Here is a 72,089-nt window from a genome sequence, read left to right as displayed (position 1 = left end):
CCAGGTTTGGTCAGTTACTATATCATTCACCACCTCGTCTTCCACTTCCGCACCCTGGTCCTCCTCCTGACTTTCTGGCAATTGTGTCTCATCATTGTCCACCTCTTGTGACACTTTCCCACCGTCGCCTTTGTGTGACCGTGGCTGCTCAAATATTTTGGCATCGCTACATGCGATCTCCTCTTGCCCTGCTTCAAGTGGACCGGGCGAGAGGCCCGAATCTATAAATGGAAAAGTGAACAGCTCTTCAGAGTGTCCAAGTGTGGGATCAGTTGTCTCCGGGCACTCGGCATGGTGGGAGGAAGGATGATCAGGGTGAGGAATATGCAGTTCAGACTCACGGCTACTGAGACTTGACCGTGTGGAAGACAGGGTGGTGGTGGTGGCTAAGTGACTGGAAGCATTATCCACTATCCAACCAACAACCTTTTGACACTGCTCTGGGTTCAATAGTGGTGTGCTGCGGTCCCCTAGGAATTTGGAAAGGAAGGTCAGGCGAGAAGATGTGGGTGTTTGTTGTGGCACAATTTCAGCTTGCCCACGGCCTCAGCCTCTGCATGCACCATCACCATCACGTCCAGTGGTTATAGGAAGTTTCGCCCCCAACAGTTCGCCCCCAGCAATTGGCCCCCAGCAGTTCGCCCCCATCTGTTCACTCCCAGGTACATTTCGCCCCCGCACATTTCGCCCCTATTATTTCGCCCCCAGGCAAAACATCCTGGAGGCCAAATTCTGGGGACAAAATGTGCAGGGGCGAAATGTACCCGGGGGCGAATTGCTGGGGGCAAACTGCTGGGGGCGAAACATCCAATTCCCATGTCCAGTTCCCCGTCCCTTGCCACGCGCCTTGCCATTTTAATTGGAGGACAATATCTTCCACCCTCACTACAAATGGCTGAATTTGGAGCGAAGTTTTATGTAACCCGTGTGACGGACAAACCACAGTTTTAAATACCTGGCCTGTAGGTAACTATTTTGAACAGCAAACCGGTGCCAAAAACTTTGCTGACACACTGAAAAAAAATTTGAATAGAGGCCAATAATGGCAGTATTTTCAGCGCAATTATATGTGATCCGTGTGACGGAGAAACCACAGTTTTAAATACCTGGCCTGTAGGTAACTATTTTGAACAGCAAACCGGTGTCAAAAACTTTGCTGACACACTGAAACAAAATTTGTATGGAGGCCAAAAATGGCAGTACTTTCAGCGCAATTATATGTGATTCATGTGACGGACAAACCACAGTTTTAAATAGCTGGATTTTTAGCGCTGTAATATGGAAAGGACCTGGCTGTATTCAGCAGTGCCAACAAGCAAATGGCGCAAAAAAATGGTGTTTTCTGGATTGCTTTTTAAGCAAATAATGAGGATTAAGATCCCCAAAAAATTATTCCAGGCCTCTGAGACATGGGCCTTCGTCTAGAAATGTGTAACAGTAGCATTAGGCAGAACTGGAATGGAGCCTCTTGTGCTATATGCACTGCAGTCTGCTCTATACACTGCCTGCCTATATACACTGCCTGCCTGATATCTCTGCAGATGGATTAGTCCTCAGAAGGACTGTTTGTTGAGATGGGTATGTGTAATGTACTTATTTACTACCTAATACACAACCAAATCTCTCCCTAGCTCAGCAGCACCTCTCCCTACACTGTCTGAGTGACTGTGACGAGCATGGCGGAGCCAGGTCTGCGGCATTACAGTGAGTGGCAGGCAATGCCTGCATGTTGATTAGCGCTCTAAAGAGCGCCAAACATGAAGGGGGGGGGGACCGAGCATCCGCTAGAGCATCTCGCAAGTACTCGGCGAGCTAAGAGCATCTCGAGTACTGAGATGCTCGGGCGAGTACCGAGTACTTGCTAGTATGCTCGTTCATCACTACTGCTAACCTACAAGTGTCCATACATGAGCAAGCCATGTGATGCTTTCTTGCACATTACATTTGTATTAATTGTACTTAAATAAAATTCTTGATAATTTTTAAACAAAGTCTCCATTTTATAATAGGATGTTTTCTAAATAAATTTTGGGGGATTTATATTGTACTATTTGGACCTATTTATCAGTCTTTTATTCACTTTTGTAATGAGCTTTATTACACAACACCTTACACCTCGTATCTAATCACTAAAAGTATTTTCTCTCCCTTCCAATTGGCACCTAAGGTCATCATGATGACATCCGGGTCACCAGGCTACGGCAAGCCCCTAAGACGATCAGGGGCACTCCAAACTCGACATGGCGTCCGCTCTCGATTCCAGCCATTTTTGCGTTCAAAAAGTCAAACGGTGCTCCTTCCCTCACGAACCCTGCGGTGCGCATAGTAGTTTTACCCTACATATGGGGTATCGGCATACTCATGAGAAATCATACAACAAATTTTGGAGTACATTTTCTTCTGTTACTTTTGTGAAAATAAATAATTTGGGGCTAAAGTAACATTTTTGTGAACAAAAGTGAAATGTTAATGTTTTCCTTTCACATTGCTTTAATTTTTGTAAAGCAACTGAAGAGTTAATAAACTCTTTGCATGTGGTTTTGAGCACCCTGAGGGGTGCAGTTTTTAGAATGTTGTTACTTTTGGGTATTTTTTGTCATAAAGGCCCTCAAAGTCACTTCAAATGTGATGTGGTCCCTAAAAAAAAGGTGTTGTAAATTTTGTTGTAAAAATGAGAAATCGCTGGTCAACTTTAAACCCTTCTAACTTCCTAACAAAAAATAATTATGTTTAAAAAATGATGCAGGTGTAAATTAGACATCATGGTATATGTTATTTATTAACTATTGTGTGTGACTTAACTCTCGAAATTGCAAAATTTTCCCCAAATTTCCAATATTTTCACAAATAAACACAAGTCATATCGAACAAATTTTACCACGATCATGAAGTACAATATGTCATGAAAAAACAGTATCAGAATCAGTGGGATCGGTTGAAGCGTTTCAGAGGTATTACCTCATAAAGTGACACTGGTCAGAACTGTAAAATTTGGCCTGGTCATGAAGGTGAAAACAGGCTTGATGGTGAAGGGGTTAAAGACATTACGTTTGAGAATGGATTCTTTTTATTCTATAGGTATGTTATGTTCCTTACTAAGGAAGACAATAGTCATTTCAATACCAAATTTGTGTCTGATGTTAGAGTACAATGAGGAAACAAAAGAAAAGGATGTAGCTCACCAGTGTTATTCCTTAGGTGACCCCCTCATGCACAGTTCAAGGAACTTGCCGGCTCACAGGTAATACTAGAAAGAGGGAGGAAGCATCAAGGATCCCGGGAGACTCCAAAACGCAATCCAGCATGTGTGAGTAAAAATTTCTTGGTTAATATAGGCAAAAACACATTATGGACTACAGTGACGTATGCAGCAAAAGCTGAAACCTATGTGTTTAGAACAGTTTGAACTTCATGAACAACCATTTTTCTTTAGTGACATCATTGTTAACAGCTCTTGAAACACCCATAGAATTATGGTTGTTCCATAACTATCCCTCTCCCAGTGTGATTCATATTATCCTCAAATATTGCATTCCTAAAATGTAATATTTTGAAATACCTCAGCGGTGAAGCCTTTTTGTGGTCACCAATCTCCTCTTTCCATAATAAGGTTTTTCCGTGCGTCTTTTACGCTGTATATATTTTCTGCTTTGTTTTATGATGTGTAGCTTTGGTGAGTTACGCCCCTTCATATATGTATAGTATTGTTTATATATGTTTATTCTTGATGAAAGCAACTCATGAGACCTGAAACGCAATATGCCTTTTTGATTTAAAAAAGTCCGCTCCAAACCGTGGAACATTGCCATCTAAAGAGATTTTGTTGAATTGAATTGGATCTGCTGGTTATTATCTGCACTCAATGACGTGTCTGAAAGAAGCCAAACTGGTACACATGCCCACCCTCCCGCTAACCCAAAAAAGGATTAAAAAAATAGAAAATGTGTTTGGCGCTGACAGAAACTTAGGGCTTAGGAATTAAAAGCAAAGATGGGGGGGAGTCCTGAGGAGATAATTTGCATATTCCCACTGCATTTTGGGGTAAGTGAAGAGTCTCCGCGAGCTCAAAGAACACTGGATTTTGGCTGTTGGAGCTGAAAAGAGGACATCGGTAAACCAGGGGAGGAGTCCTGAGGAGATAATTTGCATATTCCCACTGCATTTTGGGGTAAGTGAAGAGTCTCCGCGAGCTCAAAGAACACTGGAGTTTGGCTGTTGGAGCTGAAAAGAGGACATCGGTAAACCACGCGCCTACCGGCGCGCGCATTTTGAAGCTTTTTTCTTAAGCTTTTTTCACTGTTTTCAGAACATTAACAATAAGAACATGGAAGAGTCCAGGAGCCATTTGGTGAGCTGCATATCCTGCTACATGTTCACAGACTTGCCAGTGGAAAAGCCAAACTTCACATGCCAGAAATGCAAGCTTGTGTCCCTGTTGGAGGAAAAGTTGCGAAATCTAGAAGAGAGGTTAACTACCTTGAAAATCATTAAGGAAGGTGAAGAGTTCTTAGACAGAGCAGAATTATCTCTTCATGATTCAGAAAGAGAAGAAATTCGAACTGCACCTGACGAAACAGAGGAATGGAAGCATGTGACCCACAGAAGCAGGAGGATCGAGAGGCAGTCAGCACCCATACTGCTCAGGAACCAGTACCAGGCTCTCACGCAGGAGAACCATGAAGAAATACAGTAAAATAAGACTTTGCCAGCAATGAATAACCTTGTAAGCCCTCAGAATCCTCCTGGATGGAGAAAGAAGAATGTTGTGAAGAAAAAACGGAGAGTGGTGGTCATGGGGGATTCCCTGTTAAGAGGAACAGAGGCCGCTATCTGCAGACCAGACATAACCTCAAGAGAAATGTGCTGTCTTCCAGGAGCAAAAATTAAAGATGTGTCTGACAGGATATCAAGACTCTTCAGACCTACAGATCACTACCCATTCCTGCTAATACATGTGGGGACAAATGACAGTGCAAGAAAGGACCTGGAAACCATCTGCAGTGACTTTGAAGACTTAGGCAAGAAAGTGAAAGAATTGGGAGCGCAGGTGGTCTTCTCATCCATCCTCCCAGTGGATGGCCATGGAACAATGAGGTGGAATAAGATTCTACAGGTGAACAACTGGCTACGTCGATGGTGCCGTCAACAAGGATTTGGATTTCTGGAACACGGAATGAATTACCTATACGATGGACTACTTGCTAGAGATGGGGTGCACCTTACGAAGACTGGAAAACATGTATTTGGAAGTCGCCTTGCTACACTCATCAGAAGAGCTTTAAACTAGAACAATGTGGGAAGGGAAGCAAAAGGCCAGAAAAAGCCATACAGCTGACAAATACTATTGAGATCTCTGCTACTGGAAGTGGAAAGGAAGAACAAAGACAAAACAATTTAAATAATAAAAATATGGGAGGAAGAGAAACCAATCACAAACTAAAATGTTTTTATACAAATGCACAAAGCATGGGCAACAAACAAGGAGAATTGGAACTACTAATGCAGGAAAAGGAATATGATGTCATTGGAATCACTGAAACTTGGTGGGACGATACACATGATTGGAATAAAAGGCTAAAAGGATACAACTTATTTGCAAGAAACAGACTTGATAAACGAGGAGGAGGTGTTGCATTATATGTTAGAAAAGCGTATATCTGCACAGAGATTGAAGCTTCAGAGACTGGGAGTTCTGTGGAAACTGTTTGGGTAAGAATACAAGGAGAGAACAACGGAAAGGACACCATTGTAGGCATTTACTACAGGCCACCTGGGCAAGCTGAAGATATGGATGAACTCTTTATGTATCAAATGACCAAGTTCTCCAAAAAATATGACGTAGTGGTCATGGGAGATTTCAACTATCCAGACATTTGTTGGGAATCTCTCTCAAGTAAAACTAACAGGTCAAGCAAATTCTTATCCTCTCTTGCTGACAACTTTATCTTCCAAAAGGTAGGGGAGAAAACAAGGGGATCTGCTACTTTGGATCTAATCCTTATAAACAGGGAGGAAATGGTTGAGGAGGTAAAGGTGGCTGGGACCCTAGGAGGCAGCGATCATGCTATTATAGAATTTTGGATAACTAGAGGAGGAAGACATGTGAAGACTCAGACTTCAAGGTTAGAATTTAGAAAGGCAGATTTTAAGAGACTCAGAAAGAGAATAGGAGGGATCCAATGGCTGGATGTCCTTAAGGACAAAAATGTCCAGGAAGGATGGGAAATTTTTAAAAATGAGATTCTCAAAGCACAATCGTTAACAATCCCGAAAAGTAGGAAGAATGGGAAGCATTTAAGGAAACCAGGATGGATGAACACAGAACTTAAACACATGCTAAAAAGAAATAAAGAAATGTTTATTAAATGGAAAGAGGGAGGCATATCTAAAGAAGATTATAATGCAGTCTGCAGATCCTGCAGGGCACGTATCCGGTTAGCTAAAGCTGACAATGAATTAAGGCTTGCAAGAGATGTCAAAAGCAATAAAAAAGGATTTTGGGGGTATGTCAAAAGTAAAAGAAAAGTCAAAGATGCTATAGGATTTTTACAGGATGAAAATGGAGAAATGGTAAGAGAGGATGTTGAGAAGGCCGAACTTTTTAATTCCTATTTTGCATCTGTTTTCTCTCAGAAAGAAAATGTAACATCAACTGATCTTCACTGTCCTTTTAAAGGAATAGAGGAATCCAAGTTATCTGTAAACAGAAAGATTGTGAGGGAATATTTAGCTAACATAAATGAGTTCAAGTCTCCAGGTCCAGATGAATTACACCCCAGAGTACTGAAGGAGATCGTAGAAGAAATTTTAGAACCACTCTCCATAATCTTTGAAAATTCTTGGAGAACAGGAGAAGTCCCAGAAGACTGGAGAAGAGCAAATGTTGTTCCTATCTTCAAAAAGGGGAAGAAGGTGGACCCAGGGAACTATAGGCCGGTGAGTCTGACTTCTATACCAGGAAAGATATTTGAACAAATTATTAAACAACATGTATGTAAGTACATGGATAAGAATGAAGTGATTAACCAGAGTCAGCATGGGTTTGTAACTAACAAGTCATGTCAGACTAACTTAATTTCCTTCTATGACAGAATCACTGACTGGGTGGATCAGGGAAATGCTGTAGATATAGTATATCTTGACTTCAGCAAAGCATTTGACAAAGTATCTCACACCATCCTTATTGAAAAAATGACCAAGTATGCAATGGACCAGGCAACTGTTAGGTGGATTCATAACTGGCTTAGTGATCGGACTCAAAGGGTGGTTGTAAATGGCTTCACATCCAGCTGGATGAATGTCTCAAGTGGGGTACCACAGGGCTCCGTCCTGGGACCTGTATTGTTCAACATCTTTATCAATGATTTAGATGAAGGAATTGAGGGTAAACTGATTAAATTTGCTGATGACACAAAGCTAGGAGGGATAGCTAATACTAGAGAAGAGAGAGAGAGGATTCAAAAAGACCTAAATAAACTGGAGCAGTGGGCAGCAACCAACAGAATGGTTTTTAACAGGGAAAAATGCAAAGTACTACATCTGGGCAATAAAAATGAAAAAAGCATATACAGAATGGGAGGAATAGAGCTAAGCAACAGTACATGTGAAAAAGACTTAGGTATACTAATAGATCATAGACTGAACATGAGTCAACAGGGTGATGCAGCAGCAAAAAAGGCAAATACAATTCTGGGATGTATTAACAGAAGCATACAGTCTAGATCACGTGAAGTCATTATCGGTCTTTACTCCTCTTTGGTCAGACCTCATCTGGAATACAGTGTACAGTTTTGGGCACCACATTTTAAAAAAGACATAGACAAACTGGAGCAAGTTCAGAGAAGAGCGACCAGAATGGTGACTGGTCTGCAAACCATGTCCTATGAGGAACGGTTGCAGGATTTGGGAATGTTTAGCTTGCAAAAAAGAAGACTGAGAGGAGACTTAATAGCTGTCTACAAATATGTCAAGGGCTGTCACATTGTAGAAGGATCATCTTTATTCTCATTTGCACAAGGAAAGACTAGAAGCAATGGGATGAAACTAAATGGGAGGAGACACAGATTAGATATTAGAAAAAACTTTTTGACAGTTAGGGTGATTAATGAGTGGAACAGGCTGCCACGAGAGGTGGTGAGTTCCCCTTCAATGGACGTCTTCAAACAGAGGCTGGACAGACATCTGTCTGAGATGATCTAGTGAATCCTGTTTGAGCAGGGGGTTGGACCAGATGACCCAGGAGGTCCCTTCCAACTCTACCATTCTATGATTCTATGATTCTATGGTACTAGAGTAAGTGTGTTTGAACTCGAAACAACCATCGCCCAGCGATACACCCTCTAACTCTCTCCCATGCAATTGCACTTTTATCTAAAAAGGAGATTTTTCCATACAGTTTGATCCAAAGACATACTGATAGGGAATTTAGATTGTGAGCCCCAATTGGGACAGTGCCGATGTTGTCTATGACGCGCTGTGGAATTAATGGAGCTATATAAGTGAGTAAAATAAATAAATAAAATAAATAAATGAGTGTAGAATTTTCCTCTTATATCTTATATTTTCGGAAAAGAGGCTAACAAAGGGGGGCAGGCAGTGGGTACTTGCGGTTCCTGGCGCCTGGCGATAGAAAGTCTCTTTGAACACTAATAGGTTATCATATAGTATGAATTGGAGAGGATTAATAACAAATTAATTTCACATATTATTATCACCTGTTTTGTGGTGCCCTAGAACATGAGTGAGTAGTATCCAGTCCTTCTCATATTACAAACAGTATGTTGGCTGTTTCCGCTTATCCTTTATCTCTTTTGTTACTGTAAGAGTGTACTCTCCAGCGATGACTGGGAGCTCTTTATAGGGCTTCCACGGAGAGGCTTTTCACAAGCCACTCCACTAAGTAGGTGCTAGGGGAACCCTGACCTTCACACTTTAACCCCTGTACAGGGATCTGAATTTAGGTACAGTCACCTGGGTTACGTCTATAGAGCGGCTGCTGGTGGGTGCAGCAAGCTGGCAGAAAGAGGAGTCATCAAGCCAGGTCATATCTAGGAGGTCAAAGTCAGGAACAAAATCAGAAGACAAGGACATGGTCAGGAGTGTGATGAGATCAATAACAGGAATTAAACTAGTTGAGCAGGAGCAGAATACAAGGAGAGCAGAGTATAAGGAATATTTATCAGGAGAACTATAATTTATAATTGGCAATACTGGCAGGCTGCAGGAGGTTTAACTACAGTGTTAATGGGCTAATAGATAAACAATGTTAACCTGCAAGTTCATTGCCTGGACAGCACCACAGTTCCCAGAGGTCACCAGAAGTTCTATTTTTTTGCCCTGCGACGTCTGCAATGACAGTGCAGCATCGGTTAGTGACAGATGCAGAGATAGTAAGAGAAAGTTCAGATATGGATATTATACTTCGACCTCGCTAAGGTCTTTTTCAAGCATACGAAATTAGGCAGAATACCAGGTTTAAATTGCATAGATAATTAAGAGAACCCACATCAGGATTCTAAACCTAAAGACTTCCAATCTGTCAATCATATAAAACAACTCCCCAAATAACATATACAATGACAATACATAATAGGCATCATCCACATATATGAAAAAAGCAAAGCAGAATGCTGAAAAATCACCTCACATTTAATTCAGAATTATTTATTAATGGGGGAGTAAGGGAATTAGCATAAAGGTGTGGCACCAAAACTGATGTGATAAATGAATACGTATGTAAATAAAATAATATAATTCCACACCAAGTGGTGCACAGAACAGTAATGACGAAAAAATGGACATTCGGTATAGTAACAATTAGGAAAGAGAACAAAAAACGGACCAACCGTTACAGCGCACCTGTCAACAGGATTGTGCTTAGTAAACCACTTACACTGTCAGATGGGTGCCATTACACTGAGGAAAATGATACATTTGATGATGAAATCCATCCAGTGGTTATTTTATAATCTTTATCTTCATTTCTGACATAATGGGATGGGCCTTGGGAGAGGGGCTTTAACTGGTGCTCTGATTACATATTTCTGTGTCTGCCTTCTGACAGAGCTCTGTACTTTCAGTGACCTGCCTACAAGCCGGCAAGCGATAGATGCTACTGCGCACGTGCAGGCGCCATTTTGCTGGAGAAAAAATAAATTTGCCTGCAGCAATATGGCACTGCCGGCTGCGCTTGCGCAGTAGATGCTACTGCGCATGCGTGGGTGGCGGGGGCCATTTGGTGCATGTAAATTTCAGGTTTGGCACACAAATTGCACAGGCAGTATTTAAAATTGTAGGCAGGTCACTGAAGGCACAGTGACCTGTCAGAGGGCAGACATATGAATACATAGGCAGAGCACCAGTTAAAGCCCCCCAAAGGCCCGCCCCGAAGCACGAGCATATCATTATGTCAGAAATTAAAATAAAGATTATAAAAGAACCACTGGATGGATTTGATCAACACAGGTATGATTTTACTCAGTGTAACGGTGCCCACCTGACAGTGTATGTGGTTTACTAAGCAAAATCCTGCTGACAGATGCACTTTAAAGCCCAAGTATAATCAAAAATGTATTAAAATATACTGTAAATAACTTTTATTAAGGATCAAGAAGTAAACAATGAAGATTACAAAAATACAGGGTCCCACGCCCAGAGTTTGTAAAAAAAAACGTATATAACGGGGAGTCAAGTATACATAATGTGGTACAATGCAAGTAAATGTATAAATCCATACATGATGTGAAATATACAGTTAGGTCCATATATATTTGGACAGAGACAACATTTTTCTAATTTTGGTTCTAGACATTACCACAATGAATTTTAAACAAAACAATTCAGATGTAGTTGAAGTTCAGACTTTCAGCTTTCATTTGAGGGTATCCACATTAAAATTGATTGAAGGGTTTAGGAGTTTCAGCTCCTTAACATGTGCCACCCTGTTTTTAAAGGGACCAAAAGTAATTGGACAATTGACTTCAGTGCTATTTCATGGACAAATGTGGACAATCCCTTTGTTATGTCATTCTCAATTAAGCAGATAAAAGGCCTGGAGTTGATTTGAGGTGTGGGGCTTGCATTTGCAAGGTTTTGCTGTGAAGTAAACATGCGGTCAAAGGAGCTCTCCATGCAGGTGAAACAAGCCATCCTTAAGCTGCAAAAACAGAAAAAACCCATCCAAGAATTTGCTACAATATTAGGAGTGGCAAAATCTACAGTTTGGTATATCCTGAGAAAGAAAGAAAGCACTGGTGAACTCATCAATGCAAAAAGACCTGGGCACCCACGGAAGACAACAGTGGTGGATGATCGCAGAATAATCTCCATGGTGAAGAGAAACCCCTTCACAACAGCCAACCAAGTGAACAACACTCTCCAGGAGGTAGGCATATCAATATCCAAATCTACCATAAAGAGAAGACTGCATGAAAGTAAATACAGAGGGTTCACTGCACGGTGCAAGCCACTCATAATCATCATGAATAAAAAGGCTAGACTGGACTTTGCTAAAAAACATCTAAAAAAGCCAGCACAGTTCTGGAAGAACATTCTTTGGACAGATGAAAACAAGATCAACCTCTACCAGAATGATGGAAAGAGAAAGGTATGGCGAAGGTGTGGTACAGCTCATGATCCAAAGCATACCACATCATCTGTAAAACACGACGGAGGCAGTGTGATGGCTTGGGCATGCATGGCTGCCAGTGGCACTGGGTCACTAGTGTTTATTGATGATGTGACACAGGACAGAAGCAGCCGAATGAATTCTGATGTCTTCAAAGCCATACTGTGTGCTCAGATCCAGCCAAATGCAGCCAAACTCATTGGTCGTCGTTTCATACTACAGATGGACAATGACCCAAAACATAAAGCCAAAGCAACCCAGGAGTTTATTAAAGCAAAGAAGTGGAATATTCTTGAATGGCCAAGTCAGTCACCTGATCTCAACCCAATTGAGCATGCATTTCACTTGTTAAAGACTAAACTTCAGACAGAAAGGCCCACAAACAAACAGCAACTGAAAACCACTGCAGTGAAGGCCTGGCAGAGCATCAAAAAGGAGGAAACACAGCGTCTGGTGATGTCCATGAGTTCAAGACTTCAGGCAGTCATTGCCAACAAAGGGTTTTCAACCAAGTACTAGAAATGAACATTTTATTTACAATTATTTAATCTGTCCAATTACTTTTGGTCCCTTTAAAAACAGGGTAGCACATGTTAAGGAGCTGAAACTCCTAAACCCTTCATCCAATTTTAATGTGGATACCCTCAAATGAAAGCTGAAAGTCTGAACTTCAACTGCATCTGAATTGTTTTGTTTAAAATTCATTGTGGTAATGTCTAGAACCAAAATTAGAAAAATGTTGCCTCTGTCCAAATATATATGGACCTAACTGTATACTAATCCTGGCAACTATATACACTAGTAATATCAAAATTCCTATTTGTAGAATACCTTGTAGGATGCCCATTAGTCATCCACCTATACCCTTGAACCAATTGACAGGATTAAGAAATGAGAAAGTGTCGCTCCACAAGAAATCTTTGTTGACATGATGCTCTTGGAGCCACGCATCCCTCATTTCTCTAACTATCTCTATCTTGGTCTTTACCTGGAAATTTCCTGCAGGGTCTATGTAGTCGCAACAGGCAGGGCCTATTATCTGACACATCCCGCCCTCTCTAGCAGTCAAGTAATCTAGCACTATGGTGTGTTGGTTAATAACTGTTGTTTCTGTACAATATTAGATGCATTGAGAATGTCAAGAATCTGGAATATCTGGTCATCTAGATAATCAGTTGCTTCTACCAACTTATCCCTCATTTGCATTATGAATGGGTAAATGAATAAGACACTGAAAAATTTGTTAGCCACCCCCATTTCTACAAGATGCGGTTTACCATTTGGTCTGGGCTTGTCGTCTGCAGCTCGTCTGTACAGTGTGTGTAGAGGGATTGCTTTAATATCTACTGTTGTGTGTGGTACTATAAAAGTAGAAGATGTCAGAAAAGCCAGTGTGCAAACTCCTGTGAAATTGTTGGGTAACGAGGGTAGCCTGATTTCCACATCTAATATATATAATTGTCTTATCCCGTCTGTCTGTCTGTCCTGGAAATCCCGCGTCACTGATTGGTCCGGCTGCGGCCAATCAGAGACGCGGCATTTCAGAAAAAGATGGCGGCCGTTAGCGGCTCATCTGCCGCACGGAGGTCAGCGGCGATGCAGCAGCATAAGTCCCCCGACCGGAGGCGCCGTTGACCTCCATGCGGCTACCGTCAGGAGATCAGCACCCGGCGCAATACTTACCTCTCCCTGTGCCTCCGCAGCAGCTCCGGTGTCTTCCGCGTCCTCTGACTGTGACGTCTCAGGTCAGAGGGCGCGGTGACGTCTTTACACCGCGCTCTCTCCTGAGCGGTCACAGTGCAGAGCGGGAAGATACCGGCGTAGGTGAGGAGTCCAGAGCAGCGGCAGCACCAGCAGGTGAGAAGTGAGGTGAGTATTGGATTTTTTTTTTTTTTTTTTTATTGTATGGGGGCATAGGGCATTAAATGGTGGGTTGGGGGTGTGTGACATTGTGGAGGGGGCATTATAAACGAGGGGGGTGTGACATCCTGCATGGGGCACTATGGGGGGATGTGACTTCCTGCATGGGCCATTATGTGGTGGGGGGGATTGACATCCTGCATGGGACATTATATGAAGGGGGGGATGTGACATCCTGCATGGGGCATTATAAGGGAGGGGGGGATGTGACATCCTGCATGGGACATTATATGGTGGGGGGGTGAGATCCTGCATGGGGCATTATATGGGGGGGAGTGACATCCTACATGGGGCATTATAAAGGAGGGGGGATGTGACATCCTGCATGGGGCATTATAAGGGGGGGAGTGACATCCTGCATGGGGCATTATATGGTGGGGGGGAGTGAAAAGGGGGGATGTGACATCCTTCATGGGGCATTATAAGGGAGGGGGGATGTGACATCCTGCATGGGGCATTATATGGGGGGGAGTGACATCCTGCATGGGGCATTATAAAGGAGGGGGGGTGTGACATCCTACATGGAGCATTATAACGGATGGGGGGATGTGACATCCTGCATGGGGCATTATATGGTGGGGGGGAGTGAAAGGGGGGTATGTGACATCCTTCATGGGGCATTATAAGGGAGGGGGGTATGTGACATCCTGCATGGGGCATTATATGGTGGGAGGTGGAGTGAAAAGGGGGGATGTGACATCCTTCATGGGGCATTATAAGGGAGGGGGATGTGACATCCTTCATGGGGCATTATAAGGGAGGGGGGGATGTGACATCCTGCATGGGGCATTATATGGGGGGAAGGAGTGACATCCTGCATGGGGCATTATAAAGGAGGGGGGGATGTGACATCCTACATGGAGCATTACAATGGACGGGGGGATGTGACATCCTGCATGGGGTATTATATGTTGGGGGGGGAGTGAAAGGGGGAGATGTGATATCCTTCATGGGGCATTATAAGGGAGGGGGGGATGTGACATCCTTCATGGGGCATTATAAGGGAGGGGGGGATGTGACATCCTGCATGGGGCATTATATGGCGGGGGTGACATTTTGCATGGGGCATTATATGGGGGGGAGTGACATCCTGCATGGGGCATTATAAGGCAGGTGGATGCTCCCTGGTCCTCACTAACACGGTTCGCTGAGTGGTCGCAGCCTCCGGCCGCGACCAATCAGCGATATTGGCGCCAAATTTAAACACCGCTCTGCTGATTGCTCGCGGCCGGCCGCCACGACCAATCTGCGATTGTGGCGCCAAATTTAAACACGGTCTCCGGCCAATTGGCAGCAGATTTAAAATAAGTACGCCACCGTCGGGAGACATATTCTAGAATACCCGATGTGTTAGAATCGGGCCACCATCTAGTACAATATATAAACTCTCTGGTGCTCCAACAACAGTGTTGTTGAACAGACTAGCAATCCATTTAGGTGGTGCTTAATTTTTCTATAATTTTTCCCTGATACTGAGTGTCATTTGAGGTAAAACCTGATATTAGATTTTGCAAGGTGACATTTACACAATGAAGCGTAGGATTGAGAGTGGCATCAACCGCTATACACTGTGTAGTAGTGGTAGCAGATCCATTACACTCTGAATAGTCAGCTATAAAGAAAGGAAACCCTCTGGATTTTATCTGAATACAGCTGCAAGAGGTAAAGTTCGGATAACAGGAGCGGTCGACACGACTGGTCGCCCAAGGCATTTCAGTCTGACTTAGAGGCGGACCATTCCTGTTAAACAACAACCATGGCTCAGTCACCCAAGCAGCTACAGTTAGACCTAAAGCTTTCTTTTTTTTGTTGTTCTTAGTCTAATAGGAAAAGTGTGGTTACTTAAGTAAAACATTTCTTTCAAAGTCACTGGAATGGCTAAATAAGGGATAGTATTGGAGGATATAGGACTATGGGTGCATATCCAACAGTTCTTAGGACAGTCATTAGAGTTCATGTCTTGGAGTAAGACTTGGTGATGCTTTATCAGTTTTTTATCCCAGTTCTCTTTTAGTAGTTCATGGAGAGTTAGGGCAAGGGGTACGGTTACTATCACCATAGTCCAAACAAACAGGGTCATCATCTTTGCTGCTGCTGGGGTTTAAGACCTTTTTACAATGGCTGGCATGGATCCAAGTGTCCTTGCCTTGAAGCTTAACAGAAGTGTCAGTGGTTAACAGCACTTGGAATGGTTCACTGTATCTGGGCTCCAGTGGTCTCCTCATATGTCTCTTTACCACGACCCAGTCTCCTGGTACCAAAGTGTGAGTGCCGCTGAGACAATTGGGGTCTGGGATAGAGGAAAGAACACGATTATGAGTAACAGTCAAATGTTTATGCAACTCCAGAACATGTTCAGTGAGAGAACCATAGGAGGCCTGCAGCTGCTGTGGGAAATACAACCCTGTCTTAGGGACACTACCAAACAGTATTTCATATGGGGACAGCTTCTCCCCCCCCCTTGGAGCGGTCCTTACTGAATACAATGCTATGGGCAAACAATCTACCCAGGACATGTGTGTTTCTTCCATGCACTTTTGGATTTTTAGTTTCAAGGTACCATTGAGGTGTTCCACCTTCCCACTACTTTGTGGATGATAGGGAACATGGAAAGATTGCTCTATCCCAAGAGTGACCATGATTTGTTTCATTAGTTCCCCAGTAAAATGGGTTCCTCTGTCACTTTCTATCGTTTTGGGCACCCCATATCTGCAAACCACCTCACTGATCAATTTTTTTAGCAGTAGTTTTTGTGTTTGCTTTAGTCACCGCCCAAGCTTCTGGCCACCCAGATAAAAGGTTCATGCATACCAGGGCGTATTAATAATTACCCACCTTAGGTAGCTGTATATAGTCCACCTGCAGTCTCTGAAATGGGTAGTCTGGTTTTGGTGTGCATTTCCGTGGGACTCGAATAGGCCTACCAGGGTTATGTTCTGCACAAACTAGACATTCCTGAACATACTTTGCAGCCACATTCAGGAATCTTGGGACACACCACCAGTTTTGTAGCACCACTGCACACATAACACCCTTTGAGTTATGTACCGGAGAATGTGCAAGGGCAGCCATCATGGCGAACAGGCAGCGTGGAAGGCAAATACGTTTGTTTACCTGCCATACAACTGACACTGACTGTATGGCTCCCACTTTGACCCATGCATTCTGCTCATGGGGGGGAGCCTGGGTCTGAAAGACCTGCAGTAGTTTGAGGTCCACGGCCACTGCGACTGGTGCAGGGGATGTCTCCTTATTTGAAAGAGGGCTTCCTGCACTGCCTGACTCTGAGTCTCCTGGAGTCCCCGCACCTGCTATAGCCAGTATCTCTGTCAGAGGTAGTCGTGCTGCTTCCTTAGCCGCCTGGTCGGCCAAGGCATTCCCTACTGCAAGGGGAGTTTGTGTGTGCTGACACTTTAACTATGGCTGCCCTTCGGGGAAGTGTGAGTGCTGTGAGTAGCAGCTCTACCGCTTGTGCATTCCTTATAGGTTTGCCAGCAGAGGTCAAGAAATTACGGCTTCGCCAAATGGCGCCAAAAGCTTGTGCAACACCATAAGCATATTGCAAGTCAGAAAATGCATTAATTTCTTTACCTTTTCCCAGATTACATGCTGCAGGGAGTGCTTTAAGCTTCGCCTCTTGCGCAGAGCAGCTGGAGGGGAGTGGTTCTTGTATTACTGCCTTACCATTTTGGACTACTGCATACCCGGTGATGAACCATCCTTGTTCACTGTCCCAAGCTCTGGAATTATCTACAAAAAACTCAGCAGAGGGGTTAGTGAGTGGTACATCATTAATATTTGCCAAGCCCTTTATTTCAGCTTCCATCAATGCCTGACAATCATGTTCATGTGCCATATCAAACTGAGCTTCCTCATCTGCTAATTTGAAAAACAGGGGCAGGTCTTGGCTCATGGTCCCTCCCTCTTCCCCATCCTGATACTTTCTTCCCTTTTCTAAATCCACTGGAAGTAGTGTAGCTGGATTTAGAACATTACAGAGTTTGATAGTTATATGGGGGGTGTAAGGAGTGAGACTTCATATTTTGTCAACCTTGATTCTGAGAGGTGATGGGTCTGGGCCTGTTGAAGTATTTCAGATACAGCATGAGGAACTTGAAGTGTGAGGGGACTTCCTAACACTATGTCCTCTGTCTTTTTAACGAGTTCTGAAGCAGTTGCCACAGCTCTAACACAAGTAGGAGACCCCATAATGACTGGATCTAGGTTTACAGAGTAATACCCTAGAGGGCGCTGTCTACCACCATGTTTTGGGGTAAGGACACCAGACGCATGTCCATCCTGTTCGCGGCAGTGCAAAGTAAAAAACTTGTCATAATTCGGTATACCTAGAGCTGGTGAGGCAGAAAGAGTGAGCTTGAGGGTGTGAAATGCATCAATAGCCTCAGAATTAATGGTGAAAGGCTCAGTTTTGAGGCATTTGAACAATGGGGCCATAATACTAGAGGCATTTCGTATCCAGAGACGGCAGTACTGGACTAGGCCCAAGAATGCCTGAAGGGTCTTGGTAGATCTTGGAAGGGGTATTTTTAGTATAGCCTCAATCCTCCCTGGGCTGAGATGCTTAATGCCTGAAGACAGGCAATGCCCAAGGAAAGTGACTGTGGACTTGCACAATTGGAGTTTATCTTTTGTAGCTTTGCACCCATGTTCTGCTAAGAATATCAGCAGAGATTGAGAATCATTGTGGCATATCTGGTCAGTGGTGCTAAGGCCATTCATAAAACACTGCAACAATAATCTGTGATCCTTATCATTATTATGCTCATATTCAAAATCCAACCATGTTTGCTCTAATACAGAAGAATATTCTGAGACTCACTGAGCCTTATCCTGTACTACAGTTTGTAACAGGTCTTGTTTTTTATCCAGCTCTGCCCGTGCCCAGTTTTGCATCCTTTGTATAAACACCTGACCCGACTCTGGTGTATTTTTAATGGCCGGTTCCTGACCTGTCAGTATCTGAGTAATTTCCATAAGTAAGGGGTCACTGCCTTTTTGCAGAATGACAGAAACTAGATCATCCCATGTGGCCCGATATGCCTCCTGAACACCCTGGAGGCGCATTCTAAATGTTAAGGGTTTTTTTCGGGGATCTGGGAGCTGGGTAGCGAGAGCAAGAAGTTCACTGGGGGACCAAGGCTGAGATGTTTCTATTGGCCATACTTGGGGGGGATCGTGTACCTGAACATTATCAACCATCCTAGAAGGTTGAAACTGTACATAACTAGTGGTCCTCATAGGGAACAGAGGCACCCTGGGTGTTGTCCCTGGGTGTGAAGACCCACAGGACCTGCAACAATTAACCCCAGGGGGATTCTGATGACTACAATGTCTGCAAGTCCATCCCATTGACCCAGCATAAGGCGGGGGTGCTGAATTTACATCAGGTACAGAGACTACAGGGGTCTGAGAGTTTTTAAAAATATCATAGATTACATAGACAGTTCCATGCCTGGTTTCTTCTGATTTATGTTCACTCATTGAGAGACGTTTTGCTACTTCCAACCACATCCTAGCCTGCTCTAGTTTGTGTTTATCTTTCAACCATCCTTCCCAATTGCAGATATATTTCTCCCATTCCTTCTCTTCCAGATTTCCCCACTTTCACATACCAAATTTCCTCAATATTATTTCACATCCCTCTACTGTTCCTTTCCCTTTCAGTCTCTCCACTATCTCACATGCTGGAACTGGGGCCACACCCTTTGGGTCAGTCAATTCATTACTCTCGCCAGTCCCCATGACTGCAATCACTGTGCCACAGTTACCGTAGAACTCTCTTCAGCACACCTAGAGCCTCTCAGACTCTAAATTTGATCCTGTCCCAGTCTCCTCTGAGCCTCGAAAGACGGATCTTTAAGGAAGTACTAACACCGATTTTCCAGCCCTGTGAGCTAGGGAGATTCTTACACACAACCAAACAAATAACAATACCAAGCCTATTGCTCCAACTACTATTGCAATTATTTCTGAATGATCATATAACATTTCCTGAGGTAATCTGCAATTATTAAATAGCTGATTCTGCAGTTTCTCTATCAACTGGGTTAGTTCCAGGACAAAAAAAGGAAATCACCAAGGTGGGGGCGTAGTGGTGTGTTTTTACTACCCAGTTCCAAGGTTTTCCTTCTACACCTTGTAAAGGCACAGCGTGACAATTATATCTGCAATAAGTGTTACTTTTTATACTATATGTTTCCCGGTCTGGGTATACAGGCTGACCAAGAACTTTATCTACTATGATTTTCCCTCTCTTGAGCTTACACAAAACAGAACACAGACACTGAGGACAACGATTCTGATTAATCAAAAATGACTTAACAATACGTCAGTCACTCAATGCACACTGCACAATCGCTAATATTAATCCCCCTGCTGTATTCGGGCTAAAAACTGCATTCAGTTAACCCTTTTTTGAGGGTGCCCTTATCAGTTTACAGGGGAATTTAATACCCTCAGCGTACTACCTTACCGTGAAGGATTCCTCTGTTATAGGCAATCATACTTCCCTGATCCTCTTACGGACCGATTTTCCTCTCCACTACATGTGAAGGAACACACCTAACGGGATCCCTTATCAAGCAGAGACCGTAGTCCCTTATTGGTCAATCAACAATCATTCAGTCCAATTTCAAGGATCCTCATAGTTTACAATGTCATACCAGACATTTATGACGTAGACAAAAAAAACAGCAAAAAACAATCCTCCGACTCCTGAAATATACAGGAGAGCTGCGGAGGTGCCTAATCCCGACACGCTGGGCAAGGTTGGTTACTCGTCACTTCATTCAATTATCATTCAACCATCATTCAATCATCAATTATACATCTAAAAACACATTGAAACTAGCGTTGAGCGAGTATGTTCTGTTCCGAGTATGCTCGGGCCGAGCTCCGAGTATTTACAGCTGCTCGGTGATATGTTTGAATCGCTCCCGTGTGCATTATTTGCAACTGTTTGACAGCTTTATTACATGTGAGGAATGTGTAAGAAATAGACATTCCTCACATGTATTAAAACTGTCAAACAGTTGCAAATCATGCACACGGGAGCGATTCAAACATATCACCGAGCAGCTGTAAATACTCGGAGCTCAGCCCGAGCACACTCGGCGAAAGGGTTAACAGAACATACTCGCTCAACACTAATTGAAACGGATAAGACAACATATTTTGCGCATAAAAATTAAATCACTGGCAAGGGTTCAAAAATGATTGTCTTATTAGGCCCACCAATTACCCGTCCTGGAGCCCTCTAGGTAACACTGAATTATTAGTAACACAAGGGGTTACTTACCGTGGATTTATTCAGTGGTTCCCAAAGAGATCCTTGTTGACGGGTCCAGAGGAGGTCCGTTTGTGACAATCCCAGGTTTCAGGCACCTTGTACTGATGTGGCAACCCTTCTTCATTATTAGGGAGAACTTTGGAATAGACAGCAAAGGGTCTTCACATTGCCAGTGAGATTCAAATTAAAATACTTAATCGATGAAGGGAGGGAGACAAAATACATGCGACATGCATTGTCAGCAGGTAGAATCTGTCTGAGACGGCTAAGACTCACCATATTTATTAGCTAGAGAAAGTGGAACTACAACTGTTACATACAACTGCACAGGAAACCAAAATAGACTATCAGTGATAACACACTTCCCGTGGCCCAACGTAAAACCTTCTTGTCAGGGAATTCACAGGAAACCAGTATCTTAGTCAGACATTCCATGATGCAAGTTTTAAACAAAGACTTCAGACATAGAAAATATATAATTGTTTTCTAAATAATAATGAAGCCAGATATAAAATATTAACCATAACAATACACACGCTGGCCATATGCAGAAACTGGAATTATTAATAATAATAATAATAATAATAATAATAATAATTTTTATTTCTATAGCACCAACATATTCCACAGCACTTTATATTTTAGAGGGGACTTGCACAGACAATAAAATACATTACAGAATAAAAATAATCACATAAATTAACAGATACCAGTAGGAGAGAGGGCCCTGCTCTCAAGCTTACAATCTATGAGATTAAATAAACCCCCTCTTGTCTGGCATATATCTTCATTCAGTAGCTGTAGTTTCTGTTTCCCACATCTCTCCTCTCAGCCCTGCTTGCTGTCACACAGTGGGAGAGGGGCACAATAACTACCCCAGAGGCTGCAGGAGTCTTCAGAAGATCTGAACTTTAGGGCTGGACAGTGTGTGGGGAAATAGGCAGCCCACAGCAAGAATATCGTGCATGACTTTACCACAGGAGAGGACGATGGAAGGAGGGAGCCAATGGCAGCGCTCCAGCTCACGGCCTGGTGAGTTATGGAGGAGGTACAGGACCTGGGCAGACACAGAGCTAATAGCAGAGCTCCCAACCGCCCTGGTTTCCGCGGGACTGTCCCTATTTGAGGGCTAAGTCCAGCGTCCTGTCACGGCTCAGCTGTTCTCCCCGCTGTAGAGGCGGGTGGAGACGGTGGAGCTGTGGGCACAGCTAGTAGCCGGAAGCTGCAGCTACCACGTGTGCCCGCTGCTAAAGAAGATCAATATTCACTCCTCTCCAAGCCCATGGAGCTGCGGGGATATTCACTCCTCTCCACGCCGAGACTATGGGCGTGGAGAGGAGTCAATATTCATTTTCTTTAGTAGCAGGCACAGAGGATTGCTGAGCCGCTGCAGGAGCCGCACTTGTGCTGACAGTGTTCGCTACTAAGAAGAATGACTATTCACTCCTCTCCACGCCCATAGTCTCGGCGTGGAGAGGATTGAATATCCCCGCAGCTCACCTTGACATCTGAGGGCGCATGGCAGTGATGTCATGTGCTGCTCAGATGCTGAGATCAGCTGCTGGCAGACAGGACGCAGCGCTGGAGCAGAGGGAAGGAAGGTGAGTAAAAGTGTTTATTTTTTGTGTGCAGTTAAGGGGGGCCATGTGTACCAGGAGAGGGGGCCTTGAATATCAGGATTATGTCTGAGGGGGCCATGCATACCAGGATTGGGTCTGAGGGGGCCATGCATACCAGGATTGGGTCTGAGGGGGCCATGCATACCAGGATTGGGTTTCAGGGGGCCCTGCATACCAGTATTGGGTCTCAGGGGGCCATGCATACCAGTATTGGATCTGAGGGGGCCATGCATACCAGGGCTTGGTCTGAGGGGGCCATGCATACCAGGATTGGGAATGAGGTGGCCATGCATACCAGGATTGGGTCTGAAGGGACCATGCACACCAGAATTGGGGATTAGGGGGCCTTGCATACCAGGATTTGGTCTGTGGGGACCATGCATACCAGGATTGGGTCTGTGGGGGCCATGTATACCAGGATTAGGGCTGAGGGGGCCATGCATACCAGGATTGGGTCTGAGGGGGCCATGCATACCAGGATTGGAGATGAGGGGGCCATGCATACTAGGATTGGGTCTGAGGGGGCCATGCACACCAGGATTGGGTCTGAGAAGGGCAATACATACCTGGATTGGGTCTGAGGGGGCCATGCATACCTGGATTGGGGATGAGGGGGCCATGAATACCAGGATTAGGAATGAAGGGGGCCATGCTCACCAGGAATGAGGATGAGGGCCGCCTGCTGAATGCCCCTCATTACCAGCGCCCCTCTGACAACTCCTCCTGCCAGGGGAGAAAGAAATGGTAAATGGGCGTAGATTGGGGTGTGGTCAAAATTTGCAAGATCTGTCCCTCTTTCTCTTCTTCAGAGGTTGGGAGGTATGCTAATGGTACTGTAGCAGCAGACGCAGAACAGGATTGCTGGCTTACAGTTGACTCACTGACAGGATAGTCACCATTGTATACAGCAGCCCAGTGATCCTGCTCTGCATGTTACCCCTAACTGAGCAGCTGTAGTATTAGTTACAGAACACAGACCAGCAAACTGCTGATCACTTTCCCTTGGTGCAATGCATCATGGGAGAGTGATGCCAGCACAGCAGAGGAACTTGGGGATTCCCCCTGGAGGCAGGTTCAGTTGAAGTCGGCTCAGTTAAATGAGAGGTTCGTGCCAAGAAAGGAAGTTTTTCTCCTACTTGGTATATACCTTGATTATAATTTTTTTGTCAAATAATTCATATCTTTACTTGTGCTTTTCAATTAAATACTAATAAGTTTAGTGATAGGTTCACCTTAAACATGATTGGAATATTGGGACACAGCCCCTTTATTTGACTCTTTGAAGTTCATCATTAATATACACTGCTCAAAAAAATAAAGACAACACTTAAACAACAGAATATAACTTCAAGTGAATCAAACTTCTGTGAAATCAAACTGTCCACTTAGGAAGCACCACTGATTGACAATCAATTTCACATGCTGTTGTGCTAATGGAATAGACAATAGATGTAAATTATTGGCAATTTACAAGACACCCTCAATAAAGGAGTGGTTCTGCAGGTGGGGACCACAGACCACATCTCAGTACCAATGCTTTCTGGCTGATGTTTTGGTCACTTTTGAATGTTGGTTGTGCTTTCACACTTGTGGTAGCATGAGATGAACTCTACAACCCACAGAAGTTGCTCAGGTAGTGCAGCTTATCCAGGATGGCACATCAATGTGAGCTGTGGCAAGAAGGTTTGCTGTGTCTGTCAGCGTAGTGTCCAGAGGCTGGAGGCACTACCAGGAGACAGGCCAGTACACCAGGAGACATGGAGGAGGCCGTAGGAGGGCAACAACCCAGCAGCAGGACCACTACCTCCGCCTTTGTGCAAGGAGGAACACTGCCAGAGCACTGCAAAATGACCTCCAGCAGGCCACAAATGTGAATGTGTCTGCACAAACGGTTAGAAACCGACTCCATGAGGGTGGTATGAGGGCCCGACGTCCACAGATGGGGGTTGTGCTCACAGCCCAACAGCATGCAGGATGCTTGGCATTTGCCGCAGAACACCAGGATTGGCAAAGTCGCCACTGTGCTCTTCACAGATGAAAGCAGGTTCACACTGAGCACATGTGACAGACGTGACAGAGTCTGCTGCCTGCAACATCCTTCAGCATGACCGGTTTGGCAGTGGGTCAGTAATGGTGTGGGGTGGCATTTCTTTGGAGGGCCGCACAGCCCTCCATGTGCTTGCCAGAGGTAGCCTGTCATTAGGTACCGAGATGAGATCCTCAGACCCCTTGTGACACCATATGCTGGTGCAGTTGGCCCTGGGTTCCTCCTAATGCAGGATAATGCCAGACCTCATGTGGCTGGAGTGTGTCAGCAGTTCCTGCAAGATGAAGGCATTGAAGCTATGGACTGGCCCTCCCGTTCCCCAGACCTGAATCCGATTGAGCACATCTGGGGCATCATGTCTCGCTCCATCCACCAACGTCACGTTGCACCACAGACTGTCCAGGAGTTGGCGGATGCTTTAGTCCAGGTCTGGGATGAGATCCCACAGGAGACCATCCGCAACCTCATCAGGAGCATGCCCAGGCGTTGTAGGGAGGTCATACAGGCACGTGGAGGCCACACACAATACTGAGCCTCATTTTGACTTGTTTTAAGGACATTACATCAAAGTTGGATCAGCCTGTAGTGTGTTTTTCCACTTTAATTTTGGGGGTGACTCCAAATCCAGGCCTCCATTGGTTAATAAATTTGATTTCCATTGATGATTTTTGTGTGATTTTGTTGTCAGCACATTCAACTTTGCACAGAACAAAGTATTCAATGAGAATATTTCATTCATTCAGATCTAGGATGTGTTATTTGAGTGTTCCCTTTATTTTTTTGAGCAGTGTATAATGCAGCATTAAATGTGATGTGATTTTTCACCATGCTGCTTTGCTTTGTCATATATGTAGATTGATGAAATGATGCCTATTATGTATTGCCATTGTATATCTTATTTGGGGAGCTGTTTTACATGATTGACAGATGGGAAGTCTTGGGGTGGGGTTTAGAATCCTAATTGGGGTTCTCTTGATTATGTATAATATTTAAACTTGGTATGCTGCACCCTTTTATGTGCTTGAAAAAGACCTTTGACAGGTTGAAAAGTTGCACTTTATGGCAGAAAAAAGATGTTCTGATTTTTTCATCACCTACTATTGGACGCATTCTACCATTTTTTATCTATGTGTTTGTTCCAAGAGGGATCCTTGGGATTTTTGGACTGTGCATCCACACATGGGCAGTTGCCCTGACCTGTGTATGTCCATTCAAGAGTGACTGAGCAATTTCTTATCTGGTGGATGCTACACTGTCTCTTTAGCAGTAGCAGAGGAAATAGCCCGTATGCTGTCTGTGAAATCACACGGTCCGAATAGCAGTAGAAGTCAGTACAGTTAGAAAAGCTAAATGTCCATCTGCAGTAAGAGTACAGATACAGAATGGCAGCAAAACCATATTATTTATCTGGAAATGCGGCATGACAATGCGAGGGAATGGGATAGAATTAAAGTAGGCAAAGAAGCAAAACTTTTTAAAGCAACAAATTATAAACTGAGTGACTCAAACATGTACGGTTTCATTTTATAAAATAAATTTAAATGATAGTTAACCTTTTAACTGTTCCATCCCTACGGTCACCTCTGGAGAAGTCCTCATCCCATGGGTTCCACTGTTAAAATATTAAGTGAAGTTAGTGGCCATACACACTGTGTCCACTAGATGGCATTCTGTTCCACAAATATCTTGTATCTTTTCCACAGTAATGATATTTTTTTACCTTGCCATGAGTTTCATTTCTCTATGCAGAAAAAAATATTGAATTATTTTGTAACTAAATACTGGAATTAAAAAAGGGAAAAACTAAAGATCTTAAAAAATGTAAATAAAGAGAGAAGTGTATCAAAACCGGTGGAAAAGTGGTGGAGTAAATGTCCAAAGTTGCCAATCAGATTCTACCTCATGTAATATAGAGACCCTTTGACAAATGAAAGCAAATCTGTTTGGCTTTTATGAGAAATGACTCCACTTTTCTCTTGCATCAGTTTTAATTTATCTTCTATATAAATCCTTAATGACCTATGACGCATTTTCATCTTAGGTCACTAAGGAAGGTATGCAGCTGGCTGTGGAGGTGGGATTGCTTTATACCAGGCAGATGCCGGCTCTGTTACATAGCCAACATCTACTTCTAACGTCAATGACTGAAGTGCGCTCAAATCGCTGCAGCTTAACCATTTAAATACTGCTGCCAATCTGACCGAAGCATTTAAATTGAATCTGTCAGCAGGTTTTTGCTATATAACCTGAAAGCATCATAACATTTGTCTAATGTGCATGGGTGAGCTTTAGTTGGATCTGAAAATGCTCTGCAAATAATTATCACATGTGCAATGCCAACTTTATTAGAAAACTGTTAAGTATAAGCATTTCCCTAGATCTGTCTCTAGTAATTCAATTACCTTCTGACTGGGAATGATACATCTGGTCCTCCATTTTTAACACATTCAAATCTATTGTTATGCCTGTTAAGTGAAGAATTCTGGTTGCTAAATGGGCCCTGAATTAAACAATTGCTTAAAAGGATGTGATCCTCGTCTTACTTTGCATAATAAATTCACTCTAAGTGCAGCTATAAGTGTCGTGCTAATCTATAAAAATATTGTTAACCTGTCACTTAGGGAAACCCATTTACTTTCAAAGAGAGGGCTAATCTGCTGGTAAATAAAGCTATGATGCTTCCTGGCTGTCTTACTGACTCTTATTGAAAGTGCGGCTACAGGTAGAAAATCAACTTTTTCCTCCTAGGAGCTGCTTGCTTTCAGTCATAGGGGCATGCAGTCATTGCTCACTGGGCTGCTCACTATATTGGTGGTTGTAAGCACGTCCCAGCAGTTTGATTGACCATTGACTCTGCAGAATAGCTCGCTTCTATAGCTGATGCAAGTGGATGTTACTGAAAGAAAATGTAAATCTTTTCTCTATTCCTACTTCTATTATGGTCCAGAAGATTAGATTGATCATGATTCTTTGCTTTTTCCAAAACCTATACTAACAATTTAAAGAAGTCTGTCAACACAGAAAGACTGTTTAAATTAAAGGGAATCTGTCAGCAGGTTTTTGCTATTTAATCTGAGAGTAGAATAATATAGAGTAAGTGAGCCTGATTCCAACAATGTATCACGTAGTTTACTGAGTGTAGTGGAAAGAAGGTTTCCCTTTTTCGGCACTTCCGAATGGTTAAAGATTAATTATTTTTCTCAATATCAGATTTATTCGAACATTTTTCTAAGAACAAACAACTCGTTTCTGCCAGCAACGGCCTTCATTAGGTATAATATGCACTTGTAAGGACTTCAAAGGAAGACAATCTTTATAGACTGGTTACTCTATAAAGATTGTCTTCCTTTAACCCCTTTACCCCCGAGGGTGGTTTGCACGTTAATGACAAGGCCAATTTTTACAATTCTCACCACTGTCACTTTATGAGGTAATTACTCTGGAACGCTTCAACGGATCCCCCTGATTCTGAAATTGTTTTTTTGTGACATATTGTACTTCATGATTGTGGTAAAATTTCTTCGATATCACTTGCGTTTATTTGTGAAAAAAAAGGAAATTTGGCAAAAATGGTGAAAATTTTGCAATTTTCAAAATTTGAATTTTTATGTCCTTAAATCAGAGAGATATGTCACACAAAAGAGTTAATAAATAACATTTCCCACATGTCTACTTTACATCAGCACAATTTTGGAACCAAAATTTTTTTGTTAGGGAGCTATAAGGGTTAAAAGTTGACCAGCGATTTCTCATTTTTCCAACAAAATTTACAAAACCATTTTTTAGGGACCACATCACATTTGAAGACACTTTGAGAGGTCTTTATGACAGAAAATATCCAAAAGTGACACCATTCTAAAAACTGCACCCCTCAAGGTGCTCAAAACCACATTCAAGAACTTTATTAACCCTTCAGGTGCTTCACAGGAATTTTTGGAATGTGGAAGAAAAAAATGAACATTTAACTTTTTTCACAAAAATGTTACTTTAGACCCAATTTTTTTTATTTTCCCAAGGGTAACAGGAAAAAATGGACCCCAAAATTTATTGTGCAATTTCCCCTGGGCACGCAGATACCCCATATGTGGGGAAAAAACACTGTTTGGGCGCACGGCAGGGCTCGGAAGGGAAGGAGCCCCATTTGACTTTTTGATTGTAAAATTTGCTTGAATAATTAGCGGACGCCATGTTGCGTTTGGAGAGCCCCTGATGTGCCAAAACATTGGAGCTCCCCCACAAGTGACCCCATTTTGGAAATTAGACCCCCCAAGGCACCTATCTAGATGCATAGTGAGAACTTGGAACCCCTAGGTGCTTCACAAATTGATTCGTAAAAATGAAAAAGTATTTTTTTTCCACTTTTTCATTTTTACGAATCAATTTGTGAAGCACCTGAGGGTTCCAAATGCTCACTATGCATCTAGATTGGTGCCTTGGGGGGTCTAGTTTCCAAAATGGGGTCACTTGTGGGGGAGCTCCACTGTTTAGGCACATCAGGGGCTCTCCAAACACGACATGGTGTCCGCTAACAAATTGAATGGAAAATCGGCTCAAATTGTTAGCGGACACCATGTTGCGTTTGGAGAGCCCCTGATGTGCCTAAACAGTGGAAACCCCCCACAAGTGACCCCATTTTGGAAACTAGACCCCCCAAAGCACCTATCTAGATGCATAGTGAGAACTTGGATCCCCCAGGTGCTTCACAAATTGATTCGTAAAAATGAAAAAGTGGAAAAAAAAACACTTTTTCATTTTTACGAATCAATTTGTGAAGCACTTGGGGGTTCCAAGTGCTCACTATGCATCTGGATAGGTGCCTTGGGTGGTCTAGTTTCCAAAATGGGGTCACTTGTGGGGGAGCTCAAATGTTTAGGTACACAGGGGCTCTCCAAACGCAACATGGTGTCCGCTAACAATTTGAGCCGATTTTCCATTCAATTTGTTAGCGGACACCATGTCGCGTTTGGAGAACCCCTGATGTGCCTAAACATTGGAGCTCCCCCACAAGTGACCCCATTTTGGAAACTATACTCCTCAAGGATTTTATTAAGGGGTATATGTGACACCCCAGGGGTCTGGTTGCCACAGTAATAGAGATATTATGTCTGAGAGCAAGTGGGAGGTTTCTCTGGTCAGGATCCCTAAGCATGCAACACGGTCCGCCCAGACCTGGGAGGGGAGGAATCTGCCCTTTTAAACTGGGTCTGGGCGGGATTAGAGTCAGAGTCAGAGTGTAGCTGCAGACAGAGTCAGAGCCTGGAGAGGGAAAGGAAGAACTAGGAGCTCTGTAGGAGCAGTAGCAGAAGTCCAGGGGCTGGAGCTGAGCAGAGTTCGCCCTGGACGAAGATACTAAAGCCGGACACAGGAGTCCGAGGCTGTGGGGACTGATATACACCCAGCAGCAGAAACCAGCCGGCAGGGGATTCCAGGTCCTCTGGCCATAGAAGCCCAGAGGCTCAGTCACAGAGAAGGGACCAGCGCCGCCATCCAGGAGCGGAGGCTAACAGAATGCCCCAAGTCACCAGCCATACGAGTGAGCACCGCACGGTATACTCAGGGACGTGGGCTACTTGTAACCGCTGATAGCAAGGTAGCCAGGACGAGTGCAGATAAACGGGGAGGCCTACAACTCCACCTGGCCAGGGGAACTCCTGCTTGCTCGCAGACTGACCAGGCCCCTTATACTAGCCAGTACTCCCGGGAGGGTCTGCCTTGTACCATCAGTAAAGACCCTGAACTGCACCTCACGTCTCTGTGATTCCTTGCCGCTCCAGCACCATTAGCACTGGGACCCTCACACCATCACTCCCATCATCTCTCACATTAGCTGCCCTGAGGCAATACTCCTCCCGTGGGGAGTTATCCCATACTCGGCTGCGCAACCAACATCAGCCTCAGCGGTCGGCAGCGCAGCGGCGGTCCCCACTGACCGCAATCCACGGGTGGCGTAGTCGGACACTTATAACACCAATAGACTGCCACTGGTTTGACCACCCTGGGCACGGACCGGGTCACCGCCACATGGAGACTACAACCCCCAGCATCCAGCGATCCGGCTCCGGGTATCCCCCTGCACAGCACAGGCCCAGGGGGCGCGTCAACTTTGGCGTAGTCGGCAGGATTTCGTGCCCGCAACCACCAGGTACTGCGTGCCTGAAAAAGAGACTTTTATACTTACCTGTGGTGAAGTTTCCCGCCGTCCGGAGTCGTTTCCCGCCATCCGGAGCCGATTCCCGCCATCAGACGCCATCTTGGACCGTTTCCCGCCGTCTTCTGCCTTCTTCCCGCCATCCGCAGCTGCTTCCCGCCTTCGGATGCCATCTTCAGGACGCCGCACGGGAAGAAGAGGGGCGTGGACGCCGAAAGCGCGCGAGATCCGAAGCTCCGCCCCACGCTCTGACGCTGCGAAGGTCCTGGAAGGAAGGAAGAGCGACGCTGACGTCATCGGAGCGCGACGCCAGGTCATCAACCCCGACGATCGACTGCGGAGCCGCGGCCTACGGAAGAAGAGCATCGCAAGGTAGGCCACGGTCCACTAGGGGGGAGGAGGATGCCGGATATCGAGGGGAGCTCCACTGCCACAGCCACCGCCAGCGCAACCGCTGCTGCGGTCATGCCCTTCACCATGCCCTATATCCCGGGGGCAGCCTGGCTACCCCAGTACTCAGGGGAGTCACATACCCTAAATGACTTTAGAGAAAGACTGGATAGCCTCTTCCAGGTGTACCCCCTCACAGAAGAGCAAGAAGTGAGCATCCTGGTGGCCCAATTAATCGGGGCAGCCCAAAGGGAGGTAAAGTCCTGGCCACCTGGGAGGAAGAGGACTGTCAGAGAAATACTAGCCCGGCTGAAAGACACATTTGATACCCGCACCTCAGCCGAAATAAAGCTCAGATTTTACGGGTGTAAACAGCGGGCACATGAGAGTATAAGAGACTATGCGCTAAACCTACAAGAGGCCCTGAGAGCCATTAAGCAGGCAGACCCTGACAGCGTGGGAAATGAAGATAAGCTGTTGACTGAACAATTTATTGAGGGTCTACTGTGCAATGCCCACCGAACCCAGTTGCGGGCAATGGCCTTACAGGACCCTGACCTGGACTTTGCACAGTTCAAGGACAGAGCCATCCGGGTGCTCCGAGAACCGGCACCAGGTGGCGCTGTGACCCACAGGCGCCCTGCTATCACTTACCACCAGGAGACGGCGCCCTTGTCTGCAGGGCCTGTGGGAGCTGATGCGCAGGCTTTAAACAGTGACCCGGCTACAGACCTGTACCATCAGGTCCAAGAGCTGACTAAGAGCGTTGCCGCGCTAACCAGAACTGTGCAGTCTTTACAGGTCTCTTCTCCAGGAAAGATCCAGCTGGCCTCCGGACCGGAGGACGTCCCGTGGCGCCGACTGAGGAGGACCCCACCGGCCAGAGGAAGACCCAGCGACAGATACAACGAGGAAGGACGACCCATCTGCCGCCGCTGCAATCAACCCGGACATGTGGCAAGGTACTGTCATTTAAACGGGCACAACCTGGGGTAGAGGGCCAACCCCCAGGCATAAGACCATCAGGCCCATCAAACTGGCGTGATAAATACGTAGGGGGACGTCCAATCTTGCCTGTGGTACTGGATGGCATTCCTATGAGTGCCCTACTAGACACTGGGTCACAGGTGACCACCATCCCGTACGTGCTCTTTAAACAGTACTGGAATGACTCGGACATAACCCGCTACCCAGATGACGACCTGAGTATCATCGCCAGCAATGGTCAGCCCGTGCCGCAGGTGGGATTCAAAGAGGTGACCATTAAGATCGGTAAAGTCGAACTGGCGGCACAAGGACTGATTATAGTGGACATAGACCGTCATGAGAGTCACCCTAGAATAACCTTGGGAACTAATGTGATTGAAAATTGTCTTGCAGAGGTGATTCTCATTTTACAGCAGGTTGCCAAGAACGCCAGTTCCGGCCAGCAGCGTGTGCTCCAAAAAGAGATCCGGGCACTGATGAAGCGGCAACAGGTGGAACTATCTGGTGGTGAGATAGGTAGCATGAGAATGTGTGACCCGTTCCCTATTGCCATGCCCCCAAAAAGTGAGATGATGATTTGGTGCCGGGCAGCTATTGGTCTAAGAGGTAGAGACTACCAAGCAATGGTAGAACCCGTCTACTCAGACAGTAGGCCCACCATTTTGACAGCACGGGGGGTGGTCGATGTACGCCATGGGAGGGTGCCCGTTCGCATCATAAATATCGGGGAGAGAGAAGTACACCTGCCCCGGTATGCCACGCTAGCCAAATTGTTCACCATCAACCAGAACTCTGTACAGGCCGTGGAACCCTTGCCTCCATCTCAACCAGAGGAAGGTAACGGCTCTAAGAAACCAATGGAGGACTGGTGTCAGCAACTGCACTTGGGTACTGACTCCACTCCCTCACACCAGAAACAGGGAGTCTATCGGGTTGTTCGAGAGTACGAGTGTTTAGTAAACACCCGCTAGACTTCGGGTGAGTAAAGGGGGTAGAACACCACATCCTCACGGGAGACCATCCTCCCATAAAGGAGAGATACCGACCCGTACCCCCGGCACACTACCAACACGCCAAGGGGATGCTTAGAGACATGAAGGAGGCTGGGGTAATCAGGGACAGCTGTAGCCCCTGGGCAGCTCCACTAGTCTTAGTGAAAAAGAAAGACAACACCATGAGAATGTGTGTAGACTACAGGAAGGTCAACCGTATCACACGCAAAGATGCGTACCCGTTACCAAGGATAGAAGAGTCCTTAGCTGCATTAAAATCTGCTAACTTCTTCTCTACTTTGGATCTCACTAGCGGGTACTGGCAGGTTCCTGTAGCAGAGGCGGACCGGGAGAAGACCGCATTCACCACCCCGATGGGTCTCAGTGAATTTAACTGCATGCCGTTCGGGCTCTGCAACGCACCAGGAACCTTCCAACGGTTGATGGAATGCTGTCTAGGACACCGGAACTTCGAGACGGTCCTGTTATACCTGGACGATGTCATCGTCTATTTCAAGACCTACGAGGACCACCTGAAACACCTGGCAGAAGTGTTCGAAGCTCTGGCAAACTACGGCCTAAAGGTGAAACCCTCCAAGTGTCACCTCCTGAAACCAAAGGTGCAATACCTGGGACACGTGGTGAGTGCTGACGGAGTGGCTCCTGACCCTGATAAGATCACCGTGATTAAGGACTGGCCAAGACCCTCCAGCATAAAGGAAGTGCGGCAGTTCCTCGGGTTGGTAGGCTACTACCGAAGATTCATTCCCGGTTTCACCAAAATGGCAGCCCCTATGCAGGACCTCCTGATAGGTCAATCTCGGAAAGCCAAAAACCAGAAGCCGCCCTTCAGGTGGGAAAAGCTGGAAGAAGAGTCCTTTTGCCAGCTGAAGATGGCCCTCACGGGGGATGAAATCCTGGCATATCCAGACTACAGCCAGCCCTTTATCCTCCACACGGACGCAAGCAACATCGGGCTAGGAGCCGTACTGTCCCAGATCCAGCAGGGGAAAGAACGGGTAATCGCTTACGCCAGCCGAAAGCTACGGCCCACGGAGAGGAACCCTGAGAATTATAGCTCATTCAAGCTGGAGTTCCTGGCAGTAGTGTGGGCAGTGACCGAACGTTTCAAGCATTACCTTGCCTCCTCCAAATTCACCGTGTACACGGATAACAACCCGTTGACACACCTGGACACTGCAAGGCTCGGTGCCCTGGAACAGAGATGGATGGCCCGCCTGTCCAATTTTGAATTCACCATCAAATACCGGGCAGGACGCTCAAATGCCAACGCGGATGCCCTGTCTAGAATGCCGAACTTACCGGACGTAGGGGAAGATCCAGAAGATCTGGAAGAAGTTGAGCTCCCTGCGTTCCACCGTCATGGGATTACCCTGTATTCCCACCGTGTGAAGGACAGGCGCTCCGTGACGTTCAATCCCTTGCCCTACTACAACTGGGCGGAGACGCAAGACAGTGATCCCGCAGTCCATTTGGTGAAGGAAATGCTGACCCAGGCCGATGCCCGTCTTGACCCAGATGCTCCGGAGGAGACCAAGCAACTGTGGAAGGAGAAAAGTAAGCTGTTCCTCTACAGGGAGAAGCTGTGCCGGAGAATGGTTAACTCTCGAACACATGAGTTGACCTGGCAGGTAGTGGTCCCAAGACGAGACGCGGCTATGGTTCTGGAGGCATACCACAACGGAGCAGGGCATTTCGGATGGAAGAAGCTGGAGTTCTTGTTGCGTGAACGGTTCTACTGGGTAGGCATGAGAGGAGCCATCGAGAGGTGGTGCAGAGACTGTGGCCCGTGCCACCTGAGAAGAAAAGACCGTGCCAGCCAGAAGACTCCCCTGCAGCCCATCATCACCAGACAGCCACTGGAACTGGTAGCCCTGGACCATGTGAAACTGGCTCCAAGCAGATCTGGGTATGTCTACGCCCTCACAATCGTGGATCATTACTCCCGGTTCCTGGTGGTGGTCCCGGTCAAGGACTTAACGGCTCAAACAGCAGCTAGAGCCTTCCAGCAGCACTTCTGCCGTCCACACGGGTACCCGGACCAAGTGCTGACAGACCAAGGACCAGCCATTGAAGCGGAGGTCTTCCAGGAGTTCTGCAACCTGTATGGCTGCAAGAAGATAAGAACAACGCCCTATCACCCTCAAACCAATGGACTCTGCGAGAAGATGAACCAGGTGGTGATAGATCTGCTAAAAACATTGCCCCTGGAAGAACACAGTCTGTGGCCTGAGAAACTGCCCGATCTGGTGGACCTGTATAACCACATCCCTGTAGGCTCCACCAACTGTACCCCGGCTTACCTAATGAGAGCAAGACCTGGTAAGCTGCCTATTGACCTGGATATGGGAGTCCTGACGCCTGAGGACACCTCGCCAGAGGCAGACTGGGATACAGAACGGCAGCAGCAGTATCGGAAGGTACAGGAGAGCGTCGAGCGAAGTCTGTCTCAAGCTAGAGAAAGGCAAGAGAAGGCTTATAACCAGTATGCTCCCGCTGTTCCCCTGGTACCTGGAGAGCAGGTCTTGAAGAGGAAGAGGCGGCTCCACAAGTTGGACGACCAGTGGGAGAAGGACCCGTACACCGTACTGCCATCAAGCTATGAGAACCCAAAAATCTGCGTAATCAGTAAGGATGGAGGAGAAACCACAGCCATTGTCTCCAGAGACCACCTGAAGAAGTGTCCCGAGCAGCTGCAAAGCCCTGAAGAAGATCAAGAAAACCCTCAACCCGCAGAGGAAAGGGAAGAAATGATCAGTACCGTACTCGGAGACTTCCCCCGGTCTTGGACACAAGTAAACGGCGCTGTCGTAGTACCCGTCCTCACCTTTCTCCAGCCAGCCCCGCAAGTGCCTACAGAGGAACCAGTAGAGCTGGAAGAGCAGCCGGCCCAAGAGGTAGAAGAGTCCACACCAGCAGTACAGGAGGATCAACACTCTGCTAGTAGTGAGCCTGCCGTGCCCCTAGTGAACCAAAGAGTGCGCAGAAAGCTGCCCAGCTTGCCCATAACACCTCCTACACCCTGTAGTGCAGAACCAGTTAGTGAGCTCTGTAGGTCCACTAGAGTCACTAGAGGTCAGATGCCCGCTCGCTGGAGAATCTAAACCAATGCACTGTAAAGTTGACTGTTTATTGAAAAATGTTTATGGTTTATGTTTGTTGCCTGTTACTAATTATGTTTCTCAGTTACCCTGCAGATTTATTTGGACTAACAGGTTATGGACACTGGATAACCGGAACAGTTTTGTAGATAGTTGCACCTTGGTGCCTCTTGTGAAGACGGCCGCGGAAGAGAAAACCTGTCTGGCGTGGCCTACTTGCGGCCCAAAGTAGCTAGCTCTAGCCTTGCAGCCACGCCCAAGGACAACGCAAGGGGTTTGCTTTGGACAGGTCCCCTATTCTGTGCCAAGACTTCGCCTTGTTGGGTGATATGGACACCCGGTCACGGAAACGCCGTGACCTCTACAGACTAAAGCTTCTTGTAAATATGTTGTCTTGTTATTGTTATACCTTGTATTTATGTTTCTTCAAAAATGTGTTTAGTCCCGGAGTACTAAAATTTACTAGGGGGGAATGTGACACCCCAGGGGTCTGGTTGCCACAGTAATATAGATATTATGTCTGAGAGCAAGTGGGAGGTTTCTCTGGTCAGGATCCCTAAGCATGCAACACGGTCCACCCAGACCTGGGAGGGGAGGAATCTGCCCTTTTAAACTGGGTCTGGGCGGGATTAGAGTCAGAGTCAGAGTGTAGCTGCAGACAGAGTCAGAGCCTGGAGAGGGAAAGGAAGAACTAGGAGCTCTGTAGGAGCAGTAGCAGAAGTCCAGGGGCTGGAGCTGAGCAGAGTTCGCCCTGGACGAAGATACTAAAGCCGGACACAGGAGTCCGAGGCTGTGGGGACTGATATACACCCAGCAGCAGAAACCAGCCGGCAGGGGATTCCAGGTCCTCTGGCCATAGAAGCCCAGAGGCTCAGTCACAGAGAAGGGACCAGCGCCGCCATCCAGGAGCGGAGGCTAACAGAAGGCCCCAAGTCACCAGCCATACGGGTGAGCACCACACGGTATACTCAGGGACGTGGGCTACTTGTAACCGCTGATAGCAAGGTAGCCAGGAAGAGTGCAGATAAACGGGGAGGCCTACAACTCCACCTGGCCAGGGGAACTCCTGCTTGCTCGCAGACTGACCAGGCCCCTTATACTAGCCAGTACTCCCGGGAGGGTCTGCCTTGTACCATCAGTAAAGACCCTGAACTGCACCTCACGTCTCTGTGATTCCTTGCCGCTCCAGCACCATTAGCACTGGGACCCTCACACCATCACTCCCATCATCTCTCACATTAGCTGCCCTGAGGCAATACTCCTCCCGTGGGGCGTTATCCCATACTCGGCTGCGCAACCAACATCAGCCTCAGCGGTCGGCAGCGCAGCGGCGGTCCCCACTGACCGCAATCCACGGGTGGCGTAGTCGGACACTTATAACACCAATAGACTGCCACTGGTTTGACCACCCTGGGCACGGACCGGGTCACCGCCACACGGAGACTACAACCCCCAGCATCCAGCGATCCGGCTCCGGGTATCCCCCTGCACAGCACAGGCCCAGGGGGCGCGTCAACTTGTGAACATTTTGAACCCAGAGGTACGACACAGAATTTGATAACATTAGGTCATCATATTGAATTAGTTGTCATTACTCTTGAGCGCAAGTGCTCGCTACTTGAGTTTGCATCGGGTACTCAGGTATGCACCATGTATCACGGGTGCTCAAGTGAAATGCTCGAGTCCCCGCCCGCATGTTTCACAGTTATTAGACACCCCAAAAAAAACATGCGGGGATCGCTCGTGCATGGCAGGCAATCCCCGCGAGGTTTTTTTGGCTGCGAAGCATATGGGGCGGAGACTCGAGCACCCGCGATACTCAGTGCATACCTGAGCACCCGATGCAAACTCAAGTAGCGAGCACTTGCGCTCAACACTAGTCGCCATATCGTCATCTTTTTTTTTTTTTTTTTTTTTTTTTTTTTACTTTTGAAAAAAAAAAACAACCCCAACCCTAACATTAGCACAACCCCAACCCCAGCCCTAGCGTTTATTTTTTACGCCGTTCCTCGTGCGGTATAAGTGATGAGATTACTTTATTCTTCGGGTCGGTGCGATTACAGCGATACCAGAATCATATCGGGTTTTTATGATTGACAGCTGTCACACACTAAAAGACACATATTTTGTAAAATCTAGTTTTTGCATCGCCATATTTTGGCCGACAGAGTCATGTGATGGCTTGTTTTTTGCGGGATGAGTTGACATTTTTATTGGTGCCATTTTCAGGCACGTGACATTTTTTGATCGCTTTCTATTCCTATTTTTGTGAGGCAGAATAAACAAAAACCAACAATTCAGGAATTGTGTTTTTTTTACATTTTTTTATTCTGCTCTGGGTGTGGTAAAATTGATAAGGCAGCTTTATTCTTCGGGTCAGTACGTTTACAGCGGTACCACATTTCTATCGTTTTTTATGTTTTGGCGCTTTTACACAGTAAAAGCTATTTTATAGAAAAAATTATTCTTTTGTATCGCTTTATTCTGAGAGCTGTAACTTTTTGATTTTTCAGATGATGGAGCTGTATGGCAGCTTGTTTTTTGTGGGACGAGATGACGTTTTCAGCGGTACCATTTTTATTTATATTCGTCTTTTTGATAGCGTGTTATTCCATTTTTTGTTTGGGGGTATGATGATAAAGCATTGATTTTTGCTTTGTTTTTTTTTGTTGTTTTTTTACCGTATTCACTGAAGGGGTTAACTAGTGGAACAGTTTTATAGGCCAGGTCGTTACGGACGCTGTGATACCAAATATGTGTACTTTTATTGTTTGCTTGTTTTGTTTTCATAATAAAATTTATTGATGGGTACATTATATTTTTATTTTTAGTGGATTATTTTTTTTATTTATTTTTTTATATTTTTACAATTTTTTTTTATTTTTTTTCACTTTTTGGGAGTTTTTTTACTTTTTTACTTTGTCCCACTATGGGACTTTCACTTTTTTTATTCTGATTGCCTGCACAGCATAGGGATGGAGCACCATCCCTGTGCCATGCAGGCAGTCAGCGCTGGACAGGGAGAAGATAGTTTGGAGATGCACTGCACATGTCCAAACAATCTTCCTACTGTCTGGTGACCCGGATGTTGTCATGACGACATCGGGTCGTCATGGCAACACCCGGGAAGCCGCGGCAGACAGCGCTGGAGGCCGGAAGAGGAGGTGAGTATTGCGATCACCTCCCCTTGCCTCCGCAATGCTGCGATCGACTTCGATCGCAGCATTGCGGGGGTCAATGTGCTGGGAGCCGTGCTGGACCGCTCCCTGCACATAGTACCGGGTGTCAGCTGTGACAATCAGCTGACACCCGGCGGCGTTCGCGCCCGCACAGCCTGTGTGCGCGCGCGATTGCGATGACGTACTAATACGGATCAGGCTCTTAAAGCCCAGGGCACTGGCGCGTATTAGTACGTCATGGGCTTTAAAGGGGTTAATCTTTAACCATCCTTATCCTCCGGAAGCGCCGAATAAAGGGAAACCTTCTTTCCACTACACTATCCAACATGCAAGCCTTATACCAGGGCTGACATACAGTACAGACCAAAAGTTTGGACACACCTTCTCATTTAAAGATTTTTCTGTATTTTCATGGCTTTGAAAATTTTACATTCACACTGAAGGCATCAAAACTATAAATTAACACATGTGGAATTATATACTTAACAAAAAAAGTGTAAAACAACTGAAAATATGTCTTATATTCTAGGTTCTTCAAAGTAGCCACCTTTTGCTTTGATGACTGCTTTGCACACTCTTGGCATTCTCTTGATGAGCTTCAAGAGGTAGTCACCGGAAATGGTCTTCCAACAATCTTGAAGGAGTTCCCAGAGATGCTTAGCACTTGTTGGCCCTTTTGCCTTCACTCTGCGGTCGAGCTCACCCCAAACCAGCTCGATTAGGTTCAGGTCTGGTGACTGTGGAGGCCAGGTCATCTGGCGTAGCACCCCATCACTCTCTTTCTTGGTCAAATAGCCCTTACACAGCCTGGAGGTGTGTTTGGGGTCATTGTCCTGTTGAAAAATAAATGATGGTCCAACTAAACGCAAACCGGATGGAATAGCATGCCGCTAAAGACATATTTTCAGTTGTTTCACACTTTTTTGTTAAGTATATAATTCCACATGTGTTAGAAAACACAAGACATCTAAAGGGTGAGTGCAAAAAACAAATATTGTTGTGGCAAATGCACATATTCTTCTACACTTAGACTCTGCACCCCTTGTCTCCCCTTTTATCCCTCTTTTTACTACCGTAGTTTACCGAGTGTAGCAGTTGTGACACAATCAGAGTTTTTACATGTAGCATGTAGCAGAGCTCAGAAGCTGACACTGCCCACACCACAGCGCTCTAAGTACATTTGACTCGCCCCCAGGGCCGTGGGGTACTCGGCAGCCGGGCCTCTGGATGCTGGTGGGGGATATCACGGTGGCTGACCCGGTCCGTGGCCCAGGGCGGTCACCCTAAAAGGGGGATTATTTATAGGGGATTTGTAAAGTGTTCGTGACACCACCTGTGGAATGCGGCTAAAGGGGAGCCGCCGCTGCGGAGCAGTCCTCTGAGGCAGATGGTAGGGCAGCTTGTGATGGAATGGCTCCCCACAGGTGGATCGGGCCTCAGGGCAGCGTGGAATAATGGATGGTGGTACAGGGGAGAGACGGCCAGGACGGTTCAGGGGAAATGACGGACACTCACACGGGGGTTCGCTTCAGTACCTTTACTGGTGTAGATACAGGTATGGTCCAGGGTACTCGGTAGGCAGGGTGCACTTCTGGACTGTCCCCAGTGAGTGGGTATAGGGCCTCCTGATCCATTGCTTCCACTGGCTAAGCTTTTGACCTGCCTGGAGCTAGGCCTGGCTTATTTACTGTCTCTCTCTCTTGCACCTGCTGACCAGGTGGTAGGGCCTTCTCTTGGAGATCACTCTCCCTGGATGCTGGGGCCTCCGTGACTCCTAGCCCTGGTACAGTAGTCAGCGTTGGTCGACCTGGGACTTGTAGTCCTCCAGGTATCCGGTGGTCCCTACTGGGTGTAAAGGGTCCCTGTAGGCGCGGACCCGGTGTCTGGTGTATATTTCGGGGTGGGCTTGGTATGCTCCTCTGCCCCCTTAACTCCTCTCTCCTTTCCTCTTTGCCGTCGGCCACACTCAGGGCCCTTACTACGGCAGCAGCAGACTAGCTGCGTCTTCGCTGCTCTCAGCGTCAGCACGCTTTCAGACTCTCTCCCAGTCTGACTACCAACAACTAACTGAGCTGCCTGACTCCACCCTCCCTATATATATCCCTAACGGGCTCCCTCTGCTGGTCTGAGGTGGTAGGGTGGAGGTGTGTGAATGTAATGAGGGCCTCTTGTGGAGAAGTCCATCCATGCACCCTGCTGGGTTCTGTGGCAACTGTGAGTAGCAGGGCGCCACACATTGTCTATTGATAGTGAGGCGCTTATTAAAGGAGAGGGCGTGGTCACACCAGGGCTCCCATGCACTGAGGTCAGGGTAGTAATAATCTCCTAGTGATAAAACCTTTATTGTAAGCAAACAACAGCACACAGCCTAATAAATGGCACATCACTGAATTCAGTGTCTCAGCTGCTACCTCATGCTGTCCTCAAATTACATAGCAAAAAACTGCTGACAGATTCCCTTTAAGTACAGGTGCTTAGTGCACCATTAGCATACGCAGTCATGCACATGCAGTCATGTATACACATGCAGACTTGCACGTATACGGGTCACAGAAATGTGCACACACATAAACATATCATGAATAGTGATCAGCGAGCGTGCTCATTTAACCCTTTAACCGAGCATGCTCGGGTGCTTGCCGAGTATCTTCAGCATGGTCGTATATCATGTTTAAGTCCCTGCGTCTGCATGATTTACAGCTGTAAGACATCCTCAACACATGCAGGGATTGCCTGTTTGTTAGGAAATCCTCACGTGTGTTGAAGCTGTCTTACAACTGTAAATCATGCAGACGCAGGGATTCGACCATAACATACGAGCAGTTCGAAGATACTCGGCAAGCACCTGAGCATGCTCGGTTAAAGGGTTAAATGAGCATGCTCACTCATCAATAGTCATCAATTTTCCTCTTGGTGCCATGTCCAGGGAGGTTGGCTACAGTTCCATACACCTTACATTTCTGAATAATATGTGCAACTGTAGTAACAGGACCATCAAGCTGTTTGGACATGGTCTTAAAGCCTTCAACATTAGCATATTTGTCTATAATTATCTTTCTAACCTCCTGAGACAATTCTCTCCTTAGATTTATTTGGTCCATGTTCAGTGTGGTACACATCATGATACCAAATAACACAGTGACTATTTTTCACCCCTCACATATGCAGACTAACTGATTACAAGTTTTTAGATACCTGTGATGCTAATTACAGGACACACCTTAGTCCCTATTGTAAAATTATTTAAAAAAAATTTAAAGGGGTACCATCATTTTTGTCCAGACCATTTTCATTAGTATTTTTTTTTCTGTTGAACCACAATTCAAAAGCAATGTCTGATCTTCATTAGTTGATATTCAGTAAATTTAAATTGAAAATTACTTTTGTCAGTTTCAAGTTATTTCAGTGACCATTCTGTTTTTTTCTTACTTTAACAAAAGGGTACCAACAATTTTTTGCATATCTGTAGTGGTAATTTGCAGTTTACTAGTGTTTTAAATATGTTTAGCTGTCTAAATGGAAGAGAAAATTAAACTTGATTCTCCCTCAGCTGCTTGCTTAAAATGCTTGGGACCTGCACCCCAACTGACAGCCTGCTAAGCAGCATTCGTGCAAAGCATGCTGTTAGTCAATGAGTAGGTCGAGTGACTACAACACACTTACTGTGTAATACATGGTGATTTCACTGCCAACAGTGGTGCCCGAATGACGGAAAGCAAGCGGCTGCAGGGAGAATAAAACTTAATTTTCTCCATGTAGCCACTCTTCCAGTAAGCCAACCGAACACGTTTAGAATGCGTTTTGACGGCAGATGGCTGCTATGTCTGCAAATAGGATTTTTTAGCTGACAGGTTGCCTTTAAGCACCATCACTTACTCTGAGACTTATATGCACTGTCACTTATGCACATCTAACTAATCCTGATTAAAGGGAACCTGACAGCTGATGCATGCTGCCTGAACCATGCCTGTATCATTTCAGCCTGGTATGTTTTACTCTAAAATGTTGCTGCATTTCAGAGAAATAACATACAGTACCTGTAAAGAGTTTGGACATACCTGTTCACGCAGTGGTTTTCCTTGTTCATATTGGAATGTGTACATTGTACAGGGTGGGCCATTTATATGGATATACCTAAATTAAATGGGAATGGTTGGTGATATCAACTTCCTGTTTGTGGCACATTAGTATATGGGAGAGGGAAAACCTTTCCAGATGGGTGGTGACCATCTCATATCTTAATGGTATGGTGTGGTATATGGGGTACAAAGATAGTGGGGCCATACTTCATCAATGGAAACCTCAATGCTACTGGATATCTCCCGGAGTTTTTCCAACGAGATGGTGCACCACCACATTATGGGTGTCAGGTCCGAGCATTCCTACATGAACAGTTTCCTGGAAAGTGGATTGGTCGCCGTGGGCCAATTGAATGGCCACCAAGGTCTCCCGATCTGACCCCCTTAGACTTTTATCTTTGGGGTCATCTGAAGGCAATTGTCTATGCTGTGAAGATACGAGATGTGGAGCATCTGAAACAATGGATACTGGAAGCCTGTGCTAGCATTTCTTCTGCGGTGTTGCTATCAGTGTGTCAAGAGTGGGAGAAGAGGGTTGCATTGACAATCCAACATAATGGGCATTTTGAACACATTTTATAAATGGTCATAAACTTGAAATAATAAAGTTACGTTAAAACCAAGCACACCATTGTTTTTCTTATGAAATTCTCAATAAATTTGATGTGTCACATGACCCTCTTCCCATTGAAAAAAATAAAGTTGGATCCAAAATGGCCAACTTCAAAATGGCTGCCATGGTCACCACCCATCTGGAAAAGTTTTCCCCCTCCCATATAGTAATGTGCCACAAACAGGAAGTTGATATCACCAACCATTCCCATTTAATTTAGGTATATCCATATAAATGGCCCACCCTGTAGATTCAGATTAAAGTAGCAAAACTATGAAGGAACACATAAGGAAACAAGGACTAAAGAAACAAGTGTAAAATAGTGATGAGCGAGTACCATAATATTCATAATCGCTATACTCGTAACAAGTACTTTGTAATAATCGCGTATTCGTTCCAAAAAGCGAGTACAATGTAATGCTCCAAACTGCCGCGCGACGCGAACATACAACTATCCCCTTCATTCTTTACCGATTTCAGGTCTCTGTTTACTATAGGTAAGCCTTTTATTCGGTGGGTAGAGATATGGACAAGTGTTAACAGTAACAATTTATTCCACAAGTGATTTACTCTGTATGTGGGTATATACAGCCTTGTACATACTGAAGTGGTTCAATACTACCCTTAAGAGTGACACACTATACTGAGATCGTTTTATATTTGTACATTCTTATATTGAACATATTTCATTGATTCCTGAATATGTAAGGTGGATATGTATTTATATATAAATTATACCTTGTAATTCATTGTTCTACTATGTATCCTCATTGTGCTCGCCTCTATGCATAGCCTATTGTACTGTGCTCTGTTCACTTCTATGCCCTGTGATTGACTTTTGATACTAATAAAGATTAATGTAGTTTTACAATATGGCCTTTAGATTGTTTTTTTCTCGGTTTCTGTTCATACCAAGTTGAGCAGAGGCCAGGGCAAAGGTAACCTGAGCACCACTAGTATGCAAAACCACATGGCAGCCAAGCACCCCAGTAGGGGGGCGGAACACCAGGGTACCAAATCTGCATCTGCGGGTCAAACCAATGCCATGTCGCCTGGGCTATGTCCATCAGAATCTGCTGTTCAGGAACGAGGCGCTCATACCTCCTGCCTACAAGCTGCGGTTGCTCACACACAACAAACATCAACCACATCCACTTCCTTATCCTAGCAAAGCGTCCAATTATCCGTGCCTGAGAGCTTGGAAAGAAAGCGTAAATACCCAGACACGCACCCACAGGCACAAATACTAAACTCGCACATTGTCAAATTGTTAGCTGTGGAGATGTTACCGGTTAGGCTTGTGGGAACACAGTCTTTCCGTGATCTCTTGGCTGTGGCTGCCCCATGATACAGTGTTCCCAGCCGCCACTATTTTGCCCGGTGTGCTGTCCCTGCGTTACAAAAGCACGTGTTAAACAATCTGAACTGTTCTCTCACCAACGCCGTAACCGGGAAGGTCCACCTAACAACAGACACCTGGACAAGTTGTTGTGGACAGGGACGATACATTTCTGCCATGCCACACTGGGTGAACCTGGTGGAGGGTGGGACAAAGGCACAAACTGGAACATCACACATCCTACCCACGCCAAGAATAGTGGGCCCAACTTCTGTCAGGGTTTCCGCCTCTTCATATTCCACTTCCTCTCTCCCCTCCTCCTGCTCCTCATCCTCTGCTGAATTACCCTCCCCATCACTGCTAAGCTGAGACCTGTGCTGCAGCGCATCTGCAAAGCGGCAACACGCTCTGCTGAAGCTGATCTGTTTAGGTCAGAAAGCACACACTGCAGCACAGCTGTGACAAGCTTTAAAACAACAGACCGATCAGTGGCTCTCCCCGCTGCACCTCCAACCTGGTCTGGTTGTCTGCGATAATGGGCGTAACCTGGTGGCAGCTTTAAAGGTCGGCAAGCTGGTACACGTGCCATGCATGGCTCACGTGCTGAACCTAGTTATTCAGAAATGTCTGAAAACTTGCCGTGACTTGCCGTACCTATTTGAGAAGGTGCACGGTATTAGCGCTCATTTCATTCCTCTACTGCTTTTGCTGCTCTTACAGCGCTGCAAAAGCGTTTTAATTTGCCAAGTCACCGACTCATTTGCAACCTGCCCACGCAGTGGAACTCCACCTATCATATGTTGGCGAGGATTAGTGAACAGCAGAGGGCAGTAGCTGAATACCAGCTTCAACATGCCCGTCAGACTGAGAGTCAGCCACCACACATAACAACTGTTGAGTGGGTGTGGTTCGCTGACATCTGTGAGGTTCTTGAGAACTTTGAGTACTGCACCAACCTTGTGAGCGGTGATCAGGCTATTATCAGCGTAACCATCCCGCTGCTGTGTCTCTTGAAACAATCATTGCATAATCTCAAAGAGGAAGCTTTGCGTGCCCAGCATGTTGATATAGAGCCAGATTTCCCAATGGGTGATACTACCCAGCCCAGCCAATATTTTGAGGCAACATTGGGTGATGAGGAGGATGAGGAGGGAGAGGACTTGTTTTTCTGTGCTACCGAGGGGACTCGTAATGCTACAGAGGGGACACCCAACCCAAGCATCATATCTGTCAAGCCTGGATGGCCTGTGAGGAAGAGGTGGAGGAGGAGGAGGCGAGTCAGCATGAGGAGAGGATGGGTACTGTTTCTACTGTTGGGGACACAGAACATTTGCCTTTTTGCAGCTTGGCCCACATGGCACAGTTCATGTGTAAGTGTCTGTGGCAAGACCCTCGCGTGATACACATTTTATCCAACAATAATAATAATTTTTATTTATATAGCGCCAACATATTCCGCAGCACTTTACAATTAAGCGAGGACACATACATACAATAAATTCAATACAAGGTAAGACAGTTTAAACAGTTACATTAGGAGTGAGGTCCCTGCTCGCAAGCTTACAATCTACGAGGAAATGGGTGAACACAATAGGTGAAAAGTGCTTGTTATTTCAGATCTGGCAATTATAATAAGTAGGGATTTTCATATAAAGCTGCATGTATGCCTAAGTGCAATAATCAAGTATTCAGTGCCGTTATCGTGTGCATGTAGGGTGTGGAGACAGATGAATAGCAGGGTGCAGATTCTGAATAATATTTAGAAGGAGGGAACAGGGGAAAGTTAGTTTACTGAGTAGTTGAGGTGGTATGCTTGTTTAAAGAGATGGGTTTTTAAAGCGCGCTTGAAGACATGGGACTAGGCATCAGTCGGATCGTCTGGGGTAGAGCATTTTAGGGAACTGGTGCAGCACGAGAGAAGTCTTGGAGACGGAGGTGCGAGGTTCAGATTATGGGGGATGTTAGACTTAGGTCATTTGTAGAACGGAGGGCACGTGTAGGGCGATAGACAGAGATGAGAGAGGAGATATATGGCGGTGCAAAACTGTGGAGAGCTTTGTGGGTGAGAGTGATGAGTTTATATTGGACCCTGTAGCTAATGGGCAACCAGTGTAATGACTGGCACAAGATGGAGATATTGGTGAAGCGGCTGGACAGAAATACGACCCTGGCTGCCGCATTCGGGACGGATTGGAGAGGAGAAAGTTTGGTAAGAGGGAGACTGATCAGAAGAGAGTTGCAGTAGTCCAGATGACAGTGAATAAGAGCGATAGTAAGAGTTTTAGCAGTTTCAAAGGTGAGAAAAGGTCGGATTCTGGAGATGTTTTTAAGGTGCAGGTGACAAGAGTTACCTATACTGGTTGGCCACCTTTCTCGATCCATGGTAGAAGGAGAAATTTCCTTCTCTCCTTTTGGAGTCACCAAAGAGTTTTACAATGGAATCATTCAAGAGGGTCGTTACAGATCAGTTGCTGAAAACATCACCCTCAGACAATGATGGTGGCAGAGGTACCGGCTCTTTTCAACACCAAGGGATAATGGGGAGAGACACGAACCCCAGCTCCAACAGAAGTGGGGGGAAAATGTGCACAAATTTGGCAATTTTCAATAAACCAGCACAACAGCAAGGGCTATCTGTGCCTGTAACAATGCCAAGTGTTGCAGAACATGGTCAAGCGATACCTAAGTGACCATACGTGCATCCTTTCTGACGCTTCAGTTCCCTTTAATTATTGGGTGTCTAAGCTGAACACTTGGCCCGACCTCTCCTTATATACCTTGGAGGTGCTTGCTTGCCCGGCTGCTAGTGTGGTGTCAGAGCGTGTTTTCAGTTCCAATGGGGCAATCATCTCTGATAGGCGCACACGCCTCTCCATGAAAAATGCAGAGATTGGAGGCCCTTGGGATGGTGGCTTCCTGCGTCAATGATGACTCAGCACATAGGGCTAATTTTTACAAATCCTATGCACATTGTGCAGTGGACAAACCAGAACAGTATTCCTACTCCAGCCTAACTACTATTTGTGATTGGAGGCCCTTGGGATGGTGGCTTACTTCCTCAACCATGACTCAGCCCAAAGGGCTAATTTTTACAAACCCTATGCACATTGTGCAGTGTACAAACCAGGACAGCATTCCTACTCCAGCCTAACTGCTATTTGTGATTGGTGGCCCTTGGCATGATGGCTTCCAAAATAGTGGGTAAAATGGCCTGGTGCGTGCTTAGTAGCAGGCAGAAGGAAATGTTTGGACTACTGCTTTGCGTAGGGCACTAACTGCCTTTTTAAGTGGACTAATGTGGACAGCAGAAGCCAGGCTCTGACCCCTAAAACAGCTGGGATAATAGACCGGTGCTTTTAAAAAAAAAAAGGCAACACAAAATGCTACTACTCTGTGTGCTGGAAAAATATTGATTTGCCTCTGACAAGAGCTGTTTTAAGATGGACACTGGAAGAAAACTTTAACCTCTCCCTACCTAATATACAATCTCTCCCTCCCTGTACTCTGTACTTTGTTGTGTGTCTTCAGCTCTGAAAAGAGCTATTTTTTGATGGTATTATGGAGCTAGTGAGCGTCTCCTTTAAACACTGAACTAGTATACACTGCAGGTAGCCATTAAAAGGGCTTTTGTTTTATCAAGAGGCCTAAACACTCTCCCTAGCAGCTCAACGATCTCTCCCTATGCTTGTAGAATGCAGGCTCCAGACGTAATGTGCACAAAATGGCGGTGGCAGGGCTTAAATAGACCCTATGATGCTGGGCGGCCAGCCAATCACAGTAATGCCACAACCAAGATGTCTGCGGCATTACTGTGATTGGTTAAGAAGCCCAGCATGTTTAGTGGCTGCAAAGGAGACGCCAAAACTTCAGGGCGGGACATTCAAATAAAGCGAGGCGAGTACACAACTACTCGCAGAATAGCGAATAACCCGAATACCGTACTATCCGTGCGAATAGCGAATAGTAACGAATACACTCGCTCATCACTAGTGTGAAACAAACAGGATATAAGTCTTAAATTCCTCAAAGTGTCTCCAGTTACTGTGATTTTAGCTTCACACACACACATTCTCTCAAGCAGCTTTATTAGGTAGTCACCTGGAATTGCCAGCCAACAATCTTTAATGAGTTCCCAAATGTTGAGCAATTGCTAGCTGCTTTGCCTTCACTCTGTGTCCAACTCATCCCAAATAATCTCAATTGGATTGAAATCGGGTGATTGTGGAGGTTATGTCATCGGATGCAGCACTTGATCACACTCCATCCTGGTCTCATAGCCCTTACACAGCCTGGTGGTGTGTTTTAGGTCCTGTTGCAACAAAATGATGGACCCACTAAATGCCAAGCAGATGGGATGGCATGTTGTTACAGAATGCTGTGAAAGCCATGCTGGATAAGTGTGCCTTGAATTTTGAATAAATCATCAACCATGTCACCAGGAAATCACACTCCATCATAACTCCATGTGTCACAGTGGGCACAAGACAAAAAGCAACCATCAGCTTACCTTTTCTGAGTCTCACAAAGATATGGTGGTTGCTTCCAAAAATATTTAATTTTGACTCATTTTGACTTTTGACTCATAGTACAGACTTCTACTTATCTATTGTTCATTCCTGGTATTGCTTGGTGGAAAAAATTTTTTCTTCTTGTTTGCTGTCCTCAGTAGTTCTTTGCAGAAATTCAATCATAAAGATAAAGAAATTGTGTTATTACATCAATCTCAACAAAACTGATCATGAAGGCCTGCTTCTCGCAGTCTCTTCTGGACAGTTGTTGTTGACATATATTTGCTACTTGATACTTGATGTCTGTACATCATTTATGAGGTCTGCTTTCTTAACCACTGTCACTTTGCGGTTTCTAAAGCTGTTAACTCTGATGAATATATCCTCTGAAGCAGAGAAAATTTTTGGTTTTACTTTCCTTGGGCAGAATTCATGAGGGCCAATCTCATCATAGCAATTTTCCAGATTGACTGACCTTCATGTTTAAAAGTATTGATGGATTGTTGATTCTCTTTACTTAGTTGAGTGGTTCTTACCATTGTAAGATGGCCGCCGGACACATTATTGATGGGAGATATGATGTACATACAGTGATGTAAGCCCGGAAGCAAGCTCCAGCATGTATAATGCTGAGAGTGTTAATGGGGAGTGGCAAGAACAGTCAAAGAGATGGGTGCGATTGGCTGCTCATATTGCTTCCTTTGCTTTATGGAGTCTTAAGAAACAAGCCTGAACATTTTACTTAAACCGCTTTTCATGCCTACCTTAACCCAATCGAGTGAGTAGAAACTTTACACCATAGTTTGGCTTAGAACAATTTGTGGAATAGAGCTCAGCACTGAATGGAACTGTGTAACAACACTGCCTCTGCAAAACATACCTGATCATCGTAAACACTTTCTGAAGACTGACGATTCCACCAATGAACTCTTGACGATGCATACTTGTTCATTGTGATTACCTGATGAAGCTGCTTGAGAAAATGCGAAGAGGGTGTAAAACTGTCATCAGAGTAAAACGGGGTGCTTTGAGAAATCTAAGGTTAAATATTTTTAAATTTATTTAGTGGCCTTTGGCTCGATCTCAAGCAATGGTAACTTGAAGATCGATATGCAAGTTTTGATAGATCCACAGGGGTCTTCGCCGCCTTTATTTTGATTGTATCAAGCCATCGGGTTGACGGACTTCCTCTTTGCCTTGTTCCTTATATTCTTCCGACCATGTTGTCTTTCTCCAGTGATGGCTGTCTTTGTATGATGTGTCCAAAGTAGGCAAGTCGTAACTTGGTGATCTTTGCTTCAAGTGACATGTCTGGCTTAATTTGTTCCAAGATTGATTTGTTGGTTCTTCTTGCCATCCATGGTATTGATAACATCCTTCTCCAGCACCACATTTTAAAGGCATAGATTCTTCTTCTGTCCTGTTTCTTCATAATCCAGGTTTTGCATCCATATATTACCACAGAAAAGACCAGACTATGTACAGTACAGACCAAAAATTTGGACACACTTTCTCATTTAAAGATTTTTCTGTATTTTCATGACTATGAAAATTGTGCATTCACACTGAAGGCATCAAAACTATGAATTAACACATGTGGAATTATATACTTAACAAAAAAGTGTGAAACAACTGAAAATATGTCTTATATTCTAGGTTCTTCAAAGTAGCCACCTTTTGCTTTGATGACTGCTTTGCACACTCTTGGCATTCTCTTGATGAGCTTCAAGAGGTAGTCACCGGAAATGGTTTTCACTTCACAGGTGTACCCTGTCAGGTTTAATAAGTGGGATTTCTTGCCTTATAAATGGCGTTGGGACCATCAGTTGTGTTGTGCAGGAGTCTGGTGGATACACAGCTGATAGTCCTACTGAATAGACTGTTAGAATTTGTTTTATGGCAAGAAAAAAGCAGCTAAGTAAAGAAAATGAGTGGCCATCATTACTTAAAGAAATGAAGGTCAGTCAGTGCGAAAAATTGGGAAAACTTTGAAAGTGTCCCCAAGTGCAGTTGCAAAAACCATCAAGCGCTACAAAGAAACTGGCTCACATGAGGACCGCCCCAGGAAAGGAAGACCAAGAGTCACCTCTGCTTCTGAGGATAAGTTTATCCGAGTCACCAGCCTCAGAAGTCGCAGGTTAACAGCAGCTCAGATTAGAGACCAGGTCAATGCCACACAGAGTTCTAGCAGCAGACACATCTCTACAACAACTGTTAAGAGGAGACTTTGTGCAGCAGGCCTTCATGGTAAAATAGCTGCTAGGAAACCACTGCTAAGGACAGGCAACAAGCAGAAGAGACTTGTTTGGGCTAAAGAACACAAGGAATGGACATTAGACCAGTGGAAATCTGTGCTTTGGTCTGATGAGTCCAAATTTGAGATCTTTGGTTCCAACCACCGTGTCTTTGTGCGACGCAGAAAAGGTGAACGGATGGACTCTACATGCCTGGTTCCCACCGTGAAGCATGGAGGAGGAGGTGTGATGGTGTGGGGGTGCTTTCCTGGTGACACTGTTGGGGATTTATTCAAAATTGAAGGCATACTGAACCAGCATGGCTACCACAGCATCTTGCAGCGGCATGCTATTCCATCCGGTTTGCGTTTAGTTGGACCATCATTTATTTTTCATCAGGACAATGACCCCAAACACACCTCCAGGCTGTGTAAGGGCTATTTGACCAAGAAGGAGAGTGATGGGGTGCTACGCCAGATGACCTGGCCTCCACAGTCACCAGACCTGAACCCAATCGAGATGGTTTGGGGTGAGCTGGACCGCAGAGTGAAGGCAAAAGGGCCAACAAGTGCTAAGCATCTCTGGGAACTCCTTCAAGATTGTTGGAACACCATTTCTGGTGACTACCTCTTGAAACTTATCAAGAGAATGCCAAGAGTGTGCAAAACAGTCATCAAAGCAAAAGGTGGCTATTTTGAAGAACCTAGAATATAAGACATATTTTCAGTTGTTTCACACTTTTTTGTTAAGTATATAATTCCACATGTGTTAATTCATAGTTTTGATGCCTTCAGTCTGAATGTACAATTTTCATAGTCATGAAAATACAGAAAAATCTTTAAATGAGAAGGTGTGTCCAAACTTTTGGTCTGTACTGTACAAGCTGTGTCTTCGGTGTCAAGGAAATGTTCCTCGGTTTGAAGACCTTGTCCAATTACTTCATTGTTGATTTGCCTATAGCTATTCTCCTATTGACTTCTGGTGTCATCACTGTATCTTGAGTGATCATTGATATGAGTAGGTCAAAGTCCTTTACAACTTCCAGTTCATCGCTGTTCATCTTAAATGACTCCCAGTCATGCTTGTGTGGCGCCCCTGAGGGTTCGACCGCCACAGGGATGCTGCACTTCTCTAATGGAGTGTTGTGTTCCTCCTCTGAGGTAAGACCGGTGTGATAGTCGTGACCCAGCCCTTGCATCCAACACCACATTTCTCCACCAGAGGGAGCTAGTATGCACTAGGTGCTGCTCCCCTGGTTACAGGGAGACTGGGAAACCAAGAGTTAGGGGAACCAGTTAGTGGGTGAGGGTGGAGGACCTACAAGCTAGTTACACTTTGGATTTCATATTTAATAGAAAGCCATCTTTGGTCTTGGTCTTTGCTAGTCTTTCAGCTGTTCATCTGTGCTGTCATATACTGTGTGTAATGTGACCTCCCTCCCGGAGCGCAGATCCTGTGTGGGCCTGCACCGGCAAGGGACACAGCCCTCGTACCTTAGCCTTGGGGTCGAGGGGCAGGCTGCAGACGGGGAATGTCTCAACCCGGCCAATGACCAGAATCAAGAAGGCCCGGAGCTCAAGAGTGTGGCTCCACAGCAAATGGATCCCAGGCAGGATGCAGACGGAGCGGTGTACACCACCTGTCCTCGCCAACCTGATATATTCAGAGGGACTCCAGCTGCAAAAGGGGTACCGGCCCCCGACACCCAACCTTGCTCCTCTACGTCCTGGACGGGAAAGCCCGGTTAGGCCCAGAGAATCCCACCAGGTATCGGACGGAGCGGAGCTGCCCCCGTGCCCTTGTTCTGAGAGGAGTTCAGAGGGAGACCCGGCCTATTTGCACACACACGGACAGGAAAGGAATTGGTCTGTAGTTCAGGAACACTCTGCTGTAGGGTCCCAACTGAATGCTGGACTTACTCGGAGGTTGTCGGACCCCCATCTCTGGTGAGCGTAGGATTCCGCGGGGAGCAGGGAGTCGCCTTCCTTTGCCATCTAAGTGAGTAAAGCCTTGGAAGTTCACCTCTATGGCCTCCGGACTGTTATTTCTGCGCCACACCGCGGGACGCGGGATCCCTTCTCCTCTACTACTACCCCCTCCATCCTGTCCCTCTGCCCTGAGGCCTTGCTCCGCCTGTGGGGAGTAGTAAGAACTTTGGCCGCGGTAACACCATGCCTCAGCGGACTGCAGCGGCGCTGGTGGCCCTTCACCAGGCACCACGGGTGGCGTAGTCGTTAACCAACCACTCATCCCAGATAAGCACTCACCATCTCCTTTTTAATGTGACGGCCCTAAGCACGGGTCGGGTCCGGGCCACGGCTGCATCCCATCTCTACATCACGGGACCCGACAACGAGTTCCCCCGACACCCAGGGTGAATTAGAAGGGCTTACACAGGACGTAAGAGGCGTCACACTTGGCACTACATTGTGGTTTATTTCACATGTGTCTCTGCACTCTTTTTTTCCATATGCGTTTCATTGTGGTTTTGCTACCTTCTGTTTGAATCTATAGTGTGCACATTCCATTAAGTACAAGGGAAACCATTGCATGAACAGTCCGGGCTCTACGCTGTACCGGTAACAAGTGCAAAAGGCTGGTTTCTGGTGGTTTCTTCCTGCTTGCTACCCCAGTTTCTCCATATGTGTGTGTATAGAGAGATAGACTTGTCACTCAACAGGAGCGGGCAGGGAGAAGCTTCCAATGAGCGTCCTTTTGGACTAGTCACTTGTGTGTCATGATGCCCAGACAACTTTTAAATATATGTTTTTCTCTGAAACGCCACAGTGTTTTAGAATAAAACTTACTGTTAGTAAGTGATATTGCAACCACTAGGGGCAGCACCGGTAGGAAGCGTAGTCAGGGAACCCAGGAATCGGTACACAGGTAAGCAGTATAACTTGTATGAAGCAGCAGGAGAATGGAGAGCTTGACTAGAAGCTAGGAGTTCAATAATCTCGCAAGGGAGGAGGTGCCAGGCCAGTTTTAAATTGGCTTCATCCTGATTGCACACCTTATCAGGAATAACATGGGGTGGAGCTGCTCAGGAAGAATACCGATACTAGAATCTAAGTTAGCTGGAAACTGTCCAGTGAGCTGAATAGCTCAATGAGAAGACCTGCCGCCTGGTGCACCAGAGCTGCTGGGTTCGAGTCCTGACAGTAGTCTGCTCCTTCCAGGATGGCCTTTGGACATCTCAGACGCTGGTTTCTCTGGATCTTTCTTATGAAAGTCTTTTATAAGCCTGGGTGCATGTACATTGCACTCCGGGTCCCAGGAATTATCTTCTGGTCCGTAATCCTTCCATTGCACCAAATACTGCTATCTTCCCCTAAATCTTCTAGAGTTCAGAATTTTATTCACGATGTACTCTTCCTTACCATGGTCTATTTCTGGTGGAGGAGGTGGCTGAGTTCTTCCTGGAAACGGGTTTTCACTTAATGGTGTTGACGCGCCCCCTGGGCCGTGTGGGGAACCCGGAACCGGACCCTTTTGTGGGAAGCTGGGGTTTGTAGTCTCCGTGGCGGCGACCCGGTCCCGTGGCTCAGGGTGGTCAAACCAATGGCAGTCTTTTATAGGGGTTTTTATGATTAATGTCCGACTACGCCACCTGTGGATTGCGGCCTGTGCGAACCGCTGCTGCAAGGCAGACCGCTGGGGCTGATGGTGTATGCAGCTGAGGTCGTGTAACTCCCCACGGGAGGAGTGCAGCCCAAGGGCAGTGTAGTAGATGGTGGGGGTAATGGTGCGCGGCGTCCCAGTACTAGTAGTGCTGACGCGGTGAGAAAGCACAGAGACAAGGTGTTTCAGTTCAGGTTCTTTACTCACAGTTCTCATCCAGGTCACTTGTGCACAGATAGGACCGCCCGAGCCGTGCTGCATCCACCAGGCAGGGGGCTCGATCAACCCCCAGGCAATTCCGGAGTGTGGCACAGGACTCCCTTCTATCCTTTCGTCAGCCGTACCCCACCAGTGACACTACCTCTGTCCAGCTGCCTCGGGTCTTCTCCTGGGAGGACTGGGTGTCCACTTCCCTGACCCTATGTGGTGTGCCTTTCTGGTAGGGGTAGTGAGGGGTCGCACCAGTAAATGATCACGACCGCCGGTCCTTGGCTGAGGATTAGTCGCCTCCACCAACTTGGGATCCGGTACCCTGTTCTGCCAACCCATCACCCACAATCTCCTGGGTCCTTAGGGTTCCTTCTGCCTTCGTGTCTCTGGGCCTCTCTTGGTGTTCTGTTCCTTTCTGTTTCCGTTCCTCTCCTCTGGCTCTGGCCTCCACTCCAGGCCTGCCTCGTGGAGATGGGCCCAGACTGAGCCACAGCTCCCTGTCAGCCCTCCTGGCTGAACTCCTTCTCTTACTCCACTGACTGAACTCTCCTCTCTTCCAGTGCTGGCTGGGCCTCACAGGCTAGGCCCGCCTCCGGAGCAGAGCTCCACAGAGGCCCTGCTCTGTCACTTCCTCTATCAGAATGAACAATGATCTAAGATGGTGCCCACCTTATATACCTCCCTCTCTGTGTATGAGCCCAGGTGACTTGCAACCAATGGGCCCCTACCTATGCCCAGAAACCGTCCCCTCCTGCTCCTACATCACTGGGTTTTCCTCCCCCCTCCCCACTCCAGCCAGGGACATGTTCTGTCGTGCCTGCATTACTGTACTAATGGGAGCACCGTTGAGCTGTTCCCCGGAAATGGGGTGTATGTGATGCATGCAGCTAACTGAGTCCCGGTCCACACACCATCCTTACCCGGGAGTGGGATATCACTCCTCTGGTTGAGGTGCAATACCTCTGTAGCGACCGAGCCCTCGGGGCGCTACAGTTTGAGCAAGGATACATGGAACACAGAGTGAATTTTCAGGCTGTTAGGAAGTTATAAACTGAAAGCAACTTGGTTAATTTGTGCAGAAATTTGAAAAGATCCTATGAATTTTTGACCCAATTTTGACAACAGTACATATGTTTCCAGGTTTTTTGTAGATAGCCAAACCTTGTCACCGACATGAAGGGTAGGCAGGGTTTTGAAATGTTTATCTGCTGTTTTTTATAGTCTTCTTGGGTCTTCTCTAGCAGCTCAATTAGTTCTTTCTGCCCTTCCAGCAACTTTGTCAGTCTGTCAGTAACAGCAGGAACTAAAGTATTAAATGGAAGATTAGGAATAAATACTGGATGCAAGCCATAATTAGTAAAAAATTGACTTTTGGATGTAGAATTGTGTTTGGAGTTATTATAGGTAAATTCTGCTGTTGGTAAGTAGTCCACACAGTCATCCTGCAGGTAAGAAATAAAACAGTGCAGGTATTGTTCGAGAGTTTGGTTAGTCCTTTCAGTCTGGCCATTGGATTGCGGATGGTAGGAAGTAGACAAATTGACAGTAACTCCTAAAGCTGTACAGAAGCTTTTCCAAAATTTTGATGCAAACTGAAGACCTCTATCAGAAATTACATTGTCAGGAATTCCATGCAGCCTGAATATCTCTCTGACCATTAGTTCTGTGGTTTGTTCAGGGGTAGGAATCCCTTTATTTGGAATAAAATGGGTCATCTTTGTGAGCCGATTTACCACAACAAGGATAACAATCATTTCTTTAGATGGAGGTAGGTCCATGATAAAATCCATTGAGATTTATCCCCAAGGCCTGGATGGAACTGGAAGAGGTTGAAGGAGTCGTAAAGGAGAAGATCGTGGCGTCTTATTCCATGCACATGTTAAACAGGAGGAAACTGATTTTCTCACATCCCTTCTACAATTAGGCCACCAAAAAGAACGGAGCAGAAGTTCATGGGTTTTCATGACTCCAGGGTGTCCTATAATTATGGAATCATGGACAATCTTGAGAACTTCCAGTCGAACAGATTCAGGAACATATATTTCGTGCTTCAGCATCTAAAACCCCTTCTTAAAAGAAAGATCAATATCTTTAGAAGAATGGTTAAGAAAAAAGTCATTTTGGTAACCGTCTTTAATTTTTACAAAAAATTCTTTAGTGTCCAGTATTAACAAGAAATTTTTTGGACGAAGAATGGTATAGTCCAGGGGTCCTCAAACTTTTTAAACAGGGGGCCAGTTCACTGTCCCTCAGACCATTGGAGGGCCGGAATATAGCTTTTTAAAAAAACTATGAACAAATTACTATGCACACTGCACATATCTTATTTTGAAGTAAAAAAAGCAATACAGGAACAAATACAATATTTAAAATGAAGAACAAGTAAAGTTAAATCAATCGGTATTTCAGTAGGCAGGTAAATGTCCCCAAAAGGCAGCATAGGTCCCCAATAGGCAGGTAAATATCCCCAATAGGCAGCATAGGTCCCCAATAGGCAAGTAAATGTCCCCAATAGGCAGGTAAATATCCCCAATAGGCAGCATAGGTCCCCAATAGGCAGGTAAATGTCCCCAATAGGCAGCATAGGTCCCCAATAGGCAGGTAAATGTCCCCAATAGGCAGCATAGGTCCCCAATAGGCAGCATAGGTCCTCAATAGGCAGGTAAATGTCCCCAATAGGCAGGTAAATGTCCCCAATAGGCAGCATAGGTCCTCAATGGGGAGGTAAATGTCCCCAATAGGCAGCATAGGTCCTCAATGGGCAGGTAAATGTCCCCAATAAGCAGCATAGGTCCTCAATAGGCAGGCTGTTTACCCCTTATAATGCCCTATGCAGGCTGTTCCCCCCTTATAATGCCCCATGCAGGCTGCCCCCCCTTATATTGCCCCATGCAGGCTGTCCCCACCTTATAATGCCCCATGCAGGCTGTTCCCCTTATAATGCCCCATGCAGGATGTCACCCCCCATATAATGCCCCATGCAGGATGTCCCTTTCTCCCACCATATAATGCCCCTTGCAAGATATCACTCCCCTGTCTTTATAATGCCCCATGCTGGATGTCACCCCCCCCCCATATAATGCCCCATGCAGGATATCACTCCCCTGTCTTTATAATGCCCCATTCAGGATGTCACCCCCCATATAATGCCCCATGCAGCATGTCACCCCCCCATATAATGACCCATGCAGCATGTCACCCCCCCATATAATGCCCCATTCAGGATGTCCCCCCCCCCATATAATGCCCCATGTAGGATATCACTCCCCTGTCATTATATTGCCCCTTTCAGGATGTCACCCCCCATATAATACCCCATGCAGCATGTCACTCTCCCATATAATGCCCCATGCTGGATGTCACCCCCCCATATAATGCCCCATGCAGCATGTCACCCCCCCATATAATGCCCCATTCAGGATGTCACCCCCCCATATAATGCCCCATGCAGGATATCACTCCCCTGTCGTTATAATGCCCAATTCAGGATGTCACCCCCATATAATGCCCCATGCAGCATGTCACCCTCCATATAATGCCCCATGCAGCATGTCACCCGCCCATATAACGCCCCATGCAGCATGTCACCCCCCATATAATGCCCCATGCAGCATGTCACCCCCCCATATAATGCCCCATGCAGGATGTCACCCCCCCATATAATGCCCCCTGCATGTCACCCCCCATATAATGCCCCATGCAGCATGTCACCCCAAATATAATGCCCCATGCAGCATTTCACCCCCCCATATAATTCCCCATGCAGCATGTCACCCCCCATATAATGCCCCATGCAGCATGTCACCCCCATATAATGCCCCATGCAGCATGTCACCCCTACATATAATGCCCCATGCAGCATGACACCCCCCATATAATGCCCCATGCAGCATGTCACCCCCATATAATGCCCCATGCAGCATGTCACCCCCCCATATAATGCCCAATGCAGGATGTCACCCCCCCATATAATGCCCCATGCATCATGTCACCCCCCCATATAATGCCCCATGCAGGATGTCACCCCCCCATATAATGCTCCATGCAGCATGTCACCCCCCCATATAATGCCCCATGCAGCATGTCACCCCCCCATATAATGCCCCATGCAGCATGTCACCCCCCCCATATAATGCCCCATGCAGGATGTCACCCCCTCATATAATGCCCCATGCAGCATGTCACCCCCCATATAATGCCCCATGCAGCATGTCACCCCCCATATAATGCCCCATGCAGCATGTCACCCCCCCATATAATACCCCATGCAGGATGTCACCCCTAATATTATGGCCCTTACCTCCATACATTAAAAAAAATAATCAAATACTCACCTCCCTCCTCCTCACCTGCTGCAGCTGCTCAATTCCGGACTCCAGCGTCGCCGGCCTCATCCCGCGCTGCGCTGCCTGTGATGGCTCAGGGAAGGGCGCGGTGTAAAGACGTCACTGCACCCTCTGACCTGAGACGTCACAGGGAGCGCAGAGCAGGAAGACAGCGGGTCTGCAGAGGCACGGGGAGAGGTAAGTATCCGGCTGCTGGGGCCCTGAGCAAGCGGGGGGAAGGGCGAGCGCTGGCACCGCTCTCCTCTGCCCACAGCCCGACGGGCCGGATAAAAATCCTCCGCAGGCCGCATGTGACCCCTGGTATAGTCAGTGTTGGACCTCTCTTAAGGTTCAGTAGATATCCTGGGCAGAGCGATTTGCCATTTCTTGAACCAGGCCGATCAAAAATTACAAAATGGAACCTGGAGAAAAATAAGGCCCAGCGTACTTGCCTTGCAGACAGCCTCTTAGCTGTACATATGAATTTGAAATTTTTGTGGTCAGTAAGGAAAGTCAGTGGATGATTGGCCCTTTCCAAAAGATGTCTCCATTCAGAGAAGGCGACTTTAATAACTAAAAGTTCTTTATCTCCAACGTCATAGTTCTTTTCTGCAGATGACATGGTATGAGAAAGGAATGCACATGGATGAAGCTGCATCTTGTCTCCAACACAGTGACAGAATCACTCCCACCGCAGAGTCTGACATGTCTACTTCGACAACAATAGTGATGAGAGAATATGTTTTGTTAACCCTTTCGCCGACTATACTCGGCCGAGCACCGAGTATTTATAGCGTGCTCGGGCTTTAAGTTTTTGTTGCTCTGTGAACATGATTTGCGACTGTTTGACAGATTTAATACATGTGAGGAATGCCTTTTTATCCAGCATTCCTCACATGTATTAAATCTGTCAAACAGTTGCAAATCATGTTCACGGAGCGACGAAAACCTAAAGCCCGAGCACGCTATAAATACTCGGTGCTCTGCCGAGTATACTTGGCGAAAGGGTTAACAAAACATACTCGCTCATCACTAACTGGGATCCATTCTCAGACCTTCTAGGGAGAAGATTAGTGATGAGCGAGCATGCTCGCTACTGCTCAGTGCTCGCCTGAGCATCTCACTGCTCGAGATGCTCGGCGCTCACCGAGTATTTCCGGGTTGCTCAGGTGGGAATTCGGGTCCCCTCCCTGCATGTTTGGCGCTCTTTAGAGAGCCAATGAACAAGCAGGGATGGCCTGCCATGCACTGTAATGCCGTAGACATGTTGGTTGTGGGCATTACAGTGATTGGCTGGCCGCACAGCGTCATCAGGTCTATATCAGACCTGGCGCCGCCATGCTCGTCACAGTCACTCCGGATCAGACAGTGTAGGGAGAGCTGCTGCTGCGATAGGGAGAGATTTGATTGTGTATTAGGTAGTGTAGGGAGAAAAAACGTACATTACACATATCCATCTTAACAAACAGTCCTTCTGAGGACTAATTCATCTGCAGATATATCAGGCAGGCAGGATGCATAGGCAGGCAGTGTATATAGCAGACTGCAGTGCATATAGCACAAGAGGCTCCATTCCAATTCTGCCTTCTGCTGCTGTTAGATATTTCTATACGAAGGCCCAGGTCTCAGGGGCCAGGAATACTTTTCTTTGGATCTTAATCCTCATTATTTGCTTAAAAAGCAATCCAGAGAACACCATTTTTTCTGCGTCATTTGCTTGCTGGCACTGCAGAATACAGCCAGGTCCTTTCCATATTAGAGCGCTAGAAATCGACCTATTTAAAACTGTGTTTTCTCTGTCAAATGGATCACATACACGTTGTCAGAAAATACTGCCATTTCTGGCCTCCATTAAAAATTTCCTTTAGTGTGTCCGTGAAGCAATTCACCGCAGTTTGCTGTTCAAACTACTTACCTACAGGCCAGGTATTTAAAACTCTGTTTTCTCCATCACATGGATCACATAAAAGTTCGCTCCAAACTCAGTCATTTGTAGTGAGCGTGGAAGATACTGTCCTTCATTTAAAATGGGCAAGGCACGTGGCAAGGGACGGGGAACTGGACGTGATGCTAATGGTGCATGCAGAGGCTGAGGACAAGGCCGTGGGTAAGCCGAAATTGTGCCACAACAAACACCCACATCTTCCCGCCTGACCTTTCTGTCCCAATTTCTAGGGGACCGCAGCACACCACTATTGAACCCAGAGCAGTGTAAAAAGGTTGTTGGTTGGATAGCGGATTATGCTTACAGTCACTTAGCCACCACCACCATGTCTTCCACACGGTCAAGTCTCAGTAGCCGTGAGTCTGGACCGCATATTCCTCACCCTGATCCTCCTTCCTCCCACCATGCCGAGTGCCCAGAGACAACTGATCCCACACTTGGACACTCTGAAGAGCTGTTCACTTTTCCATTTATAGATTCGGGCCTCTCGCCCAGTCCACTTGAAGCGGGGCAAGAGAAGATCGCGTGTAGCGATGCCCAAATATTTGAGCAGCCACGGTCACACGAAGGTGACGGTGGGAAAGTGTCACAAGAGGTGGACGATGATGAGACACAATTGCCAGAAAGTCAGGAGGAGGACCAGGGTGCGGAAGCGGAAGACGAGGTGATGGATGATATAGTAACTGGCCCAACCTGGCAGAAGGACATGCAGAGCGAGGACAGCAGCACACAGGGGGAGGGAGGCAGAGCATCCCAACACGCAGGAAGAAGCCGTGTGGTGGCCGCAGACAGAAGGCAGGCAACCATTCCCCTAACACCAACATGAAGGAAGTTGCCAGTACAACTGTTAGGTCTTCCCGAGTCTGGTTGTTTTTTAAAGACTCTGCAGATAACCCCAAAAAGGCCATTTGCACTAACTGCCAGGCTAGCATCAGCAGGGGTGGCAAAACGACCAGCCTGACCACCACCAGCATGATCAGGCACATGGCAGCAAAGCACCCGAATTTGTGGGCTGAACCCCAGGGTCCAGGAACAGTGTGTGCGGGTGACACCATTGCTTCTTCCGCTGTTGTGCATGCAAGCCAATCCCCTGTCCATGGTGCATGCGAAGACACCTCCTGCCCTGCACCTGTTGTTGCACACTCTCGAGTAGCAGCATCAGGAAGCACTTCCATGTCCTTGTGCCAGCGCAGCGTTCAGTTGTCCATACCCCAGTCCTTGGAACGCAAGCACAAATATGCAGCCAACGCCCCACAGGCCACACTACTAAATTCTCACATTTCACGACTGCTTGCGCTCGAAATGTTGCCTTTTAGGCTCGTGGAGACGGAAGCATTCCGCAACCTGATGGTGATGGCCGTCCCTCGGTACTCGATCCCCAGCCGCCACTATTTCTCCCGGTGTGCCGTCCTCGCATTACACAAGCACGTGTCCCAAAACACTAGCCGTGCTCTCAACAACGCAGTTATCGGTAAAGCCCATCTAACCACGGACACGTGGACAAGTGCTTGTGGGCAGGGACAGTACATCTCGCTGACGGCACACTGGGTTAACATAGTGGAAGCTGGGACCCAGTCGGACCTTGGGACGGAACACGTCCTCCCGATGCCAAGGATTGCGGGCCCTAGGTCAATCAGGGTTGCCCCCACGGTCTACAGCTCCTGCTCCTCATCCTCCTCAGCCTCTTCTTTCTCTTCAGCCTCCATCTCCGAAATGACCACATCAGTCACAAGCTGGAAGCACTGCAGCACTGCCTCGGCCAAGCGGCAACAGGCTGTGCTGAAGCTAATATGCTTAGGTGAAAAACCGCACAATGCTGAAGAGTTGTGGACAGGTCTGAAAGAGCAGGCAGATTTTTGGCTCACACCGCTTAACCTACAGCCAGGCATGGTCATGTGTGACAATGGCCGGAACCTGATGGCGGCTCTGAGGCGAGGCGAGCTCACACACGTACCATCCCTGGCCCATGTGCTTAACCTCGTGGTTCAGCGGTTTCTCAAATCCTACCCGGAGCTGCCGGATCTGCTTGTTAAAGTACGCCGCCTGTGTGCCCATTTTAGAAAGTCAGCTACAGCTTCAGCCACCCTAGCAGAGTTTCAGCAGCATTTGTAGCTTCCGGCTCACAGACTGGTGTGTGATGTCCCCACACATTAGAACTCTACACTGCAGATGTTGGGAAGGATTTGTGAGCAGAAGAGGGCAGTTGTTGAATACCAGCATCAAAAAGGCCATCGGTATTCAGTTCAGACTCCACACATAAGACCTCAGGAGTGGACATGGATGTCAGACATATGTACCATCCTCCAAAACTTTGAGTACTCCACCAAGATGGTGAGCGGCGATGACACCATAATTAGCGTCACCATCCCTCTTTTCTCTCTTCTGAAATGCTCTCTGCTAACAATCAAAGAGGATGCATTGCAGGCGGAGCACGATGAGATGGAGCAAGGAACCATACAGGGTGATTACACACAGCCAAGCCTCATTTCATCCCAACGTGGATTGGGTGACAATGAGGAAGAGGTGGAGGAGGAAGAAGGACAGGAGCTAGTTTCATGCACTATAGACGGTAGTACCTGCACAGCTGTCATAACGTCTGTTCAGCGTGGATGGCCAGAGGACAGAGAGGAGGAGGAGGAGGAGAGCATGGTCAGTCATCCACTTGGTGAGGACACGGAAGTCTTGCCTGTTAGTAGTCTGGCACGCATGGCTGAGTTTATGTTACTCTGCCTTTCCCATGACCCTTGCGTTCTCAATATTTTGGGTGACAGTCATTACTGGTTGGTGACACTTCTACACCCACGCTACAAGGAGAACTTTATATCTCTTATTCCTGAGGCGGACAGGTCTACAAAAATGGGGCAGTACCAGAAGGCCCGTGTTGCGGAACTATTAAAAAAATCCCCATCTGAAAACGCTGGCGGCAGAGGGCACACTTCGTTGGACAACCAAGGAGTACAGGCGAGAGAGACACACCTTCAATCCAGCAGGGGCAGGGGAACACTGTCAAAGTTCTGTGAGAGTTTTCTCAGACCCTTCCATCGCACAGGCCCTGAGGCGCGGGGCACTCTCACAAGGAGTGCAAAATTTGGGAAGATGCTGAGGGAGTACTTTGCCGACCGTACCAATGTTCTCCGTGATTCCTCTGTGCCTTATAATTATTGGATATCCAAGCTGGATACGTGGAATGAACTGGCTCTCTATGCCTTGGAGGTCCTGGCCAGCCCTGCCGCCAGCGTTTTATCAGAGCGGGTTTTTAGTGTCACTGGTGGAATTATAACTGATAAGCGCATCCGCCTGTGAACTGAAAATGCTGACAGGCTGACTCTTATAAAAATGAACAAGGGCTGGATTGGGCCAGTATTCTCAACACCACCGAATGATGGCAGCGTAACATAAACTCAAATCTAGTGTCTTTTTTTGGGAGGTGTATTCTCATGCACCTTTTCACACCCACACATGGTTAAACGCTTCATGATTTTAGGCTATTTGCTTGTCCTCCTCCTTCTCCTTATCCTCCACCACCATATCACCAGGGTGACAGTGGTCCGTGATGCAACACCCACATAATTTTTTTAAAGGGTGTTTATGATGCCCGTAAAAAAAAATATTTTATACAGTATGTTCATGTATACCCCCCAGGGGTAAATGTTTGTCAGCCCATACACTTAGTACATGGGCATTACAAGTATAGGCGGCCCACTCCTTTCTAATGGGAACATTTTTTTATGAGGCCCTCCTCCATGTCTCTTCCAAGGGTCATTGAAGTGCCTCCAAATTTTTGGCAGCCCTTGCATTCACTGCATAGGCCAACACTATGGGAGACTCTCTCCTTTCTAATGTGAATTTATCGTTACTGTGGCCCTGCTCAATGTGTCTTTAAATTCTTAGTGGCGTTTTTCCTAAAATTGGTCAGCCGTTGGACTCACTGCATACCCTATAACTGTATAGCAGACTCTTTCCTTTCTAATGGGAACATGTCGTACCTTGTTACTGTGGCCCTGCTCTATGTGTCTTTAAATTCTTAGAGCAGTTTTTCCTAAAATTTGTCAGCCGTTTGACTCACTGCATACCCTATAACTGTATAGCAGACTCTCTCCTTTCTAATGGGAATTTGTCGTTACTGTGGCCCTGCTCTATGTGTCTTTAAATTCTTAGTGGGTTTTTCCTAAAATTGGTCAGCCGTTGGACTCACTGCATATCCTATAACTGTATAGCAGACCCTCTCCTTTCTAATGGGAACATGTCATACTTGTTACTGTGGCCCTGCTCTGGGTGTCTTTGAATTCTTAGTGGGGTTTTTCCTAAAATTGGTCAGCCGTTGGAATCACTGCATACCCTATAACTGTATAGCAGACTCTCTCCTTTCTAAATGGAATTTGTCGTTACTGTGGCCATGCTCTATGTGTCTTTAAATTCTTAGTGGGGTTTTTCCCAAATTTTGGCAGCCCTTGCAGTCACAGCATGGGCATTACCACTATAGTAGACCTGCTCCTTTATAATGGGAACATTTTTTTTACTGAGACCCTCCTCTATGTCTCTTCAAAGGGGTATTGGGTTGCGTCTAAATTTTTGGCAGCCCTTGCAGTCACTGGATACGCAATAACAGTATAGGAGACCCACTTGTTAATAATAAGAACAACAAAGCATAGCCGGCTGATGGCTCTCTAACAATAGCGAGGGCCGACTGCTGGCCTTTTAAGAATAGTAAGGGCCATCTGATGGCCCTATAAAAATAGGCTTTATGACTTTCAGAGTCCCTCCATCATAAATAAAACAGGATGTGTCTGATGATGTGTCACACACCACATTGCCAGATAAGGTTGTAAAATGTTAAAATGACATTTCCCGGTGAATGCATTTGTCTTAAAAAATAACGTAAAAAAAACCAAACAATAGGATCTTTCTTTAGTATAAAAAACAGCGTCACCAATTTAACCTCAATGTAATCACATGGTTCAGCTCATGCACCTCCTCCTCCATCTCCAAAATGACTACATCAGTCACAAGCTGACATCACTTCAGCACTGCCTTGGCCAAGCGGCAACAGGCTGTGCTGAAGATAACATGCTTAATGCTTAATTGACAAACCGTCCAGCGCTGCAGAGTTGAAGAAAGCTGTAACACAGCAGCCTGATCTGTGGCTCTCACCGCTGAACATACAGCCAGGCATGGTCGTGTGTGACAATGGGCGGAACCTGGTGATGGAGAAATGACAGCCGGGGTAGATACGGTTTCCCTCTATGCCAGTCCTTTCACCGAGCTAAAGAATATGGCTGTGGTGAAATTCAACTCCCACTGAGAAGCTGTTTCAGATTGAAAAACATTGTGCCCACCAGAGGATTTGATTCTGAGGGATAACCTTTCTCATCTGCTCAAGAGCCCCATAGCAGCTGCAAAGTTAGCGCTATCATGAACTCTCCTGAGGTAGAAGCCAAGGCACACCAGAGGATTCTCTGGTGGGAACGTTCAACCCTGCCGAGAAGCAGTCCTTGCTAAGAAAAGTGTGTGAGAAGGTTCCCGGACACTCTATTTTTACTGAGGAGGAAACACACGCAAACACGGTATGTTTTATTATGAGTCTAAAAGTGGCATAATACTCTGACCACGTTGTTGACAGCAGTGATCTGGGAGTCAGAGATGCTTCCAGGGGTTTTCACCATGCTGTTCCCATGTCATTTGAGCACTGTTCCCATCGATTTGGGCAATTTTTAGGCCCTCTGCAGACCGCCTGGGGGAGCCGCCTGAAAAATGCTCGAGTTTCCCATAGACTTACATTGGGCTCACTACTCAGGTCTAGCACCCGAGTATGCCAATTTGCTCGACCCGAGCAACGAGTACCCGAGCATTTTAGTGCTCGCTCATCACTAGAGAAGATGTATCTGTTATGATCTGCTACAAGCACTAAGGAAAGACAGGAGATCTGTCCCTACAATAGAACTAAGCTAGATCCCTACGATATAACGGGGAACCTGATCCTGCAATCAGACCCGCTAAAGTCCTCAGCTAGTCTGAACGAAGACCTATAGATGTGAGGGAGGGATCCCTACAAGAACTAGGGACTGGGAGAAGATGGACACCTCCTAGCAGAAATTGTAGCAGTATAAAGACAAACAAAGAAAATAGAACATAGAGGTCAAAACACCTAGCTAAACTGACTGAGAAAGGTAACAAAGCACCTGGCTAGCTTAAGAGTAGAAATTACAATGAAGTCCCACAAGGCCAGAAGGGCGGAGCAGGATTAAATAGGCAAAAACGGTCATGTGACCAGCAAAATAGAAAAAACCTAACAGGACAGTTCTAACAGTACCCCCTCTTCTATGAGGATCCTCCGGATCCCCTAGGCCCAGGCTTATCAGGAAACCTCTTGTGAAACGCTCTGACAAGTCTGGAAGCAGAAACATCATCTGCCCTCACCCATGAGTTATCCTCGGGACCGAAACCCTTCCAAGCGACGAGATACTGCAAACTCCCTCTATACCGTCTAGAATTAAGGATGCGGGAAATTTCATATTCCCCGTCCTCCACCACCGGAGGAACAGTGGCAGTGGCGTCTCTATCTGATACATAAGCTTTTTTCAATAGAGAAACATAAAACACCGGATTAATCTTCCAGGAGGTAGGAACCTCCAACCTAACAGCAGATTGGTTAACTACCTGAAGCACCTTAAAGGGTCCTACAAACTTGGGACCCAATTTTTTAGAAGGAATCCTCAACCGCAGATTCTTAGAGGACAACCAAACCATGTCACCAACCGTAAACAAAACCTCTTGACGTTTCCTGTCAAAGTACCTCTTAGATTTTTTGTTAGCCTCCTGAAGATTACCACGCACATCCGTCCAAACTCTTTCCAAATCACCGGAAAAACTCCTCAGGCACAGCCGATACCAATTTGGAGAATGACCCAAAAGACGGATGTCTCCCAGAACAACAAAAAAAAGGCGAACACCCAGCAGAAGAGGATGCATGGTTGTTAAGAGCAAATTCAGCAAGCGGCAGAAACTCAGACCACCCCTCTTGATTGTCTGCCACAAAACAACGCAAGAACTGCTCAACATCCTGGTTCTTCCTTTCTGTCTGGCCATTAGACTCAGGATGATATCCAGATGAAAACGACAAATGAACTCCCAACCTGTCACAAAAGGCACGCCAAAAACGAGCCACGAACTGAGGTCCCCTATCAGAAACAATGTCAATAGGAACACCATGGAGTCTGACAATCTCCTTGACAAAGGCCTTAGCGAGTGTCTTAGCGCAGGGCAGTTTGATGAAGGGAACCAAGTGACACATCTTGCTAAAACGGTCCACGACCACCCAGATGACCGTGAAACCCTCAGAGGGGGGAAGGTCAGTAATAAAGTCCATAGCCAGATGTGTCCAAGGTGCACTAGGAACCTCCAGAGGCCACCAAAAACTGCGACCCACAAGTCTCTTGGTCTCAGAAATTCCAGGATGACCTGCCAACCGAGACTCATGACACTCAACAAACAAATCTCTCCTAAAGGTCCTAGGCACAAACAACCTCCCATGGGGAGTGTTAAATGGGGCATTCTCCTGTGCTTTAAGAATCTCATCTTCCAAAACGGAGTCCAATGCAGCAATCACAACACCTTCTTGTAAAATGCTCTCCTCCTCCTCAGCACCGACCATGGGAGAAAAGCTGCGAGACAAAGCATCAGCTTTAACATTCTTGGTACCCGGGATGTAAGTAACGGAAAAATTAAACCGCGAAAAAAAAAGTGCCCACCTAGCCTGACGGGCATTCAAGCGCTTGGCAGCATCAAGATAGATCAGATTTTTATGATCAGTGAAAACCTGAATGGGAAAATCAGCACCTTCCAAGAGATGACGCCAGTGTTCAAGTGCGAGTTTAATAGCCAGCAATTCCCGATTACCAATATCGTAATTAAGTTCAGTCTCAGAAATTTTTTTTGAAAAAAAAAGCACAGGGATGTACTCCATCCTTGTTTTCCTGAGACAACACCGCACCGACCCCCACAGAAGAAGCATCAACCTCAACCAAAAACGGCTTAGTCACATCAGGCTGCATAAGGATGGGGGCAGAGCTGAACCTCTCCTTTAGAAACACAAAAGCTTCAATGGCCTCAGTAGTCCACTGAACCGTATTAGAACCTTTCCTGGTGAGATCGGTCAGTGGTTTAACAATAATAGAAAATTTTTTAATGAATTTTCTGTAATAATTGGCGAAACCCAAAAACCTCTGTATCGATTTCAAACCAATAGGCCTAGGCCATTCCTGCACAGCTTGAACTTTCACCGGGTCCATCTCAAAGCCCTCGCTGGAGATAATGTAGCCCAAAAAAATAATTCTCTGTACAGCGAACTCACATTTCTCCAGCTTAGCATAAAGAGAATTGTCAATCAATAACTGCAATACCTCACGTACGCTCCGCCAATGAGACTCCAGGTCAGGAGAATAAATCAAAATGTCATCCAAATACACAACCACATTTTTGCCGATCAAAGGTCTAAGGATGTCATTAATAAGATTCTGAAAAAATGCTGGTGCATTGGTAAGACCAAAAGGCATAACCAAATTCTCAAAATGACCCACAGGAGTGTTAAAAGCAGTCTTTCATTCATCACCCTCCTTCATGCGCAACAAATTGTATGCCCCCCGGAGATCAATTTTAGAGAACCACTTGGCCCCCACTAACTGGTTAAACAAATCAGGAATCAATGGCTGTGGGTAGGGATGACGTACAGTAATTTTATTAATCTCGCGAAAGTCCGAACAAGGACGTAAACCGCCGTCCTTTTTTTTAACAAAAAAAAATCCAACAGCCACAGGTGACTTAGAGGGTCTGATATGACCGGCGGCCAAGCTCGTCTGTATGTATTCCTCCAAAGCCTTTCTCTCAGGAATAGTCAGATTAAATAAACGACTTTTAGGAAGAGTCGCTCCAGGGACAAATTCAATGGTACAATCGTAGTCTCTATGGGGAGGCAAAATTTGCGACTCCTCCTCAGGCAAAACTTTCCAAAAATCCTGAATAAGTACAGGTAATTCCCCTTTATCCACAGCAGCAATGCACCCGTTACAACACTTGTCATAACACTTAGGGCTCCAGGACTTAATTTCATTGGTAGACCAATCCAGTACAGGATTGTGCAATTTTAACCAGGGCAACCCCAAAACTACTGGAGAAGGCAAATTATTTAATACCACCAAATCCAAATTTTCTTGGTGAATACCATTAATAGTGAGGGGAAATTCATAAACCTTGTGAGTAACACATTTCAAGGGAGAGCCATCGACAGAAACCACGGCAATAGGGGATGACAAAGGTTTGGGTTTTAAATTAAGTTTTTCCAAGAATCCCCCATCAATCACATTCAGAGTTGAACCACAATCCACAAATACCCGAAATTAAATTAATTCTTCCTGAGCTGCGGTAGTAGCAGAAAGAAATACACCCTTAGTGTTTAAACAGGCTATACGGGTGTAACTGACCTTTTTTTTTTTTTTCTTTGTTCATACGAAGCACACAGTTCTTAATGAAATGGTCAGATTTGCCGCAATAAAAGCACAAATCTTCAGAAAACCTGCTGTCTTTTTCCTGAGAGCGGGGTGACATCGCCCCAATCTCCATCGGCTCTCCAGTGTCAATACAGACCCTCTCAAGACTCGGAGCTGACATGACAGAGGATTTACTCTCATTAACTCTTGCACGCAGTCTCCTGTCCACCCGTATAGCTAATTGCATTGCCTCCTGCAAGTTTCCAGGTGTAGGATAAGCAATCAGATCCTTAACCCTTTAACCTAGCCCAGCAAGAAACAAACTTTTCAGAGGTGAATCGTTCCACCCCACCTGAGCAGACCACCGACGGAAGTGAGTACAATAATTTTCCAC

This window comes from Phyllobates terribilis, unplaced genomic scaffold, assembly GCF_046119375.1.
Source record: "Phyllobates terribilis strain yellow unplaced genomic scaffold, ASM4611937v1 Scaffold_11__3_contigs__length_659146591, whole genome shotgun sequence".
In the NCBI taxonomy this organism is placed as follows: domain Eukaryota; kingdom Metazoa; phylum Chordata; class Amphibia; order Anura; family Dendrobatidae; genus Phyllobates; species Phyllobates terribilis.
This window is presented reverse-complemented; position numbering follows the sequence as displayed.